The sequence below is a fragment of the Fundulus heteroclitus genome, chromosome 20 (genome assembly GCF_011125445.2).
Source record: "Fundulus heteroclitus isolate FHET01 chromosome 20, MU-UCD_Fhet_4.1, whole genome shotgun sequence".
NCBI lineage: Eukaryota > Metazoa > Chordata > Actinopteri > Cyprinodontiformes > Fundulidae > Fundulus > Fundulus heteroclitus.
This window is the reverse complement of record NC_046380.1, coordinates 1,256,021-1,327,473: the sequence shown is the minus strand read 5'-3', so window position 1 is coordinate 1,327,473 and position 71,453 is coordinate 1,256,021. Positions and strand designations below refer to the sequence as shown.

At 43.8% G+C, this 71,453-nt stretch overlaps 3 protein-coding genes across 6 annotated transcripts; 1 reads left to right on the top strand and 2 right to left on the bottom strand.

Annotated features, from left to right (window-relative positions):
• Positions 1–26,601: 26,601 nt before the first annotated feature.
• nicn1 (nicolin 1) lies at positions 26,602–41,524 on the top strand. Of its 4 annotated transcripts, none has more exons than XM_012851713.3 (7): positions 26,602–26,818; positions 28,638–28,784; positions 31,487–31,666; positions 37,001–37,114; positions 37,277–37,345; positions 37,716–37,820; positions 38,952–41,524. In XM_012851713.3, the coding sequence occupies exons 2-7, from the start codon at positions 28,638–28,640 to the stop codon at positions 38,991–38,993; spliced, it is 657 nt and encodes a 218-aa protein (XP_012707167.1). In that variant the 5' UTR covers positions 26,602–26,818; the 3' UTR covers positions 38,994–41,524. The 4 variants fall into 4 exon arrangements, with proteins under 4 accessions (XP_012707167.1, XP_012707165.1, XP_036007639.1 ...); XM_012851711.3 differs by having other exon boundaries at positions 28,635–28,784; XM_036151746.1 differs by having other exon boundaries at positions 26,602–26,869; positions 28,635–28,784.
• Positions 33,924–36,031, bottom strand: LOC118567207 (nuclear factor 7, brain-like). Its single transcript, XM_036151732.1, has one exon. The coding sequence runs from the start codon at positions 35,904–35,906 to the stop codon at positions 34,524–34,526; it is 1,383 nt and encodes a 460-aa protein (XP_036007625.1). The 5' UTR covers positions 35,907–36,031; the 3' UTR covers positions 33,924–34,523.
• Positions 41,525–43,076: 1,552 nt separating the features above from the next.
• Positions 43,077–58,179, bottom strand: LOC105917039 (nuclear factor 7, brain). The gene is made up of 2 exons (XM_036151734.1): positions 58,155–58,179; positions 43,077–44,750 (listed from the first exon to the last, which is right to left on the bottom strand). The coding sequence occupies exon 2, from the start codon at positions 44,731–44,733 to the stop codon at positions 43,357–43,359; it is 1,377 nt and encodes a 458-aa protein (XP_036007627.1). The 5' UTR covers positions 44,734–44,750; positions 58,155–58,179; the 3' UTR covers positions 43,077–43,356.
• Between the last annotated feature and the right edge of the window lie 13,274 nt (positions 58,180–71,453).

Below are 71,453 nucleotides of genomic sequence, written 5' to 3'. Positions count from 1 at the left end.
TGCATAAACATCTAATTACATTTCCTTTGTGAAATGCCATTCTAGTGTGTTGGTTTATGCTAATTTATCAGTTTCATTTAACAAAGTCAGGTTAGTTGCTGCTAATAGTTGTTGAGTTTTTGTGGGTTTTTTTAACTTATCATGCCAGAGATGCCACTGGTGGTAAAGGACAGGGGCCATATGTACAGGACCGTTTTTCAGCACATTTATAGGGTGGAATACAGTTTATTCCTTTTCCAAAATCTAAAAGGAGTCTAAAGAATGTAAAAGATTAATAAAGGCATGCAGCCTTTATACCCTTAATAAGCAGCTGAGCACAACATTCATCAACAGGGAACCACTTCATGTTCGTCTCTATGACAGAAACTGAATTTTTGCTCATCAACATTGTGATCAGAGAGTAATGGTTACTGCTAGCTCTGCTGTGTTTTATGTGTTCTGGAAATATCTATCTTGTAACTTCTAGTGGCATAAACTGAGCTGTGATCAGTTAACAGGACTCTGATTTTGCACAAAGCGTTTAATAGGTAGCACAGCGTTACCTTTTCACTCCTAATACATCATTTCTCTGCCAAGTATTGCCATGGAATGCTGGATGGCAGCAGGAAAACATGTGCTGCTGTCTGCAACAGATATTTTATCTTACTAATAGGTAAGTTGGGTATTTAAATCTGGGCTTTAACGTTGATTTGTTTCCTTAAAATAACTTCATTGACCTGATGTAGGACTTGCTTAAAATTGTTATCCATAAACCCTGGTATGTGATAAATCAATCTAGTAACAATGAGCTCCTTCGCTTTATAAGTTCGGGGGTCTGACTAAACTAAAATAACTTGACCCAGAATGAGCATTCCTGTTTTTGATTTCATGAACTGAATTTCATGCATCATCTCAGCCACGCACACTTTTTTTCTGCACACTGGTTTCTGTGCTCCGCAGGGAAAGTTTTGGCCTCAGCTCCATCTCTGTCTCTTAGTCAGCAAACATTTCATTGTGTTTGCTGAAGGAAGTTCACCAGGCTTTGATTTAGCCGTGTCCCACATGCGGAGGTCGTTAGGTGGAAATACTCGTTAATATTCATGTGCTGGATCTGAAAGCTCTGGGTTGTGTCTTGGTGGAGTCTCATAGGATACCGGAAATGAAAAGCGGTGGAAGATGAGGAGAGGCTTGGAGAAAGCCAGTCGGGGAGAACAAAAAGAATTCAAAGAAAACAGAGACAGGGAGGGTGACAGAAGAGAAGGTGGAGTGAATAAAAGAGATTACAAAAAGTGACAAGGAAGTGGAAACTGCACGAATGTAAAGGAGAAAGGAAAGACATGACGAAGCATACGGAAAGGCAAATAAAGCTTAAAAAGCAGGATGACGCTGAAAGTGAGCAGACTGTCAAAGCAACGTTTAAAGCTGGAACTTCTAGAATAAAGCAAAGACTGTGAAGCAAAGCAGGCATGATGATCATTTGGTAAGCCCGACCAAAGATGCAGACAAAAAGGCGGTGAAGGGTAAAGCAGACGTGGGAAGATCAGTGGTGGAAAATCAGGGAGAGGGAGAAGAGACGTGTCAGATGAGACGGCGCAAAAACCAAGAACAGCGTGAGGAAGGACGATGAAGGACATGAAGTGAGGAGGACAAGCGAGTGAGAGGAAACTTGTCTGGATGCTGAAAACTGAGAAACATGAAGCAGAGAGAGTCAGAGAAGTTAAACTGTTAACAAGAAGTAAAATAATGTTCCTCAATCAGATAAAAGGAGAATCTCCAAAGTTCAGAGGTGGATCTGGAGATGTGTTGGAGGATTAAAATGACAAACTTTACAGATGGTGGTTTAGTTTGGAGCATGAAAAGGAGTCGGCAGCCTGTGTGTCTGCTGCCAGACCTCAGCTCTGGTCTCTAGGCCCAACGCCTGCTTGGTTTAGATGTTTCTCTGCTGCCTCTGCTCCATTTAAATACACCTGATGGAGATGAAGCTCCACCCTCTACTACAGGATCCCAGTCAGATTCAGAGCTTTGCAGTTTTCTGACCAGCCTTCAGATTTAAATGTTCAGAGATTTTGTCCTCACTGTGGCCTTGAGATGCTCTGTCACAATCAGCAGATCTTCCTCAGAAACTGGTCCAGGATTGTTGGAGGAAGCTTTGATTTCAGTCTCTAATCTGAGTTGAACTGACAGGAAGCCCACTCCTTTAGAGGAGCGGCACCCCCACCCATGGACCGGATCAGGATGGTGGTGCTCCGTTTCTCTTCCTGAGATGTTTTAAATGTAATTTTTCTGAGGTTTTGGGGTATATTATGGTCTGCTGGGCACTGATGAGGCCGTGTGAATGTCTGAATTTAAAACCAAATAAGGACATAATCAGGGGCGGCCAGCTTTGCTGCTCTGCTCACAAACGGTCAGATCAGAAAACAGCTTCTCTTTCTAGTAATTCATACTCTCCTATCAGAGCACGCCATCAAGCAAACAGACCTTTGGTTAATAAAAGGAGAGCTGAAATGTCTGAGCGCGCTCTAGAATGCATGAAGTTTCCACTCCTGAAGGTCGAGAGAATCAGAGAAGAGTGGCTGAAGTTCATTATGGGGACTTTGCTGGAGACAACTTCCTGGAGCGGGATTCAAGTCTTAGCTTTCAAACAAATGGATTTTAAAAAAGTGCACCAACACGTAAAGAGGGGACCACAACGCTGCCATTACCTGGAAGTTTATTTAATTTAAACGCTGTCAAATGGAAGGAAGAGCTGCAGTCTTCTGCTGCCCATCCTTCCATTTCCTGCAGGACCTCTGTCGGTCAAGCAGCTTCTTTGCTGCCCTTATTTACCTTAAATCTCTTGACTCTTTGTTTAGATGCAGCTGAATCCACCTGCTGCCGGTGATGAGGAAGCTCTGCAATGGTGGCTGCCCCTGCTGGCAGCAGCCTCCTCAGGAGGAGCTGCTGGTTGGACCATAAACCTTGATGACCACATCAGATCATGAGTTCTTGATGATCTAGCTTTAACCGGGGCCTCTGGGGCCCGATAATGGACAGACGGCAAAAAAAAACGATAAAAGCTGCATTCAAATATTCTTCTATTCATATTTCCTTTGTTTAGTACTTTCCCCTTCACTGAAATCATCACAGCTTTACAGCGATACCAAAGAGTCGACACACAGAAACGTTTGACTGGGTTCAGCTTTAATGGTTCAGATGCCTCATCCTCTTTAGTTCCAGTTTAATATTTATCCACAGTTTGGGGCTCAGTTAAACTATCAGGGATGCGTTGGTTGGTTGGTGTTAAAAACTAACAACTGAACATGAAAATGGGAGAATCATGGCATTAATGGATATTTTATGAATGCATAAGTTGTTAATGTTTAGCTAGTTCCTGATTTCACACTGATGCACTCCGTCATGCTGGCGACACGCTGCTATCATCCCCTCCTCCTTCATCTCTTTTCCTCTGATAATATTCCTGCTTCACAGGCATCATACTGACAGAAAATGTTCAAATGCTTTTAAAAGGCCTCCTTAAAGCTGTGCTGCCAGTGAGGATGATGTTTTTTTCATCCTATCCTCCCTCCACCCTCAGCATTTTCTCCTTCTCCCTGACTGGACATCAATTATTCAGCAGGGGATCAGGTGGCCTACTTACCGCGCTTTGACGCGCTCAGTGGAGCCGGCTGTGAGGACGGCACACACGGGGTCAGAATGAGGTCAGCAGACGGGCGAAGACGCACGGCGACACTTTTACTCCAGGCGTAAACGTTCATGTTCACACGTGAAGAAAAACAGCGAGCCAGACGTGGTTTCTGCTTAAATACAGACTGTAAGGTGTCCAGCTGGCTTCATGTTAAAACATTTCACCTGAAGATGAAGTTTTACACAGTTTTATCCAATCCACTGTTTTATGGTGCAGGAATCACCATAAAACTTTGTTTTTAACTCTGTAAGTTGGTTTTTATTTCATCAGCTGTAAAGTTTATTAATATAGAGTCTCTTCCTGTTCTGAACAGCTAAGAAGTTCAAAGTTTGTGACCAAAGCAATTCATCAAGACTGAAGTCAGATCAAAATCATTCAAATCAAATCATTCAGTGACTGATGATGAAAAAATAGAATCTGTCTTTATTTACAGCAGTGAGGATAAAAGTTGTGAAAAGGAATTAGTATCTCATAAAAGCTCCATTATCTCTTCTTTCTGAAAACAGCTACATGTTGTTTATAACTTTATTCAGCGCAGAACCCAAACATCTTAAAAACAGAAGCAACCTTAGTGACTTAAAGTGGTGCAAACAGTAAAAATGATAAAAAAGAATAGACTCATATTAACAAAGCTTTCTGCAGGAGACTGAACCCAACGAGCTCGTCTATGTGTTCTCCTGCAGAATAAAGTCCGTCCCCTCTAAGAGAACAGTAACGTCTGCATATCTGTCCACAGATTTACTGAATCTAGTCTGACAAAAGCACATGTAGGAAATATAGAAAGCTGTTTCCCACAGAGGTTTGCATCTCCTGTCTGACTCCAAATGAGAGACGGGGAAATCTGCCAAGTGGACGGAGAGTGAGAGAAGAAAAGAGATTCAGTCTTTAGATACAATGAGTTGATCTGAGGAGAAAAGATAAAACCTAATAATGATAATCTTTATCTGTCCTTACATCTCTGTACATGCCAGTGAAACGTGTCCTCTGCATCTAACCCGTCATTCTGGGGCTGAGGGTCTTGCTCAGGGACCCAGAGTGGCAGTCTATGGGATTTGAACCAGGGATCTTGCTGTCTTCCCAGGATGCAAGCACCCCCCACTGTAACCACTAGGCCACCACTGGCCCTAATGCTAATAAATAGATTTATTATAGAATCAGCTAAATAAAAGGACAAAATCACTGATTTTAAAACAGAAATGTTTAAACGCAAAAATAGATAAAAAAAGAGGAAAAAGTGGAACTTTGTGGTAATGTTTTGTCTGCACACAGTCAGACCTGCAGCTTTAATTTGTTTTTCTGCAGAGCTCCCCTAAGAGCCGGCCAGAGTCTGGAGGATTACAACCTTACAAGCATATTAATTGGTTTCTGTGTTGTTAATGACGAAGGAGAGGGAAAAGCTCAGCGAGCTCTAATGTAGCGTCACTTTTACAGTAATGACAGAAACAAGCCCAGCGGATGTTAATGGATTTGGTTTTGATGAGGACTAATAGAAAGTCGCTCCGAGTGGAGGAGATGAGCGCGTCGGAGGTTATCTCTGCAGAACATTTTTCACTCCACCAGATGTGAGGCTCGCTGATGCGCCACACATCAGCACACATCAAGGGAATGAAGTTCACGGCAAAGTTGAAAGCACATATCCAATCATGAGCCTCTTCCTCTGATGTGGTGTAGCCGAGCTGCAGGATGTGCTGCGGCCGTCCCGCCGTTGGACTCGGCTGAACCTTTGTGTGGAAGTCAGATTCCAGCAGGTTTATCTTCCGTTTCTGCACTCAACAATCTCCTCCATCAATCAGGTAAGTAAATAGCCTGCGATCCTTTTTCACCATTCAGGTCTCATCACGGCACACCTGAAACACGCTGACACTGCACTTACATTTCAGCACGCAACATCTCACTCAATAATTTACGAGTTCAGCCTCAGTCTTAACAAGGCCGGGCCAAAAGGGAGCTTAACCCCGCTGGCTTGAAGTGGCCCCGTCAGCAGTTCAGATGCATGAACCATAGCAGTGGATGTCAGAGCTGCACAGGATCCAGATTTTACTTCTTTATTCTCTTTTTTCCATCTTTGTGTTATATTTCCCATTTCTTCGTGTTTCAGTGTTTGCGAGGCGTCGTGTCAGACGCCGTTGTTGCTGTACGAATGTGCAGATAAAAGCTGCTGCACATGCGTCTGGATTGTATCTATGATGCAAAGCAGAAGAACTCAGTGGTGCCTGGGAGTAAACTGACTGAATTAACTAGATGAGACTTTCATTTTGGACAGATTACCCATACATAGCATTTAAAAAGATAAAATATGAGAGCATCATTTAGCTGAAGGCTCAGGTTAGCACACACCAAACAGATGTGGTTACATCCCTAAACACACGGGAAAACGCTGCAGTGAACTTCCCAGAGCTCATCTGTACCAGATCAGCTCCGGGTTTCACAGTCTCGCTTCTCAGACCAGTCCAGCACGTCTAGAAGATTCAGTTCAGTTATTCAGTTCATTTATATAGTGTTAATTCACATACTGTCACTGTACAAAGTCAGCTCAATCAAATCCTCCAGTCAGTTTGGTTCTAAGTTCTCTCTAAGGAAACCCAGCAGGTTTCATCCAGTCATTATCTATATTTACATGGATAAAAGAAATCGGAATACATGGACGATCGGAATAAAAGCGCGTCATGTAAACATGGCAATCAAAATATGATGATCAGATTAAGCTCAATCAGAATGAAATTGTAATCCGAATGAGAGGGGTGGTTTATGTGATTGATAATTTGATCAACATGCTTTTAAATGCTGGTCAGGATCAACTTATTCTGAATGTGGCTAACTGACCCCAGAGCGCATGTGAGCCCGATGTAAACGTTACGTATTATTAACTGTTATTAATCTGTTATTGAGTGATAGAAATATGTTGGGAAGCAAAACTGCCAAAACATTCTATTAAAAAATTAAAAGAGCTCAAAATTGTTGCTTGTTCAGTAACATTTCAACTATAATTAGAACCTGGATCAAGTCCAGCCTGGGAAGAGAAACAAACTCGTGTAAAACTGCCTTGTTTACTTTTTGTTGTTGCTCAGCAAAGACCGAAATACTTCTTCTTCTGTGGTATTTTAGGTTAATTTGATAACTGTGAATGTCAGAGTGGTTCTATTCTGAATAAAGCCAGGTGGATAGAAACACACATTATGATTGGATTAATTGATTGTGAGCCCATGTAAACGGTACAATTGAAAAAAAAATATTCTAATACATTTAAATCCGTTCAATAAATTTTGTACATGTAAACATAGCTATTGACTTGTAGCATTCACTCCTTCTGGATGAGCATGAAGTTAGTAGCTTTGTGTCGTTGCCATGGCAGCAATCCCTCATACTGAGCATGCATGAAGCGACAGTGGAGAGGAAAACTCCCCTTTAACAGGGAGGAGAACCTCCAGCAGAACCAGAACCAGGCTCAGTGTGAACGCTCATCTGCCTCCACCCACTGGGGCTTAGAGAAGACAGAGCAGAGACACAGAAAGCACAGAAGCTCACATTGACCCAGGAGTACTTTCTATGTTAGAGAAGACAGAGCAGAGACACAGAAAGCTCAGAAGCTCACATTGACCCAGGAGTACTTTCTATGTTAGAGAAGACAGAGCAGAGACACAGAAAGCACAGAAGCTCACATTGACCCAGGAGTACTTTCTATGTTAGAGAAGACAGAGCAGAGACACAGAAAGCTCAGAAGCTCACATTGACCCAGGAGTACTTTCTATGTTAGAGAAGACAGAGCAGAGACACAGAAAGCACAGAGGCATTGATCATTTCTGAATGGTAGGAAATTTAAAGTCATCCAGCTTTTGATGTCATCAAGACTTGACTACAGTTGAATTAACTGATTGGATTCATCAGGATTTATGGATAAATATAGCTGAGTGTCATCAGCATAACAGTGGAAATTAATCCCATGCTGTCTGATAATTTTACCCATTAGAAGCACATAAAATGAATTGGTCCCAAGCACTGAACCCTGTGGTGCTCCACATGTAACCCTGGAGTAAGAAGATGTATTATTAACACGAACAAACTGGAATCTGGTGGAGAAATCAGATTTTTTTTAAAAACTAGTGATGTTCTCGTAATCCCTACAGTATGCTCAAGTCTTTCTAGGAGAATATTGTGATAATCTAATGCAGCACTGAGATCTAACAGGACAAGTACTGACACAGTCTGAGGCCATGAGAATATTATTAGGACAGAGAAGATGGAGCCGTACTCTGTGATCTGTTTCTCCTTGTGGCTCAGTGCTGATTAAGACAACACCTGGATCACATGTATTAAAAACTTTGCAGGACTTCTTCTAACATTTCTGTAAATTATCTAAAAACCCTGAAGAGGAGCAGCAAACTGCTCCAGTGGGAATGATTTTACTCAACGTGACTCCAGACTCGTGAAATTGGACTGCAGATGTGAGGCCTTCAGTACTGAAGAAGATAAATCTGGTCTCCCCTGGGAGAGTTGAGGCACTTCAGGGAGAACGGATCCTGTGTTACTCATCTAATTACAGTAGAGATGTGCTGCAGAGGAAAGGAGGAAACAGATCCCAGACCTTCAAATGGTTCAAAAAGCCACGTGTCCTCATGAAATCCCTCCAAACTCATCGCTTTTTGTATTTTTTCTGCTCTTAAAAGAGCTTTCAAGACTGAAGTCTGATCTAATGTGCGCCACTCAGAAGTTCAACATGTTCTTCTTCTTGTGCCGTCTACTGGGACCTCTTCATGGTCCTCTGCTCCTCGTTTGAAGGCCTGCTTCTTGTCTGCCGTGTGTTGGACATCGTCCTATAATATATATGTTTTCATCTGACCTGCATTGTTTATCATGCAAAGTTTGAAGTCCATGAGACGGTCAAGATCACTTCCAGCCACAGCCCCATTTCCACTGAAGGCCCCGAGATTTAAAGCCCCAGGCTTTGGTTTCCCAGGGTAAATGTAATTCTAGGGCTTTTAAGTAGGCGAGTTCCCGTTGCAAATATTTAAAATCAGCCTACTGAAGAATGAAATTAAATGTTTTTAGTAAAAATATATATGCATTACAATAACAAGAAAATCCGACCATTCTGCAGGTACAAGGAATCAGTACCATGTCTGTCTAATTACTAGCAAATATTTCTGTAAAGTAGAAGAACAGTGGAGTATATAGTCAGGACACAGAGGAACCCTGGAAGCTTTTGGCAACCTCCATCCAATGTCTGTCTTCCTGCTGAGCTGTTAGCATAAAACCATGAAAAATAGAAAATAAGAGTTCACCTTCCACCATGTTAGATTTACATGGAAAGCCAGTCTTAGAGAAATGGGTATTTTTTATGTACAAGGAAAGAGAAAGTGTTGTTTTTTTTAGATGATTCCCAGAGAACTGTGGTGTAGCTGTTTAAGTTAAATGCCAACATTAATTTAAAATGCAAAAAAAATACATGTCATATTCTGGTACTGGCAGTTATTCACCACAAACCACTCAATGCTTTATGTCCACTTTGAGCCGTGGCCAGCAGCAGGAGCTGGGGGAAATCCCAGAGTGACTCCCAGAGGTGGAGGGGGTAACCGGGTTTACCGCTGCAGCTCTGGGAGGAGAGACACCTGTAAACGGAGCTCTGTTGCTCCGAAAACTCCAAAAGCAGATTCAATATAGGCTCAAAATATTCATGAATTTACTGTGGAGGAGGTTTTGAGGTGTACTTTCTTGCTTTCCAAACACCTTAAAACTATATTTTGTGACAAATTATTGGAACAATAAGCAACATTTCATTATTTTAGATGGAAAGAACTAAAAATAGTTTTGTGAAGAAGTAAAGGTAACTTTTTAGATGGACTATGGTAAACGTCACTATCTCTCTGTGTTGTTCTCCAATCTCTTACATAGCCGACCGACCGCGCACGTGAACAGCTGCTATTAGTCGCTGCCCATGAAATGCCACCGGCAGGAACAAAATGGAGGAGAGGAGTGATGGAACATCTGAAGCCAGGCTTTGATCGGGTAAAAAGGGTGTTTACCCGGTGAAGCCTCGCTTCTATGTTTGTGTCATGCTGAAAACCATGTGACCGATCATAAATAATTACACACATTACATTGGACATGTGACTGTGTCATTTTGCATATCAATTTTCAAAATAAAAGCACGATAAAACGTGTTGCTTTGTGGGTAGTCGTGGGTATTTGGTCACGGCGTAAGCACTGACACATTTTATCACCTGGGAACAGGATTTTTAAGCAATAGTGGATGAAATACAACCAATAAAAAAGAGAAAACTTCCCATATCTGGGAATACTTTTTGATAAAGCACTCAGACTGAAATGCTGTCAGCAGAACTGCAGGCCAGCTGGGATTTTTGAACTTGCTGGCAAAAATCGCTGGTAAAAAGCTACAAGCTGGCAGAATGACCACAAATTTGGCTTTTTGCAATCACCATTGAGAAGAACCAGTGAGACTTTAAGGCAGACAGAAAAACAAGAGTCTTCCTGCCCAAAACAAATGCTGTTATCCAAACTGGCTCCCCTGCAATCTTAATTTATCCTGGATTTTATATAAACAGGATACCCTGTGACATCTTTGACCTTGAGCGCAATGAACTGAACTGTCTGATAACGTTCCATCACTATCAAATACTAATGGCTGCAAAGGCTATCACAGTTCATACACACACACCGCCTCTACTGTGCTTTCATCCCTTACTCCACTGCTTTCTGTCTTAGCTGTAGTCTCAGAAAGTTCAGATCAGAAACCTCAAACTGTAGCTTTCTTAGAATTCTTAGTGATGATTCTTGCTCTTTCTGTATGTTTGTAATGTATTGAAGAATTCTAGTCAAGGATTTATTTAATGTATTCCTTTGTTTCTCCTATGCATGTGTGTAATGTTTTTTTTTGTTCATTTACAGCACCTTGAAAGTCTTGTTAAAAGTGTAACATATGAAAAGTGCTATATAAATACACTGATCTTACCTTATATTTGTATCCTGCCTTGACTGCTCCTTGTTCCTGAGTGTTTCCCTGTCTGCACAAAGCACTGACCCTCTAAACAATCCCAGGGTTTGTTGAAAGGTCCCACTTCAGACCAGGACCTTTTATCCATGAAACTAAAGCACCGTGAATCAGAAATATCCCCAGTAAATTTTTATTGAAATGCGCACTGAGCTCTTCACAAGCAATAGAAAAATACCTATGCATTGATCTTGAAAACTACGTGTTTACAAACACACACATCTATCTATCTATCTATCTATCTATCTATCTATCTATCTATATATATATATATATATATATATATATATATATATATATATATACTAACTTGTATCTCGTCTTGTATGTTAAATAGTGTTCATATGTGCTGTAACCTTAGTTTGGTTAACAGTTTTTGTGTTTGCTTGCACTACTTGTTTTTATTAATGATACCCTTTAAATTCTCTTCTTTGATGTGAACTTTTGGGTCTTTCTGACACTTTAGTTTTCCTTCGGGCGATGAATAAAGTCTTATCTAATCTCACATCTACAGTTATCTGGAACTGTGACAAACAAGGCTGAATGAGGACTCAAGTTTATCTTCCTCCAATCACATCAAGGACAGAACGGGAGGTAAAAACACCTCCAGACTTCACTTTATACTAGTACAGCAAAGAGTGGCACATTGGGGTCACCAAGTGTCCACAACAACTGGGAGAGAATTCAGAACTCAGAGAATTCAGTCTATTCAGTTTTATTTCTATAGCTCCAATTCACAACACGTCATCTTAAGACACTTTAAAAAGTCAGTTCAATCAAATCCTCCACACTGATTGGTTAAAAACTTTCCTATCTAGGGAAACCCAGCAGGTTGCATCAGGTCTTTGACTCCTCCTGAAAGAAGGAGTAGCTACAGAGGACAGTCGTCTGCGTTGACTTTGCAAAGAAAGTAAAACCTGTAGATTGAGCCAGTCTGTAACCTGACTAGGATCTAATGGAAACAGCAGAAGATCAGAGCGCATGGAAAGGTGTGGTGGTTTTGGGCTGTTGTGGTGTTTTTATTCTTGTTGAGCTGCATCTGGCCACAGGAGGAGGCAGACGAGCTGCAGCCCATCATCAGCAGGTGTTTCAGAGGAGCAGGCTGCCCGTCTACAGGTGTTCAACACGGTCCTGTCCAGGAGGCTGGAGGACAGGACCTTGCTAGAACCTAGAGGTGCTGCTGGCTGCACCTTTAGGTTCTAGCCTCCTGTGAATTTCCCCCACATCTCTAACTCCATGCCTTCCTGTTTTATTTTTTCCTGGATGCTCCTGTTTAGGAGCATCCAGGAAAAAGATTATTATCCTCCTGAAGCTCTTGTTCCATGACTTAGACCAAATAGGACTTCCAGGTCAGAACCTTCGTGGCTGGTGGCTCCCCCGTCTCTCCTCCATCGCCCCACTCAGCCAGCACACAAGCCAACGCCATGTGATCCTGCTGGTTCTCCCCGGCTTTCACATCCTCAACTACTCTAAGCTTACTTCTGTTATTTCTTCATTATTTCAACCAATCACCACCGACTCTCTTCTCCAAGTCGTTCCTGTTCTCCCAGAACCCAGAGAAGCTTCCCGGACTAAGACCGCTATACTATTCACCATCTGGATCTATAAACGCCTTAAACACTCCTGAGCTTTGTCTTGTATGTGGGTTAGAGGTCTTGCCAGAACCTGAACAATGTGACTAGTTTCTCCTCTTTTTCATAAAGTATTTAGTGAATATTCTGTAAGCAGTTTCATTATTTATTGCCTTTGTCATTCCAGTTCTTCACCCATAACATCATTTTCAGAGATGGATAGACAAATGCTCCACTGATTCATAAAAAAATGTCTGATCCCCACAACGGAGCAGCTAATATGTATTTGATCTTTGAACAGACGTTTGAAGAGGAGATTATTAGCTGAACATCTTTGAAGAATCAGTCATATTTCAGTAATTTGTTGAGTTTAACAGATCCCCACAGGTCATGCAGAACAGAAACTCCTGCCTGAAAATAAGCTATAATTCATTTCCAGCCTCAGCTCTGACCTTAGCGTTCCAAGAATCTCCAGATATGGACATAAAAAGAGATACTGGGCTAAAAATACTCCAGGTGGCCCAATCACAGCTGGCAGCCCATCCTGAGCCCCCTGCAGCCGCTGCCTGAATGTCTCAGCAGTAAAAATATGTTCTCCCCCATCTTGGCTCATTTTAAAGGGGTTAAAAAAGTTAATAACACCAAATGTCCCAGCGCCTCAGCAGTAAAAGCGGTTTATACACTGCAGAGAAAATGAGGCCGGTAATCACCAGCTTCCAATGCTTCAGCAGCAGCAAACAGAGCTGGAAGAGTGTGAAAGACACGCAGGTCTCACACACAGCAGCACAGGTGACTTTCAGAGCTGGACTCCAAGGTCTTTTTCTGCAGGGTCTGAATCCAGACCGGTTCCCCAACCACAGTTTTAAATCAGAGCCTCACTGACAGCATTTAGTTAGATTTATTTAGATAAACAGCCCTGAACAACGCGTTAATAAATGCTAATGAGAAATACAGGAAAACATCCAAAGGGACATGTTAATTCCTAAGTGAAACATTTTCTAACAATAAAGCTTCAGATGACTTGCAAACCACAGATCCAGAGGCTGTTCTCATTGTTGCTGCTGGGGATCTTAATCAGGCCAACATGCAGACGGCTCTCCCACATTTCCACCAGCAGGAGAACTTTGCAACCAGAGGCTCCAACAACTAGACAGAGCCCACACAGGCATTCAGAGCATCAGTGTCTGTGATGCAGGCCCTGCTATCAGAGGAGAGGGTCTGTCCTGCAGGATCTGTGCCAGCATCACAGGACTGCTCAGCGTGCACCGCCTGGACATGTTCAGGGAGGCTGCAGCTGAAAACACCAAGAGGAGGAGGAGGAATCTGTGACATTACCACACGGGCAGCGGTCCCATCCCAGATGTTGCTGGAGTCTGGAAAACTTAGGAGGATTTTCTCTAAAGACCAGATCCCAGTACAGTTCAAAGCCCAACAGGACCGTCAGACAGAGGCTGGTCCATCCTGAGGACAGAACCTACAACCCTAACATGAGTGGAGTGGTATCTGAGGTTCAGTCAGTGAGGAATCTTCTGAGGAGCCTAACGACTCTCCATGGTTGGGTAACCAGTTCCAGGTGAATTTACAGGTAAATCTAACTGGACTGAACTTATATAGCGCTCTTCCAGTCATGCTGAAAGCCTAAAACGCTAGAGCCACATTCACCCAATCGCTCTCACTAACACACACATTCATACACCGAGACGCAGCGTATGATTTCTCCAGGTGAGTCTACAGGTGAGTCTAAGCTCTAAGGAGGCCTGCAGGTCTATAAAGCTGGAACTTCTCACTACTGCAGACATTTTGGACTGAGAAGCTTCCTGGATGGAAGAGAAACATCTTCAGCTTCAGAAGAGAAGTCCAGCTGTTTTATTTTTAACCTTTGTTGGATTGATGATTCCTTTCATAACTAGACTCCATACTGCTCCTTGTTACTTGGTATAATTTCTGTTTAAAAAGCTTTACCTGGGTCATGTTGGGAGCAGGACATTTGGTAATATTCTACACTTTGTTTCCTGCAATAATATCTTCTAATCGACAATTTGGCCCTTCAGATGAAAAAGTCTTTGCAAAGTTTGAAGTTTAAGAAAAAACAATTACAAATCCAACTACATCCTGTTTTTCACAGCAGAAGAAGAATCTGAAGACAACCTGAAATCTGTCCATGCAGGTTGACATGTGATGCAAAGATAATTGTGCAGTTCCTGATTTATGAGCTGATTTGTCCTGATCTACAGAGGTGCAGCCAGCAGGCCTTGCCTTCACTGAGGCGGTGCACATCTCTTCACGTATGCGTTAACTTCCTCATTCAGCCGTCCTCTTACATCTCCTCCTCCTATGGGGTTCTGGGAAGGGACCGTCAGCGTGTCAGGTTTGACAGCAGAGCTCACTGAGGAACATCTCTTCACACCAAGACGCCACTCAGAGCCAGACGGGAGGACGGCAAAGCAGGAGAGGACGCGGAGAGACGCGGGAGGCAAAAGGGACGAAGTGAGGGGAGATAAAAGGTGAGAGATATGAGGGAACAACCGGAAATGAAAGGCGACTCTCCGGGGAACCAAGAGGAGCCGAGAAAAGAGGAGAGACAGAGAAACACTGAGACAGAGTGTCAGCTGTGAGTTTAGCAGCGCATGTCAAGACTGACAGTCAAAACTGATGTATCTCACCTCAAAATGTCTCTCTGCCTTCAGGCCATTTCTGCACAGACAGACCGACATGTTGAAAATACAGCCGAGGCGGCGGATCTCCGCCCGCATCTGTTCCAGCCCTAAATCTGCTCCTTACAAGCCAGTCTGAGGATGTGTGAGATCTTAAATGTGTGACATCTTAGTGGGAGCACGCAGCAAGACGAGACAAAGGCTGGAAACCTTCAATGAAACGTGGCTTTCATGGAGCAGATCAGCTTTTATTTTTTTACATTGGAGGGCGACGACCCAGTTCCTGACTTTTACCTACAGTTTATTCACTGGGTCTTTTATTCTGGGCGTCAGGATCAATCACATCATGTTTCAGCTGCAAGAGAAAAGTATAGACCAACCTATCTGCAGGGAGTTGGAATAAAAACTACTTTTCACATTTTAAACGCATCAGATAGGAGCAGTTTTGGAGTTTTTAGATCTGAGGTGATCAGGCATTATGCTGTCCCAGGTTATCGAGCTCAAACCCTCCTAACACTCCACATCCATGGGTCCTCTCAGCCCAGGCTAAAACCCGTTTTAACCCAGAATAGACCCAGAAAGCTGTACTTTTTGGTCATTATGTCGTCATATGCACATACAGTAATTATTAAAGTTGCTGAAACTTAGTGGAAACCTCACACTGCAGGGACGGATAAAGACTTCAAATCTGGATCAGGATGACAGTTTCCAAACTTTTCCAACACTGCAGCTCCACTGCGCCCGGGGCGACCAGCAGAGACAAGCCAACCAAATTGAGTCCTCTGGAATTAATTTACATTTTTCAAACGTCATGGCAGGACGCTGAGTGAAGCTGGATGAGAGCGCACCTTCCTGTGGCTTCTGCTGAGGGCAGATCGTTACGGAGACGCTGAAATGAGCCAGAGATGGGAGGCCAGAACAAGCCGACACAAACAGACAGGCGTCCAGATCCCTGCAGACTCTGATGCAATCAGTGACCTTTAGATTTGTCCACATTTACATCTGAGGCGAGGGGGGGGGGGGGGGGCATTCATCTGCCTTTTGATGGAAAACCAGGAACAGAGGAAGCAGAGTTGAATCAGAATATCACAAACATTCATTCCCTCAATTCTTCTCTCAGCCTCTGACTCCAGCTGCCATCTTGGCATTTTGTAACTACCAACTGAGCTGGCGCCCCCTGCTGGAGCGGAGTGTCACTGTTCATGCTGGTGAGCCACAGCCGCCACACCTGGTAACTGTTAGCATGATTTAACTTAAACATTTGACCTTCGTTATCTTTGCAGCTTTAATCAACATACACAGGACGTTGTTGAACACATTTAACCTAAACGTTCATGATAAATATTTATGGCGTTAAAACGTTTTGGTCAGCATTACTCAAAGTGAGGTGAAATGAACTTTTTGACAGTATTTTACCAACATGAACTAATTCACCACATCATGTCAGAGACCCACAGCTTGCTGTCATTGACTAACTTTCATTTTTAGGGTGCATTTCATGAAAATCAATAAAAGCCTTAAATCTGCATGGCTGCAGAGAAGCAGACCGCAGATCATCGGGGCATAAAGAAATGTTAATAGGGAATAAAATCCCAGAGTAGACACACTGCTGATGTGCTGTTTTCAATCCACTGAAGTGTTCAAATGAAATTTTCTCATATGAACAAAAAATTAATGAAAAACTGGATCAGTAAGCTGAGGATTAGAAGAAGGAAACCCTTCTACCTTTACAGGTGGAAGCAAACCTGGACCCGACTCCAGCTGCCATCTTGGCATTTTGTAACTGCTTTTTGTTCACCTCTAGTAACTTCTTCTCAGTCAGAAGTCATTTAGGAACTCTAAAAAATGTCATGCTCAGAAGATTTGCCAAGCCTACAGCTCACTGAACCGTGAAGCGCTGTTGCTCCTCTTCAGCCAGCAGATCAGGAGGAAGTCTGTGGAACATCTCTCTGGGAGGCGAGTCCAGAGCTGCTGGGCCTGGAGGAGCTGGATGGGGTCTGGTGAGAATCCCTGTTGCCTTCAAGGCGTTGCCACCTGTGTGGGTCAGCTTGAGGTACCAGAAGCAGATTTACAGATTTATTCTGGAATAATTCATATTCTGTTGTCGTTTCACCTTGTGGCTCCTTTGCATTTCACCCATCATGCTTCACTGCATTTCCTGAGCCCACTCGGACTTGACCTGGACTGGATAAGATGGCGAGGCGGATCCAGAGACGTGAAGTTTCCCTCAGACTCGTGTCGGACGTCTGTCCTGCTCTGGCTTCAGGCGTCAGACGGAGTTAAATCTAATGGACTCCACACTGAGCACGGCGTTTTTCAGGCATTTATAAAAGCTTTATTCCTGCATCTCTGCTGCACGCCTGATGCCTCAGCTTTTAATAAGTCAGCTCCTCGTGCCGCCATCATTCGTCTCTGCTTATAAAGAGAGGTGGGCCCGCCACTGTTCCTGGCTTGTCAGCTGTGATTTACCGCGCCATTACGGCAGCCGGGTATAAAACGCAGGCCTGATAACAAATGCATGGAAAATAAAAATCTGCAGGTGTTTGCACTGGTGTGCTTCTCCAGGCGAAAAATCAGCCGCACTTTACCACCATCATTTCTCTTCTGCTCCTGCCACGCCACCGGCCTCCTTCCTGCTCAGACATCTCTCTTACCTGTCCAGTCCACTCCTTCATGGATCCTCTCCTCCTCCGGTTCTGCTCTCGCTGCAGACACCAGGAGCATTCGTCATTGCACGATTAGGAGAAGGCAGCAGTCAGAGGCAGATTCAGAAATCACCCAGAGGAGATGTTCCTGCTGCAGGGACACAGGATAAAGCTTTGTTACAGCGTCTCATTCAGGATGTGTTGCCAGATAAATACAATCCGTCTGGTAACGCTGGACGCTGCAGGGAGGAAAGAGGGGCTGGAATCAGGAGGCCAGAAAGGCATAAAGGTTTGTTTTCATCATTTATCAACAGATCAACTTAACGTTTCTCATTCCCACAGGTGTGGAGACAACACGGCAGGTAAATCATTAACATCCAGACCATCAGGCTGACATTAAAGATAAGAACTGATTTATTTGGGTCATCTGGGTCAAAGATGCACACAGAAAGAGGCTCAGTGTTGGGTTTTCATCTGGTCCTGTACCGGTTAAATTATTTGTGTTTATGGGCAGAAGGTTGGAGCTGGAAAAGCTCCATATTTGATCCTTGGTTGAATGTTTAACCGTAACGGGCCAAATGATTAGTCTGGGTTCCATTACTGACAGATAAAGCCCACACCGAGGTTCTGGTCCATCCAGGTGAACACGGCCATCTTTCAGGTCTTGTGTTTTACGTGTGAGAAGAAAGGCATAGTGTCACACTGGGTCATTATTTCCCTCACAACGACCAAACTAAAGGCGGTTTGGTCCACAGAAGGTCCACTTCACGATCCGACAGCTTACAGAACCTCCTGCAGCAGCAGCAACGCTCCTCCTGGGTTTTCTAACCCCATCAGGCTCTGCTGGAGGAAAGATGCTCCTCTCTTCCTTCCAAGGTTGTTTCAGTTCATTTCTCTGAAGGTCCCACCAAAGCATTCCTGTCAGCTTGAAGCCGAGGCTTTGACTAGACCAATAAAACATCTTTGCTCTGTTCTAGATTAGCTGCTGGCTTTGGGATCACGGTTCTGTTGGTGATCCAGGTTGGACTCAGAAGCTCCTGGTGACAGTGGAGGTCATGGTCCGACTGCAGGGTGCTCAGATCCTGTGGCTGCAGAACACACCCTCACCATCATACCTCCACCACCGTGCCTGACAGTATGTGGTGTCTGTGCTTGTCTCCAAAGATGCTTCTGTGAATTATGGTCAAACATCTCCTCAGGTCCGATCTGTCCAGAGGACGCTGTCCTTCATTCAGATGCAGCTTTGCAAGTCTCATCAAACTTTTCCAGACAAATTTGGCTTGTTTTAGATTCTTTCTTCGGTTTCTTTCTATTTGTCTTATCAGGATCTTTAACATTATCATTCTTCAGTTGACATATCGCCCCCTGCTGGAGCGGAGTGTCACTGTTCATGCTGGTGAGCCACAGCTACCACACTTGGTAACTGTTAGCATGATTTAACGTAAACTTTTTACCTTTGTTACCTTTGCAGCTTTAATCAACATACACAGGACGTTGTTGAACACATCTAACCTAAAATTTCATGATAAATATTTATGGCGCTAAAACGTTTTGGTCAGCATTACTCAAAGTGAGGTGAAATGAACTTTTTGACAGTATTTTACCAACGTGGACTATTTCACCACATCATGTCAGAGACCCACAGCTTGCTGTCATTGACTAACTTTCATTTTTAGGGTGCATTTCATGAAAATCAATAAAAGCCTTAAATCTGCATGGCTGCAGAGAAGCAGACCGCAGATCATCGGGGCATAAAGAAATGTTAATAGGGAATAAAATCCCAGAGTAGACATGCTGCTGATGTGCTGTTTTCAATCCACTGAAGTGTTCAAATGAAATTTTCTCATATGAACAAAAAATGAATGAAAAACTGGATCAGTAAGCCGAGGATGAGAAGAAGGAAACCCTTCTACCTTCAAGGACTAATAAAGATGATTATTATTGTACAACATGTGTGGCACTCTGACCTGAGGTGAATTTAGTTTGGGGAGTTAAGCCAAGATATGCATGTCTTTAGATTGTGGGGGAAGCCAGAGAACCTGTAGAAATCCAACGCATGCACTGAGCATGCTCAGACTACACACATCAAGGCCTCAGTTGAGATATTAAGCAGCGGGAAATTATATTACAAACAGCTGGCAGTTCAATAAAACGTTTATCAAAAATAAAGTCATTGGTTATTCAAAGATTTTGGTCCAAACAAATGTCTAACAGAGCCACAGAAACCTGAAGGAAAAGCCACATAATGGACAAAGAGTGGTGGTGCAGAAACAGGAACATGAGTCAAACAGACACTGAGATGCTGGGCTGCAGAGATAAAGGGTCAGGAGGAAAAAGGAAAAAGTTAGAGGTAAAGCTGTAATGGGAGCTTGTGTTGAGTCCAGAGCGCGGAGCAGCAACGCTCTGAGGCCACCGATCAATAACCGAGGAGACGACTCTGACCGGGTTTACTCACCCAGGTTCAGACACTCAACATTTTTTAGTCTGCAGGCCAAAGCTTACTGACCTTCACCGTGAAGCTGGGTCTCCTCCTCCAGAGAATCATCACGCCGCTTTTTTCTCCCTCACGCTTTGACACATGCTGGTTGGAGCGCAGCAGCACAATCACCTGAAACCACTCTGAAGCTCAGCTGATTAACCCAAAAATCTGCTGTGGCTGCAAACGTTTCCCCACTCCCGGTCTGTCCGACTCATCCTGAGCAAGCACATGGTGGGTGTAGAGAGAAATGCTTCTGTTGTAACAGGAAGAACTAACAGCAAAACCGGATCTAGAACAGAACCTGGACCCGGTGGTTCTGGTGTCCGGTAACCTGAGACAGCATGAAGAACACAGAGAAACACTGGAGCACTGGGCCAGAACCGGATCATTTCAAAAACAGACAGAAAGAAACTGAAAGTTAAGGGCAAAAATGGAGAGAAGCTAAAGCTGTAGAAAGATCAGATCAGACGCTTCCAACATCCAGCGATGCCGTCCAGGTCAAGGCAGGACGTCCTGGAATCTGATCATTATAGGATTTATGGGACATGGAGGTTCCTGACATTAGAACCGCAGCCCAACTCACCAAGTAGTTTTTATCCAGATGTTCTGGTCAGAAGACACTAGTCTCTGATTTCCCTAGAATAAACTGTCCGGTTCCCTTTGAAACAGGGTAGACAAGAATAGGCTTTGCTTCAGCCTGTTAAATGCTGGGTTTGTTTACTGTTGTTCTTTCTTGTTTCCTGTGATTAATGTGGACAATTTACCAAAATAAAGTGATTGATTGATTGATTGATTGATTGATTGATTGATTGATTGATTGATTGATTGATTGATTGATTGATTGATTGATTGATTGATTGATTGATTGATTGATTGATTGATTGATTGATTGATTGATTGATTGATTGATTGATTGATTGATTGATTGATTGAAACCTGCATCCAGGTCTGGATTCTTCCCTGAAACATTACAGTCAACTGATTAAACAATATAAAAAAAGAAAAATATATGGAAAATTAACTCATTGGATGTGTGAAAACTGAAGGAAATTGTAATTTCTAATAATCTATGATCATTTTATAATATATACTTATATAATAATTGGACTCTGCACAACTTTTGAAGTCATGTGTTTATTTCAGGTTACCTGGTTGTGAACCAGATCAGTTTTATTACCCAGGGAACATTTGGTCATCTTTCAGGAGGTTTCTAAACCCACATCCTGATATGACGAATTCCCAGCTGGACACCAGAGTAGAAAGAAGAAGATTCACTACAAGCAAGTTATTTATTAAACCTGCAGAAGTGAGACTTTCAGGTGCTTTAAACCATTAATGCATCAATAATCTGCAATTAGCTGTCATTTTAGCAGCTCGCTTAAAGAGCTGTGAGTAGTTCCTGATTTGGAAAACACTGCGATACATCCCTACTTCCACTGAGCCAACGTTATTTTATCACAATGCTAAACTTTTAGTTTTAAGGAGGTAATGCCACATGAACACTGAGATGTGAGGAAAGTTAAAGCCAGACGGTCATCCCTGGAGATCCTTCTTCACACCTTTAGTTGTCATGATCTGTATGATGGTCTGCTGGGTGGTTCCAGTAATGATTCACTTCTTCTTTAGGGTTTCTAAATTCTTCCTGTGAGTGACTGTAAGTGACATTTAGGTTCTGGTCCTGGTCATTTAGTTTTGGTTGTCTTTACTGGAGTCCATTAAAACCTGGTTCTTTAGTATGCAGTTAACTCCCTCTTTTCTTGCAGGTTCTCCTTGTGTTTTTTTTTTAAGTTGCTTTATCTTTGTAAATGAAAGAGCATTTAAGTTATCAACCTTACTGCTGAGTCTTATTTCCCTGGTTTACTATTGTTACACCCTCCATAAATACTGACTTTGGGGAACGTAGAAGTCATTCTAGGTTTATCAGACATCTCTCCTGAGCTTCTCAGCTCTTCTCTCCTCTCTTTAATCAAACCTCCGCAGTATTTAAGCTCTCTGGTTTCTTCAGTCTTTGCTGGATTCTGCTGTTGTTCTCATGCTGGTTCGGGGTTTTCTCTGGGCAGTTCAGTAATTCCTCATTTGTTCCTCATCTCCATGCACCAACTGATACCTCATCTGCCTTTGGTGCCTCCTAATCCAGGAAACAGGGCATGTTGTTAATCAGGCCTTTTTTTTTTTTGCTTGTTACAGATAAACACCGGGGCTGTTTTTAAGTCCAAAACCTGGTTGGAAACCTGCTTCCTCAACAAAAAAATAAAAAGGAAAACTAATTTATGCATTTTCTATAACTTTCAAATACCTGCTTTTATCTTTTTTCATTTTTGCATCTTTTTTATGTAGTGCTGGTTGGATTTTTTAATTACATAAAAAGTCTAAACTTTGGAATTGAGTTTGTTTCTTAGAAAACAGCCTTAAAATAGTAGCACTATCAAACTCCAAGCTCCCCGTACGGTAATTGGATCCCCGGCTGGCTTCAGGCTTCATTTTGCACTTATTTAAAATTGTTTTGCCATTTTTAAAAAGAAGCTTCTTCTAATTTGACCGTGACAAATACTCTCTGCTGCTCTCCTCCTCCTCCTGCTCTCTGTCAGCTTCTCCTCTGCCGATAACGTGCAGCAGCATCAAAGCTCAGCTGTATGTTCCTGACGCATAAATGTTACCTCCACGCAGCTTTCTATGAAGAAACTTTGTTTCTTGCTAAGCAAGCAGAAGAGAAATTCATCAGCCGATAAGCTACAGACACACGTACGGATGACAGGAGACGCAGTCCTGCGTAGAAGTCCTACATTCAGCCGTGATTTCTGTTTGTCTGCTGTAATCTTTGAAAGTGGTTTTGATCAATAGTTCTGTCGACTCTCTGAAGGTCCGTCAGAGTTTTTCTTTGTGCTCCTGTTACTCCGTCCTTTGCTGTCTGCAGCTCAGTCACCTTTCTACACCGCTGTCTACGTCAGATCCCACCCTCAGATGAAGAACTTTGGGTTGATCTGTGAGATTCAGGTTAAAAACTGGTACCTCTCATCCTTTCAATGGGCCCTCATCTGACACTGGGCTCGGTACCATAATCTAAAGCAGATTCCTGATTATTAAATAATGCAGATTATCAGTGTTGATCAGATTAACAATCACTGACTTTAATCCGTTTTTTGACTCTGAACCAAATTGTATTTTTGTATAATAATCTATCACTTATGTAACTATATGAATGATTCATATATTAAAAGGTTATTAAACTTAAAAGGAGAACCCAGTGTTATCTCACTGATAGCATAGAACAAAACCATTTTAAATGTTTAGGCTCTTTCTTAACTGCAGGTTTCAATGAAACAATTTATTATCTTTAGCTGGATAACTGTTAGAATAGCAGAAAATTGGATTATAATCTGAGGAAAGAGTTTTGAGCTGATAATTCATTTAGCAGATGATCAGCTGAAATATCAAGTTTCAAACTCTTTCCTGAATGTTTTCCTGCTGTTTTAGTTTCTCATAAACTTGAAATCAAATGATAGCGACAGATTACTTTAGAGGAAATGTGTTCCAGTAAGTTTGCTTCACATCTTCACCAGTTTCTGGTCAGATTTCCCATCCAGACAGACAACAGATGCTGACATGGCTTGGACAGCGTTGTCAAAGATCACATTGAAGCTTTACACACAGATTAGCTGCTTGGAAGGAAGCTGTTTTACATGAGAAAGGGAAGCAAGAGGAGTGGACATGAGGAAGCCAGACAGAAGTGGTCAGTAGCAGAGCTTTCAAATACAGAAATTTTAGACAAGCAGAGAAAGCTGGACATTGCAGATTGGACATAAACTGGCCTCTGCTTCCTCTCTGGCTCCTCTTCCTCCTTGTCTTCCTCTCAGCACATTCGCCTTCACTCACCATCTGGGATAAACTGGGATTGTTTCTGTTGTGGAGCCAACAGTGCCTGCTTCCTGTGCTCACCGATCTGGATGCCCATCACCCTCCTGCTTCATAGAGAATCAGCCAGGCTGGGGAATGTTTGCCCACTGCAGATCGCCTCATGGGTGGTGGGGGGGGGGGGGGGGGGGTGGGGGGTATTTGGTTAGTTAATAATAGAGAGGGAGCAGCTTTTCTATGGGGTTAGTGAACATCATTCATGAAAGGATCAACACAGACACATTTCCTTTATGTTCAACATAAAAGTCCAGGTAAAAAATGTTTTCACCTGTATTTTTTCAAAGAGGGATCATATTTCTCCAATTTTAGCTTCCCTTCATTGGCTCCTGTTAAATCAAGAATAGAATTTAAAATTCTTCTTCTAACGTATAAAGCCCTTAATAATCAAGCTCCATCATATATCATAGCTCTGATTACCCCGTATGTTCCTAACAGAGCACTTCGCTCTCAGACTGCAGGTCTGCTGGTGGTTCCTAGAGTCTCTAAAAGTAGAATGGGAGGCAGATCCTTTAGCTATCAGGCTCCTCTCCTGTGGAACCAACTCCCAGTTTTGGTCCGTGAGGCAGACACCCCGTCTACTTTTAAGACTAATCTTAAAACTTTCCTTTGTGACAAAGCTTCTAGTCAGAGTGGCTCATGTTACCCTGAGCTACCTCTATAGTTATGCTGCTATAGGCTTAGGCTGCTGGAGGACATCAGGTAGCCTCGTGAGACCATCCTGATCTCGCGAGCTTTCAAGGTTTCACTCGCAGATCAGTCTGGATACTCTCCGTTAAAGAAAATTTGGAGCCGTTCACCAAACGAACGTCCAATCAGCGTTGGCTTTGAGGCGGGTTGAGGTGTGACGCAACGGGAAGCGCGTCAGTTCAGTCTAAAGAACATGGCGGCTTCAGCCGATGAAACTAGCGTTAGCGTGGCTATCGAGCAAGTTTTATCGGAATTACAGAGTATTTCTTTGCTGAGCTAACGAGCCTTTACCTGCAGCAGCAAGAGTAGCTTGGCTTGTGGTTGTTTTCGTCGTCGCTCTGTTACGAGCGACGACGAATCTGATTGGTTCATTTGGCCCGTCTATCACCAACATAGGCCAATCAGCTGACCAGTATTTTCGCCCCTTCCCAAAATTACTTCAACGGAAGGTTTCCAGATGGATATGCGGAGCAAATCTATCTGGCGGAGTCAGGTAAGACATCAGGGTCTATTTCTCTCACTCTGCTGAGTTCTCCTACTGCTCTCCAATCTGCATTGTTTGTTGTTATTTCAGCTTTTAACTTTTTGTTCTCTGTCATTTTTCTCTTCATAGAAGGTACACCTGGTCTGGCGTTCTGTTAGCTGTGACATCATCAGGGGAGGCAGATCATCCTCTATTACCATCTACCATAGAAAGTACTCCTGGGTCAATGTGAGCTTCTGTGCTTTCTGTGTCTCTGCTCTGTCTTCTCTAACATAGAAAGTACTCCTGGGTCAATGTGAGCTTCTGTGCTTTCTGTGTCTCTGCTCTGTCTTCTCTAACATAGAAAGTACTCCTGGGTCAATGTGAGCTTCTGAGCTTTCTGTGTCTCTGCTCTGTCTTCTCTAAGCCCCAGTGGGTGGAGGCAGATGAGCGTTCACACTGAGCCTGGTTCTGGTTCTGCTGGAGGTTCTCCTCCCTGTTAAAGGGGAGTTTTCCTCTCCACTGTCGCTTCATGCATGCTCAGTATGAGGGATTGCTGCAAAGCCATCAACAATGCAGACGACTGTCCACTGTGGCTCTACGCTCTTTCAGGAGGAGTGAATGCTGCTTGGAGAGACTTGATGCAACCTGCTGGGTTTCCTTAGAGAGGAAACTTTCTCACCAACCTGGAGGATCTGATGGAGTCTGACTTTGGAAAGAGCCTTGAGATGACGTGTGTTGTGAACTGTGGCTATATAAATAAAATCGAATTATATTGAATTAATGACACTCTGAGGAAGTAAGGGACAATTTATGAATAAACCATGTACCGTATCAAACAGTGAAAATTATTTCTGCAGAAGATCTCACCCGTCGAAGCTGCTTCTGTGTCCCACTTTTATGGGATAGTTAAAGTCCAGAGCAAAGGTCTGAATGTGGACAGGAGAACAATTTCTCTGTCCGACACAGGTCTGATGTATGCAGCAATGCTGCCATCTGCTGCTTTCCATAAAACATTTTAAATAAGGATGAAACTTTAGAGGGGATTGGTTGATCAAAAGGACAAACTATTTCCCATTTAAATGTCTGGATTACAGATACATTTGGAAGGAATATGTGGGCTAATATTATTATGTAAATTTCAAACTATTTATATGGACTAACAAATTAGTAACCTGACCTTACTAAAAGCATAATATAAATCACATTATCTGTTTGGAGGGTAGTGGTAAAATGTTTGTAACTTAATCCAGTGAGACATTCTTCCAACGGTCAAATCTAACATCGTCTCCTGAGGTTAATGTCTGTGTACATCAAAAGAAAACAATCATACGAGTAGGATATTTTAATGTTTTACTGTAAAAACAGACTTCAATAAGTCAATGTACCTTAATATTGTAAAATCAGAGTTGCTCCTACAGCTCACATCGTTCTCCTAAACTAATGGTTTGACCCCTTTTTCTGCAGCTGGCTTGCTCATTTCAGGGCGGCTGGCCCTTTAAGACGCTCACTGACGCCTTGGTTCCGGTTCCGGTCAGGAAGCAGAGCCACACACCTTTAGCATGTAAACACGGCCTGCTTGTTTCACTCTGACTGCTCAGGATTTGCCGTCGACTCTGAGCTTTGACTCGTCCGGCGACGGACGGCGAGCAGAGGAGCAGCTCCGCGATCCTCTGCGGGTTTACTTTGGCCTGCCGTCTTCCGTAGCAGCGGTTAGCCGCCGTGCTACCTGTCCAGGTGCGTTGGTGTGAGCTGCAGTTCTGGACTGTGTCTACCTGGGTAACAGAGGTAAAGGTGATGCACTGTACTGAGTCGGTTCGGTGACTCACCGGACTGAATCGGTTCGGTCCGTTCGGCTGCTGCTGTTTTAGGTCACTGGTCGCTGTCCGTGGTGCTGACAGACGCCGCAGCTGCAGCAGCGACCAAACTCCATACAGAAAAAGTCATTTTTAAACCTAGACGCAGCTTAAAGTTCCCAGACTTTGTGTTTCTGAAAAGAATTAGCAGTTTTTCTCTGTGGAGGTTTCAGCTCCAGAAATTCGGCTCAGTTGAGGAACGTTCATAAGTGTCTGTTTCACCGCAGCAGGATGGATTGGTTGAGACATGAAGTTTGTCAGTCTGTGTGGACTGTGGTTTACTGACGTCATTGTGGTGAATAGTAAGAGTGGTGAGCAGGTAGAGGAGTGTTTAGGTGAATAAAAGCGATGCTATTGTAAAAGCTTATAAAGTTAATTAATGTTTGGTTACAGCAGCCCAAAGCTGGTAGATATTATGCCTTCATTTAAGTCGCTTTGACCGTTACTGCTATGATTTCTTGGAGGTATATCGTAAAACTGCCAGATATACAACTAATCAAGCCAAATAGTTGATGCCAGACTGGCTTAGATTGGTCACAATGTTTCACATTAATTCAATTCAATTTTATTAGAATCCTGTAAATGTCATTTATATTGTGCCTTCTTGTATTTCTATCTTTGAGAGTGTGGCACAGTTTGTAGCGCTGTTTCCTTGCTGCAAGACGTTCCTGGGTTTGAATCCTGGCTTCTTCACGGAGTTGGCATGTTCTCCCTGTGCATCACCGAGTACCCCGTCTTCCTCCTACAGTCCAGCTTAACTGATTTCTCTAAATTGCCCAGACAGTGTGAGTGTGTGTCTGGCTGTGTGTCCTGTGTCTCTGTAATGGAGTGGAGACCTCTCCAGGGTGGAGCCCCCCTCTCATCCAACAGGAGCTAGGCACCAGCCTATATTGATAATCAGGTGTAGACGATGGATGGATGCACTGATGTGTTCTTCATGGTGACCTCCTCTTTGGTATCTGAGGCCAAGCCATCGCCAGCCGAGCATGTAAGCACTATTAGTTTGTAGGCAGCACCTTGATGGATCAGACACATTTCTCCAGAACATCCCAGATTTATCTGGAGTCTGAAAACAATGTCCTGCTAGACCAGATTGCTCATTCAGGGATGCAGTCTCTGTGAAGGGGTTGACTCTATCAGCAACAGTTCAGTTCAGTTTTATTCAGTTTTATTCATTTAGCACCAATTCGCAGCACATGTCATCTCAAGGTCAAATTCAATCAAATCCTCCAGATTGGTCAAAAAACAGGTTTAGAAAAGGAGGAACAGAGGAACACCACATGATGGTGGGATGCAGTCATATACAGACTATTGCAAAGAAAAGGAAGATCCATTAGGCAGACATCTTCATCCACTTCTCCATAGGCCAGCTTTGATTAATTGCAGGAGGGTTTTTTTAAGTAGCGGTCAGGATTTTCACCCTGGAGAGTCTGCAGCTGTCGGCACATAAAAAATCACCTGTTCATCACCTGTCCACCTGTTATTCCTTGGAGCACTTTTTTCAGGGCCTGAACACTGGAGACCAGTAACCGCTGTAGCACATTTTAGATGTTAAAGTTGCTTAAATTCTCCTGCTGCCACTTTCATATGGACCATTTTTTTCTCCTCAGTGTGCAGAATTTCACGGCTAATTGCAGTAAAGAACAGATTGTTAAAATGTGTGGCCGACATTTAATAAATGTGATGTTTCTTTTCAGGAGATGAGCAAGTTCAGTGACGGCAGACAGCCTATATCCTGCACAGTCAAAGCCCCGGTTTATTTGCAGATCGGAGAGTCCAGAGCAGAAACGGCTCAGTCCGGTGTCTGCGTGGTTGACGTCGCCCTCCCCTTTGGAAAAGCTGTCAGTGTAAGTCAGTCACACAGCACAGACATGTTCAGACACAGGGACGGCAGTGATACACGTCTGCTGTCATGAGCACAGATCTCTCATTCTGACAGACAGCTCACTCTTGCTCTGCTTCAGTCAGAGGAGCAGATTCAAACCTAGCTTGTTGGTCTACTGGGACTCCTACAGAGAAGTGAGCTGGTGGCTAATGGATGCTAATGTCCACTGTTGACCTGGAGCTCCCAAAACCAGCCGGTAAAATAACGTAGGGAAATTATAAGGTGTCTTAAATGAAAGGGGGTGTCGCCACTATCCCACCGTGTGGATCAGTGCAGTCAGGTTGGCACGAGCGGTGGAACAAACAAGGTTGGTACCAATGAAAAAAATTGAGAGGTCAAGCAGTTTTAATGTCCTCAGTTTCCATGTCCTTTTATTTTCCATTCAAAAAAAGTCCAAAAAAGTGCAAGTGCATTCAAAAAAAGTGCAAGTGCAATCCATATATGCATGGAGGTTAAGCAGTTTTTACCTAGTAGCAGCAGGTGGCATTCAGGAAACTCCAACAATCCAACTCACGACTGAATGAACAAGATGGCTTTTTAAAGGGGCCCCGCCCAACTAGGTAAAAACCACTTAAAACAACTAGGGGTGTACAAACATTAGTTACTTTAAAACTAATGTAAAATTCCTCCAATAAAATCCCACCAATAATTATGTAGAAATAAACCCACTAATTAAATAGACAAAATCCTGTGTTTCAGGTAAGAGCTCTCTTTTTACTTCACAGTAATGAACCGGGTCTTCGTTACAGGGGGTTATGTGTTTTTGCCACAATATTCCACAGCTTCTGCTTCTGCCGTGTCTGTGGAGCAAGGCATTGCCAAAAATCAAAGCTTAGCATGCTGAAAAGGTTGTTGCTAATATCAGTCTCTTACTTTTCCCTGAGATTTGGACTGGATCTGAGAGCTGCAGAAGCTACAGCCAGCTAAGCTTAGTTCTCTTTCTCATGAGACCAGCAGAAGCTCACCGGCCAGTAGGGCCAGACATCATGTGAAGTCTTTCCTCAAGATCAAAGGTTCAAGTTGCACGGTCAGGTCTGCAGGAACAAGTGTTCCTGAGCTAACGTCTGACTGGTCCATACCTTCTGATATGTCCATGTGTGTCTGTTGCAAAGAACAGGCTAAGCTAAAGAACCTGCACTGACTCACCCTGCTACATGTGAGCCGGTTGTCTAAGATAGTTTAGGTTCTCTGAGACGTCTATAGGGATAGAAAACATGAAATGGTCTCACTGATGTTGTCCAGACATTGGAGCATCAACGACGAGCTCAACTACCTCACGTCCACACATTAATTATTCATAAAGGAGATATTTCTATATCTGACAGTAACGTGGACGTCCTTCAGTTTGGTCAGCTGTTGTGTAAATGTAGAGGCACAGTTGGTGGTATTTAAGATTTCAAATAAATTATTACTCATGATTACCAGAGAATTAACGTCAAGGCACTGCTGCGCCTTTAAATACAGGAACGTTAGTCTTTTCAGTGTTTCACGCGGCTTAGGACTATTAATTATGTTTAATTGGAGTAATTTACCAGAAAAAATACAACTTTTCCATTTAGAAAATTAGCTTAGTAGGAGAAAATATGATTTCAAACACCAATTTACACGTCCAACACTTAAACAGACGTCTCCTTCAGTTATTGGAGTAAAACTGTGGAATTCACTTCATGAAAAGGTCAAAAGTTGTAACAATATTTGTCAATTTAAGTATATGTATAAACAAAGTATATTTAGTCAGTATTAATATGTAGATGTTCATCTTAGTTTTTTTCTGTATATGTAATGGGTTTATATATAATAATACATTAATGTTGTTTTTTACTGGGTGCAGACAGAATAAGATTTTATCTTCTTTCTGCTCATTGGAATATATGACAGAAAGTGACTGTATTGTCATTTTTTGCCATGGAGCAATAAAAAATCTGAGTCTGAACTAAATATGTAGTTTTGATTGTTTTGTCATTCAAACCTTATGATGTCATGAACACGTTAGTTACGATCCTGGAGAAAGGGCTCAGTTTGGATGTGATTTGGTCCACATTCAGAGTAAAGGAACATCCATCAGAGGCAGTAATCGTGGTGTCAGGAGGTCAGAGCTGTGGATGAAGGTCAGCAGACCTGATGGATGTAGAAGCTGTAGACGGCATCAGTAACACCTGACCAGGGTTCACCTGGATGATGCATGGCAGACTGGTCCAGTGTAGGAACCACATCTTCACATCTTCCTCTGCGTTTTAATCTGCGCTCTGACTGGACGGGTCTGAAGCCTGTATCTGGAGACAGAAACACAATACGTGGTTTAAATGAGTTTGCCTGTGAATCAGACTTGAATACAGAGAACCTGATCCTGATCTTTCTTCTGTACTCAGAGGAGTTTGGGATATTTGTGGCTCTGACCTAGTTTTCAGTATTTAGTTGTGATTACAGACCAATTTTAATGCAGAGTGACTCCTCATTAACTCAAAGCTTTGGGCTTCAAAGGATCCTGCGGGAATACATTTTTGCATAAAATAATAATTTCCAGCAGCATTTTAATTTTAATGCCAGAGTCGGGCTGCTTCAGTCTTTCTTTAGCAGCCGGGTCAGACCTCCGCCTGCAGGCGGCTCTGCTGCTGCATCAAAGCCCTCGCTGTGTCTCATCCGCCATCGCTGCCTGTGTTCCAGATTGAGGAAATCACCTTTAAGAACTACTACACTGCCTACATTACTGTGCGTCTGCTGAGGAGGACCTCTGCACGCGATGGCCCGACCAAGTGGTGCACCGCCCTGAGAGACCTGCTCCTCATGGACAACCCCCACACAGAGAGGGGGTCCCAGGACTACTACTCCATCCACAGGGACCAAGTGAGTCGCAGGTTTTCATCCATCCATCCATCTTCTACACCCATCTACCCATGCAGGGCCTATGGGGGGTTGGTGTCTATCCAGCGGTCATTGGTTGGGTGGCAGGGTCCACCCTGGAGGGTCTAAGGTTAGTGATAGATTCACTTCTGGGTTACTGTGAATAAAGACCACCAGCACCACAAACACCTAAAAGGATGTGACGGCAGCAGCGATCATTTCTGGCTGTTACTCTTGATTTTTATCAGTTTCTTGTATTTATCTCTGGCCACGTCGCTCAGGTCAGAGCCAGGATGGAGGGAGCTTCCTCTACTGGTGAAGCTGACATGTTTGGCAACGTGCTGAAGCACCTTAGTCCTCCCCAGGGCAGTCAAAAGTAGCCGGTCAACGGCGGCAAATCGCCGTCTATAGCAGCTCCTGCCGCCGCCTACATTTCCCCGATTATACAAAAATCAGCTTAGCATCTGTCTCCACTGAGAGCAACACTAACGAGTGATTGGGTTCCTTGTTCCAACCGAGATGCTACTTTTCCGATCAAAACACAGACCGGTGTTATGCTGAAAAGTGCAATAAAACCGTGAGAGCCGACGTGAGTTTTTAAACTGCAAAGCTTTGTCTTAAGCGGAAGATCAATCCGCGTTCATAGACCAGTGTGATGCATTCACGAGCGTCAGAAAGCTATGGTGCATTCAGGAGCATGGGACATTTCAAACTTACAAGGAAAGAGGCATAAAACGGAATAGAACTTAACTCATACAGTAATGTATTTATCCAGAAACAGCGTGGGCTTTCTTACAATACTGAATGCTCTAAAATTGTATTTCTGATATTTTTTGATTATGCACATCTGTTAGCTTTTTATTCTGAAAAACCTATAATATTACATATAATATAATATTACAGCAGCAAATTATCAAAGTTTTTCAGGGGATGCATTTTGTGTTCGTCTCTAGAATCCTCACCGATGATATGATATCATGTGTCTGATGAGCGCAAGTGAAATTAAACTGAGATAAGAGATTTCGAAAAGAGCAATATGACTGAAATAAATTCAACATGTGAATTCAATTTCAAATTCCAACCCTGTATTTTTATCATAAAAGTTCGACTTTGTTCGTGAAGAAATGTTACGATCGTTTTTAGAACAGAACTGTGAATAATAATAATAAGATGAATAGACCTCACTTAATCTGATCTGTTTTATGTGGTGCTAGTAATTCAAATTAAACTAATTTTATGCAAATGGAGATTACCTTACCTTGTTAAAACATGATGATAACATCATGTGAAAAAATAATGTTTTAAGAATAATGATAAAAAAGAAATGTTTTTGAAGAATTGATCATTCACATTTTTTGCCTTTTATTGAATTTGAAACATGAACTCTGACTCTATTGTTTAAATAATCACCTGTCTTGAAAGCTTCCAAAATATATCAGGGAGACTCTATTTTTCTAAATTCTCCCCTCTGGGGCTCGGGCACCGGCATAAGTGCACCCTCCTACCTGATAGTGTGTGGCCTGCTGCTGTAAAAAAGTTTGACTGCCCTGCCTCCCCCCACGCTGGGATAACCCCCGACCGGCTGACAGCTTCTTCTGTTGGGTTAAAATCCCACATAAATAGGACTATCTGCCCCAAAGAACCTTTTCAGCCCCAGGAAGACTCCACGACCCGATGCTAATCCCCCGTTCTGCCTGAAGGCCTGCACTGACCCCCTATATCATGTCTCTGGAGCCGTGTGAGGGTCCCTCCTGCTTCCAACGCTCCACCATCATCCCGGTACCCGAGAGACGCACCATCATGGGTTCTAACGGCTACAGGCCCGTCACCCTGACGTCTGTGCTCAGGAAATCCTTTGAGCAACTGAAGCATCTGATTCTAGTTTTAGATGTTAAAACATTTTCTGTTTTATGGTGAAATGTTCACCAGGATCTGTTCTACATGCAGGCCTGAGATGCTGCAGAGATGCTTTAATACGCTGCCCATCATGAAACATTTTATGCGTTCATAAATTAGCTTAACTGCATTTATCTGACAGTTGCTTCCAGAGGAATGGGAACGTTTCAGAGAATGATCCCCAGCAGGTTGTTACGGCCTGAAAGACTCCAGATTTCCTGTCATTTGCTGAATTAACGCTGAGAGGCTGGGGACCCATTAAACATCCAGAATGCTCCACTGCTGAGGACCTACTGGACATGTTAAACCGATCAAGAAGCAGGTTGTCCAAAAGTCGTAAATCTGCTGCAGAACACAAACCAGGGATTTAAGGAGAAGAACATTTTCTATAGAGCTTATCAGAAGCACACCATCTCTTATGAACATAATCAGGATTTTATTGAAATGGTTTGAAAATATGCACAAATTCTTGTTACACCGTTTTTATAAATCAGTTTTACAAACTTACAGAAATAACTGCCTTCTATGAAATGATTATAAGCTGCAGCTTAAGCATTTACACTCTTCTGATTAGCCTAAGGCTCTTATTGTGAAGGTTTGCAGGAAGTTGCGTTTCAGTTGCTGCAGTGAAACTTTGGACCAAATTTCCACTCGTTAAAGATTAAAGCTGTAAATAAATCTACATTTAAACGGAGTAGCTCTGTGTTACTATTCCTGCTCCTTTGCTTGTCTGCAGCAACATTTCATAGATGCTCTGTTCTATGGAGAGTCAGAAACAGTTTTTAATAAAGCGGTAACTTCTGACAGCCTGATCATCATTTTAAAATGCTACTTTCTGTCAGGAAGTGTATTAATGTTGACCGTTAAAACCAGAACGGGTTTTTATCTCGATCAGACACGGATCTAATAACCTGCAGATAAGCCGTAGGAACAGATTAGGATGCTTCTTTTCAGCAACAACCAATCAGAGCTGCTTTTTTCTCACTGAGATCTTCAGCGGTAGGATTTTTACTTTATCCAGAGTGTAGAAGTATGGAAACATCTTGTCAGTGAAGGTGTGTGTGAAGGTGTGTATGTGTGAGTTAGTGTCCAGATCAGAGAAGGACAGCTTTCCTCTGTCCCAGTCCAGATTCACTCTGATCCTCTGGAGCTTCTTCTGGACTGAGAGGTCTGTGGATGAACCTGGTAGACATGCTGATAATTGATCTTCTGTCAGCATCAGACCCCATAACCCAGACTTTATGTTTCTCCTCCTCTGGACAGACTCTGCTAACAAACCAAGCGTCCAAACTTCACTGTCTCTAACGTCGACACTCCAGCGGTGGTTCCCTGACGTAAAGCCCTGAGAACCCAGGACGGACCACCATATGTCCATCCTCTCTGGATTATCAGGAAGCCGCTGTCTCACTCCTGCTCTCACACTGGTCAGATCTTCAGACAGGAGGAGTTCTGGATGAGCAGTGTTTGGGTCCAGGATGAGAGGAGTGTAGGAGACCATGTTCTCCATGTTGCTCCAGATGTTGAAGGCCAGGTTGCCCAGATGTTTGGCCTGGTCTATCAGAGCTCCTGAGGGCAGCTGTGGATCCTCCAGCAGGGGGCAGCGCTGGACTCTTTCCACTGCAGCCTTGTAGTTGTGCAGGAATGAGACGTCTTCAGCTCTCAGCTCCTCCTCTGTGGCTCTGACTGTGTCTGAAAGAGCTGCTATCTCTCTGCTCAGAGCCTCCATCTTCTCCTTCATCATCCCACTCTTCTGCTCCTCTTCCTCCCTCAGTGCAGCCAGCCTGGCCTCCTCTTCCTCTGCTAGAAACTGATGAAGCTTCTTAAACTGCTCCTTAATCAGCCTCTCTGTGTGTCGGGCCTGGACCTTCATGTGTTCTGCTGTCTGATCAAACTCCTCTAGAACTTTCTTCCTGAGCTCCAGGTTCTTCTTTAAAGGTTCCAGAGTTTCCTGAAGGTTCTTCTTGTTATCCTCAGCAGCTTCATCCATGGGTCTGAATCTGTGCTTGGTGTGTTTCTCTGAATCTCTGCAGACGTGACACACTGGCTGCTGATGGTCCAGACAGAAGAGTTTGAGTTTCTCAGAGTGCAGACTGCAGAGATCCTCTGAAGCTCTCTGGTCTCTCTGCTGTAGGAAGGTCTCACACAGGTTCTTCAGAGCCAGGTTACAGGGTGGTTCATCCTTAGAAGATCTTCTCTTACAAACTGGACACTCTCGTGCTGGTTTCTCTCTCCACCAGTTCTTCAGACACTCCTTACAGAAGCTGTGGCTACATGACAGAAGAACCGGATCCCTAAAGACGTCCTGACAGACCGGACAGCAGAGATCCTCCTCTGATCTGGAAGCCATTTAGTCTCTGAGTGAAGCTGCAAACACAGAAGGTCCAGTCAGTCATGGTTCTCCTCCCTCCTCTGCCATAGTCCCTCAAAGTGAGACTGAGGAGCTTTGTCTCCTCCAGCTGACCTCTCCAGATGAAGCAGGCAGTTTGGTCCGATCGTCTGTGTGTCTTGAAGAATTACAAGCTGCTTCCTGTCTCGCCTCAGGTGAGGCAGACAAGGGGAGGAGCTAAAACCTGATTAACCTGTTCTCATCATTTCTGTTTAAACCTGTAACTAAGGTGTTTCCAAGTCTGTCAGAAAGTTTCATCTGCAAAGTTCAGAATACATCAACCCTTATGCAGCAAAATGAGAACGTGTTGTTCTGGCAGATGAAGTGTTGTCGGCTTTTGTAGGAGAACCAGCTGTTGGAAGGGAAGCTGTAACATTTATTAATCCCCAATCAGGGGCTTTGACAAAAGGAATCAGTGTGACTGAACTTTACTGCATAGTTTGAGGACTCGGATCAATTGACTCTGATGATTCGGTTGAACTGACTTGTTTTTGTAGAGCCCAGACAGGACCTGCGGTGTAAACCGGCACCGTCTAAATGAACTGACTTAAATTTATTTAACTTACATTTATTTAACTCCAAGCCCGTTCTGTGGCTCTTCATCAGGGGCCTCATGAAAAAAAGAGTCAGCAGCTTTCTGAACCTGTGAAACTCCATCAGAGAGATGATGGATGGGGTTCAGCTCCCAGGTATAGAATGCATTGATGCGGGCTTTGTTGAAGTGTATTAGAAAATGATTAATGTGTGCTCTGCGTTGGTAATGTGCTAATTGACCCTCATTAGCGTCCTTATCCCACTTTGTTATTTTTAGATCTGGTGACCCTCATAAAGTCCCAAAGTACAAAAACCTGCAAAAAATGAATTTTGTGAACCAGGTTCCTCCCTCTTAATGTCTAATAAACAACGACTAATAAACTACTAAAATAAACCAGTGGACTGGATTAGTCAGAAACATGCATGCATCTTGATTTGGCCTCTCCATAGTTTCTCCTCATGGTCGGCACCAACACGTCTGCTTCGTGTCATTTGCTCTGGATGTGTGTGTGCCCTGGCAGATGCTGGTGGAGGCAGATCATGTGGTGTCAGTGAGGCTGATCCTGAAACAGCCGTCCTCAGCCTGGCTGGCCTTCAGCCTGGAAGAGATCAAAATATTCCCCCGCATGGAGCCGGTCAGTCTTCCTTGTTTTCCTCTCTATCTTTGGCTTCAGAGAAACATAGGATGTGATCCTGTGGGATCCAGGGTTGTTTTTCACTATATCCACTAGATGGCGCTAAAGTAAAGCGTGATTAAAAACCACCAGAATCTCTGCTTGTTTCTTTGTGTCCTGCAGGAGCCAGAGAAGGAGGTCTCTGATTGGCTGTCTGATCTGATTCTGGTCGATCAGCATCCTGACGTGGAGGTACTCATTCTGTCCAGACGTGTTTGGGAATAAAAACGTTTTTAATGTTTTTTACAGATTTACAGCCTGCTCCTCTGTTCAGTCTTCTTATGCTCAGTATTTTTAAATTTAAAAGTCTGGAACAATATTATAGGGGAGGGACTGCTCTTTAAATCTTGTCTTTTTCTGCGTCCTGATATGTGGTGATGATAGAGAATCTCGTAAACATTCTCCTACAGCTCTAACTAAATAAATCTGCAGATATATATATATATATATATATAATAATAAAACATGAAAAGCTGCTGAAAAGCGTTTCTTTTCTGTGAAGAGAAGGATTGATGACATGCAGGGAGACGTTGTGATCTGTTTTCTGCTGGCCCACCTGCAGGGCCTCCCAGACCCCCAGACCGTTTCATCCAGCATCCAGCAGATGTGGGCTCTGACTGAAGTCATGCAGACCAACCAAACTACGGCCTCCATCGGACGCTTTGACGTGAGTTCTCCTCGCCACGCTCAGATTCATCATGTTTCCTCTGCTTGTTAATCAGGATGTTTTCTACATGTAAACCAAAATGTCTGAGGGGTTCATCTTCGTTCATCCTTAGACAAGAATTATGAGTGAAAACGATTTGCAGAAAACATTTACACACGAGCTGCACATTTACAGACATAAAGCAAAAATCTACATGTAAAACAGCTGTGAGTACACATTTTCTTCCTCTCTGCTGATTGGTCGACGTCACGTCAATAACAAATATAACGATCCAATCAGAAAACAGCTGGGTTTGCTCTACTGAGCCGTATGTCCTGGATGAGACGTGCAGCTTAAAGATGGAGGACGGCGATAGCACTTCTGCTGCTCAGGGAGGCAAAACTTTATTATTTGGTAGAACAGAAACAAAATCAGTCTCCAGTTTATATGTTGTAGGAAATCAGCTTTTCACCCAAAGCTCACTGCAGAGAATTAGAGTTTTAAACGTAGATGTTTGCTTCACATCTGTTTTCAGATTATTTTTATTAATTCCTATTTATAAAATACAATTCTTTTTCACACACATGAATTCCTATCTATGGATGTACAAAGATAAAACTCTCCGACATTTTGGTTTACAATGTGGAAACGGTGGTGCTGTGGCTCAGCAGACCAAAAACAGCCTTTTAGATATAATTTTGTTTTTGAGAGGACTTTCTGTTACGGTTCTAGAGGCACTTCAGAGTTTATACGTTTCTGGGTTGCTGTAAAAAGAAGCGCCTCACCGCCTGATTGGCATAAAAACAGGAGACAGACGGAGGTGAAGCGCGAAAGCTGCCGCCTCCATCACTCCATCCACTCACCTGGAAATCACTTTGGCGCCTCTGCTGCCATTACGTCCAAGAAAGTTTTGAATAATTTGTATTTACATGTTTGGTTTAACTTTTTTTAATGCTGAACAGAGATTTATGGTACTATTTTTTTTTTTAACGATAAACAACGATTCATCAACAGTTATTATTCAAAGCTGTTGCTCACTTCTTTGTTGTTTTAAGGGTTGACAGAAAGTTAAAATCACATAAAATGTCTTTCAGTGGTTTGATTTCCAAGGACTCTTGGAGAAAGTCCTGATTGCTGGTTGTGCTCCTGCAGGTGGACGGATGCTACGACATCGACCTGCTGTCCCTGACATAATGTGGCTTCCAGTGTCTGAAGAACAGAGCGAAGACAGACCACATCAGGACGTTAACTTGATTTATCTCTGTCCACTGAGCTCCACTGGCCTCACATTCACATCATACCGTCATGTAACAGTATGCAAACATGTACCGTATTCTCCGGACTACAAGGCGCACCGTGAATTTACGTGTCTAGTGTGTCTTTGTCCACATATAACACGCACCGGATTATAAGGCGCATTACACATTCTTCCTAAGTGTGTAATATCGTCCCTCCCGTAGGATGACCAGGTGTCCCTGGTTTCTGGGGACAGACCCCGTTTTGGATGACCTGTCCCCGACTAAAGCTGTCCCCTGAAATGTCCCCGATTTCAGTAAATCATCAAGTTTAGCGCTACATGAGGTATTTATCCGGTCCTGCTGCTGTCCTGACGTAGTAAAGCTTTGCAGAACACACCTTCCCCGCTCCCTGTCAGCGTTGCATTTCAGACAAAACAAACCAACAGAGATTCTAGCTTAACAAAATCAGAGACGTTCCCAGTTTTCATTAGAGGAGTCAGATCTGGTCGCCTTAAGGAGGAAACACTCTGACCACGTGACGGCAGCAGCTTACAGGCGTGTTTTTAAAAGTGTAAATTTACACCAGACGCTGCAAAGTACGCTGCTGCGTGATTCTGTAGAGAGAACTTTTGTTATTAAAAAAAGACAAATTATCAGTAATATATCCTTTGTTTTTATCACCTAATAGTCAGTGTATTGACCATATCTGATAAGAAATTGCATATTTTTGTTTGTTAGCTTGTTAGCTTGTTACATCTACATCATCCATGGTGCTTTATTTTCAACGACTCTTATTTTGGGAAACTTCTGGAAGTGAAAAGGACGTTTTCCCGTTTATTCCCGGCCAAACGGGAACGTATACGCGTCTGAAACTAGAACTTCAGCCTAATTTAGGCGTGGCGTAGCGCTATTCTTCTGCTGTACATTTATTAACTGATTAAAATGAAAAGCTAAGCGTAGGATGCGCGTATGCTGCTTTGCTGCTGCCCTTTGCAACGCGTCCAGTGTGTTTGCTCCTGAGAGACCGAGCTAACCGTCTCTGCTGGGAGGACAGAGTAGCTGGACGTAGAGACACAGTTTACCGTAATGCTCCTAATATCCATTTAGCAGAGCGACTTCATTGTTCACCAAAGTATCACTCACACATTTTAACAGATTTCTGAGCCTATTGTTCCACATAAAATCGTCAGTAAGCACATCGGTGATTATATGTCAGGCGCTCCATCAATATTTAAGAGTTTTAACTGCATCTTATAGTCTGGAAAATACGGTAACCAAGCTTCAAAATAAGAAAAGCACACCAGACTTTAACTAACCAGTTTCACTCTGTGGTTCTGATTGTATTCAGTTATTTTTTTTTGTTTAGATGTTGCTCTAATATCCTCCATTAAATGTAAAAGATCCGTTCTTCATCACCTTTATCACATCTCACACCAAACAGTGGATTTCAACTGGAACTTGTGTTTTTGGTGTAAATACTAATAATTCAGACAGCAAAATACAAAGGAAACCATATAAAGTATGTTACAGTTAAACTGAACAAAGTATTTTTTTTTACAATATTTAACATTTAGAATCCTAAATTTGACCGTTTAAAGTAAAGTTAGAGGTGCTGCTTTCTTTCAAAGCTTTGAATCCATATCAGAAATGCCGGTTTTTCTCTTCTGACACCTGAGTTTCTGACAGAAGCTGCTGGGTTTGGTGCTGACCGAGTCGTGATCTAACATCAGAACAAGGATAAATCATTTCCAGAGGTTCTGTTCAGACGCTGCTGTCTTTAACAGGAAGTCCGTCTGATCGTCACCGCCTCCCTACAGCACAGCTACTTTTAGGCTTTTCTTTTTCTGCCGTTTGTTCCGTTACCTCACATTTTTTATTTATTTTATGTAACCTTTATTTTACCAGGTAGGTCGGTTGAGAACTAGTTCTTATTTTCAACAACAACCTGGTCAATAGGTCATCATACAGCAGAAAAACATTAATCACTAGTTACATTATCTACGCGTAACATGGACTAAACGATAATCAGAAACAGTTACATTCATCAGAAACAACCGTTCTTATTGTGGTGATGAAGGTAGATAGGGGTGGTAATATATTTAATGGTTTTTGTAAATTGTTCCAGTTATTGGTTGCAGCTAACTGAAATTAAGTTTGACTAAATGACTTTGGGACAGTAATGGTGAGGATGCTACTGGAAATATTGATGAGAGTAGTCTGAAGGTATTGAGGAGTTTTGCCAATTATAGCTTTATAAATTAATTTGTACCAGTTTAACAGCCTACGAGAATTTAACGACACAGTGCGCCATAATACTGAAGGTGTGAAAATAAAATAAGTGACAAATAAAATAATAAAAACAAGAAATGTTTGCTGTGAAATATCGACTATTTATTTTGGTTTTAATACGACAGAAAACACAGAAGTTTGATCGCTGTGGAGAACAAGGGTGTTAAAACATTAATAAACAGATTTACTAAACTAAAATGAGACGATTTGTGTTAATTAGCCGTTCATTTGTAGCAGGTGTGCAGCATGAAAATCATGGTCCAGCTCTCCTGGAGTAACTCATCTTAAATGTTCTGTTATAAAACCGTTTGTAAATGGTTCACAGATCATCTCTACTCTGTACGTCTCTCTCTTTGCTGTTAAATTATTCATTTTTATGTCAAAGTAAGGAAACATCCTGTCTTTGAAGGCGTGTATGCATGTTAGTATCCAGATCAGAGATCAGATTCACTCTGAACTCCTGGAAAAGCCTCTTTGCTGGCAGAATTATGGGTAAACCAGAGTTTTGACCCTAAAATCAAGACTCTGCTGACACACAATCCAGTATAAACCGTCTCCAACATTAACATCCCAGCTGTGTTAAAACCTGCAGAGCTATGAAGCAAAGATCCTCAGACAGGAGTTCTGAACCAGCGGTGTTTGGGTCCAGGATGAGAGGAGTGTAGGAGACCATGTTCTCCATGTTGCTCCAGATGTTGAAGGCCAGGTTGCCCAGATGTTTGGCCTGGTCTATCAGAGCTCCTGAGGGCAATTTCTTCTTAATCTGTATTCTGGGCAGCACTTTCTTCCTGTGTGGTGTCAGTGGAAGTATATCAGGTATTCAGGTGACGAGCTGCACCTGCTGCTCACCTGCTGCTTCGTTGAGACTCTGCTGTAATCCATGCATTAGCGAGAAAAGACAGGCTAGCTTAAATATTTATAGCTTTCTTACCTCAGAAGACATTACGCCTCTAAACTAAGACCTGAAGCGTCACAGCTGTGCACGTGCACAACACTGCTGTCGTTACAACGTGTCACCAGAGGGGGCAGACGTCTGCAACAATCCTGGAACTTATGCAATGCTCCTTTAAATCGGCACCAACATTCAAAGCTTGACCGATGTTCACTTTCGCTTTGCTTCTGTTTAGTCTGCTAGAATCTGAGAAGCGTAACACCGAGGAGAAGCCATTTCTCAGCGCTGTCAGGGAGCTACTAGGATCTGCCAATGACTGAGCACCGTCTCACATGGCCCGTCAAAGTTTATGAAACAATTGTTTATATACTAATATATTTATTTTTCAGTAAAATTAATAATTTTACTCTACACTACTCCAGATGTTCTGTGGATGTATTATTATTTTTTTATTTATCAGAATTTTGACACAAATAAATTCTAGCTATGATCTTTAAGGCAGTGCAGGAGAGAAGAGGGAAGATTGTATGCTAGTGCTAGAGCTAATGCTAAGCTAATAGCCCCTGAACATGCATAAAAAAACAAGACAAAAACACGAAATTCTTGCAACAGCAGACATTTTTTTTTTTAATGTGCCAATGTCATAGCAATGAGAAATTACATGAAGCAGAAAGAATCAGCGGAAGCAAATCCTTGTAGCTCCAACCGGCAAACAGGAAGTGGTGATAAACACCCAGCTAGCACATCAAGCTAGCACACCCAGCTAACACATCCAGCTAGCGCACCCAGCTAGCACATCCAGCTAACACACCCAGCTAGCACATCCAGCTAACACACCCAGCTAGCACACCCAGCTAGCACATCCAGCTAACACACCCAGCTAGCGCATCCAGCTAACACATCCAGCTAGCAACTTCCTGGCCACTCTGTACACAACACGACCTCAGCACATAATTCTCCTCTGAGTTTAAACAATAATTTATCAATAGTAGTTTAATTTATCTGCCACCTGTTGTGTCTTCAGACAGTAAAATAATAAAATATTGTTTATTTTAAACTCTGCTTTCTTTTGAAACAACCGCTTTCTTTTGAGTCTCTGGGGAGGATTAGATGTTATTAATCCTTCATGAGGAATAATCTACTGCTTTATCACAGAGATTTGCATTGGTAGGAGGTTTACTTCACCGTCGGTGTAAAAGTATGGAAACATCTTTTCAGTGAAAGTCTGTCTGAAGCTGTGAATCTGTGCGTCGGTGTCCAGACCAGAGAATGAAAGCTTTCCTTTTTCCATGTCTAGTCTGACTCTGATCTTCTGGAGCTTCTTCTGGACCGGGAGGTTATGGGGAGCAGCTGGTGGTGACCATGTTCTGTATTTACCTTGGATGAACCATATGACCCATAACTTGGACCAGATGTCCCCCTTTCTCTTGACAGAATCTGCTAAAACACCAAGCATCCAGTGTTCGCTGTCTCCAACATCAACGTCCCAGCTGTGGGTCCCTGATTTAAAGCCCTCAGAACTCAGGACTGAAGACATTTTAGTAAATCGCTTTGGATTATCAGGAAGCTGCTGTTTGTCTCCTGCTCTCACACCGGTCAGATCATCGGTCAGGATGAGGTATGGATGAGCGGTGTTTGGGTCCAGGATGAGAGGAGTGTAGGAGACCATGTTCTCCATGTTGCTCCAGATGTTGAAGGCCAGGTTGCCCAGATGTTTGGCCTGGTCTATCAGAGCTCCTGAGGGCAGCTGTGGATCCTCCAGCAGGGGGCAGCGCTGGACTCTTTCCACTGCAGCCTTGTAGTTGTGCAGGAATGAGACGTCTTCAGCTCTCAGCTCCTCCTCTGTGGCTCTGACTGTGTCTGAAAGAGCTGCTATCTCTCTGCTCAGAGCCTCCATCTTCTCCTTCATCATCCCACTCTTCTGCTCCTCTTCCTCCCTCAGTGCAGCCAGCCTGGCCTCCTCTTCCTCTGCTAGAAACTGATGAAGCTTCTTAAACTGCTCCTTAATCAGCCTCTCTGTGTGTCGGGCCTGGACCTTCATGTGTTCTGCTGTCTGATCAAACTCCTCTAGAACTTTCTTCCTGAGCTCCAGGTTCTCCTTTAAAGGTTCCAGAGTTTCCTGAAGGTTCTTCTTGTGTTGCTGAGCAGCTTCATCGATGGGTCTGAATCTGTGCTTGGTGTGTTTCTCTGAATCTCTGCAGACGAGACACACTGGCTGCTGATGGTCCAGACAGAAGAGTTTGAGTTTCTCAGAGTGCAGACTGCAGAGATCCTCTGAAGCTCTCTGGTCTCTCTGCTGTAGGAAGGTCTCACACAGGTTCTTCAGAGCCAGGTTCCGGGGAGGATCATTAAAAGACATTTCCTTACAAACTGGACACTCTTGTGCTGCTTTCTCTCTCCACCACCTTCTCAGACACTCCTTACAGAAGCTGTGGCTACATGACAGAATAACCGGATCCTTAAAGACGTCCTGACAGACCGGACAGCAGAGATCCTCCTCTGATCTGGAAGCCATTTAGTCTCTGAGTGAAGCTGCAAACACAGCAGACAGATGGTGAAAGCAGGAAGTCAGTTTCAGACTTACAGAACGTTTAACTCTGTTTAGCTTTTGGAATTTCTTTAACCAACATCAGTTTTAGCGTCTCATTCCTTTTTGGCCGTGTTTGATCTCTTTGCTCTCTAACGAAGGTGTAACCTACCTGTAGATGTGTCTTCTCTCTGAATCTGATGAAGGACTAACCATTTGCTCAACTGTTTGATAATGTGGGCGGAGCTTGAGTAGATGTTTCAGGCTCCGCCCACATCATACGTAAGCAACATTTTCATTCAGAACAGGTGGAGAAATGTGCAACAGGTAAAAACAATGAAGAAAAGAAGAGAATCCTCATCACCAGCTTCTCCTGCCAGCATTTGTCTTCTCAGATACTGAGATAACAGAGGAATATTTTACACTCTTTAGATTTCACTTTTATCCAGGAATGGTAGAAAAAGCAGTGGGCTGACCTTACTGAGGCTGAATTTAATGGCAAACACACACAGGTTGACTGATTCTTTATCTTTTTCGTGAAGTTTTCCCCACACGGGAACTCTGAGGATGCAGTAAGGTTTTCCTCCCAGGAATCTTAAGGTCATGAGCTCTGTGTGTGTTCTCAGAACGTAGCTCATACTACTGTCATTTTGCTGGGATGGTGTCTGGCATACAAGTTAAAGCTTCACATGAATAATTCTGATAACTCACAAAACCCAAATTGATCAAAAACCATCATATATCAGGTTCTACAGTTAGGGTTGAAAAGCTTTGCAAAGAAACCATAAACTTAGAAATAAATGATTTAATTGATAAAGAATCCCATGAAGTCATCTCTACTGAAAACTACAGATAGGAGCTTTTAGGGGAATAGGGGATAAAATGAAATCCAATATAAAATAAGCCATTAAAAATGACTTAACTAGGACTAAGACTATGACTACATCACATGCTCGATGCGAGTCTGTAATTCTACAGGGGGGATAGTCTGCACTAGCATTTTATTAAGATAATGGGACCTTCTCCACAGCCTGATGCAATCCAGGGTCCAGCGGGCGGCCATGACAGCGCTTCTCCTGACCAGCGTCTCCGGTCTCTTCCTGTCCCGCTCAGGGCTGCATGCTCCCTCCTTAGCAGAGGTTTTCACGCACTGCAGGACCTCACAGGTGGCTTTTCACTGAGCATACATAGATTTCATGCCTTGGTCAGTTTTTGGTTTCAAATCTTCTAGATTCACCAACCATTTAAACTGAGTCACAGATGGATTCAGGTTCCTTTTCTTGATGCCTCCAAGGCGCCGTCCTCTTGAAGGAGACCCGGGACGGATCCAGAACTCGTCAACATTTTACTTTACAGGAACATTCATTTTAATGACCTCAGATCTGCAAGACGGGGAGTTTTTGTGTCTGGTTTGGACGTTTTCCCTGGATTGTCCTCAGCCAGCAGTAGAAAGTGACCTAATACCTGGAAGGCATCTAGCTGCAGTCTCTGGGATCTAAACTTCACATTTCTGAGAGTTTGTTCTCCAGCAGGTCTGCAGCTAAGAGGACGATGGTTTGGTAACGCAGGCAGGTCGCTGGTGATCCAGTGCTGGGATCACTGGGCTTTGGGTCAGTTTGCAGCAGCATGTGAGACGATATGTTTGCATTGTTTCACCAGCGGATTTGGTTGTTGAGCTTTGAAGGAACGTCTGGAGACACTTTGAGGATGTTTTTAGTTTTGCAGCAGGCGTTGGGTGAGCCGGTAAGGGAACCATTACCCAACACTGACTTGGCAGAACCTCACTTTAGAAGGTCAGAATTTGGCTGCTGGGACTCTCCAGACTCGCTGCATAAAGCAGTTTTTCTGTTTGATATTTAAGCCCTGGAGAAAGACGCAGGCTGTTTCTTCCTGTTCCATTTACTGGCGATCACATGGAGCGCTGCATCTTACAGCATCGCTGGTTGGCACGCTCACTCAGCCTCTGCAGGAAGCTCTGTGGTTTTGTTCAGGTTTCTGATAGACATCGGTCCGGTTTGCAGCAGAGAACATTTGCACGCTTACTTTTTCCTGAACAAGTTTTGCACCACAGATCTGCTTTTGCTCAAGTGCCACCAGTTACTCTGGGTTTGATTCCTTTGGTTAAATCTGGTTGTTTTAAAGACGTTTTATCATAGTGTGACAAGATCTGCTGACAGAGTCTAAAAATGTTGGATTTCACACCTCAGACCTTTAGATCTGTTTAGTCTGGACTTGTTCTATTCAGTCATTGTTGATGAAGATGTTCTAATTAAATGAGAAACACATCAGCAGTTTAGACAACAGAAGACGGGTCAGGAACGCGACTTGTTCTAAGATAAAGTGAGAAACACCATTATTGCCCCACGGGGGGGACATCTGGGTGTGAAAGTGGGAAAAACAGACAGAGACACTAAATCAGTAACAAGCTAATCTAAAGTTAGTTAAACGGATGACAGAACAGCGGATTTATATGAGACTGAACCTAATGTGGTTTTCCTGGAATGAACCTGGTCTCTTTCTCATTAAGTCCACTCCATCGCCACCTTCCTTCTTCTCTCCTCCTCGTTCAGAGTTTGATTTGATCTCTCTAACGTCTCATCACTCTGAGCGATGCCTCCGCAGCTCCTCACCTCAAAGTCATGAATCATTTATTCAGATGAGTGTGTGACAGACATGTCATTGGCCTCCTCTAATACTCCAGAACCAGAAAAAATGAACGTGGTGCTGTGAGGGGAATAAATTACTCTGCAGGTCCCTTTGGATCAGACGACCGGGCCGATGGTGGAAGCCTTCCAGGTTCTGTTTGGTATTCTGGTCTTCTGGATAATTTTTCAGGCTGTTCTTTACCGGTCGTTGATGTCAGCACCAGCATGAAATAACGTGAACGATTACTAGCCTACATATCTAGCAGGAAGCAGGAAGCAGCTTCTGTTTAGTACAGAAAACAGGAGAAGCTCTTCTACACAGAAGCTCCTAGAAATATCTAAACCTCTCTCCGTTCACCGAGATCTCTGGTTTTGAGTTTCTGTTCAGTTATAATCGGAGATTAATCAGGGCTCCATGTTCTAGCCCTCAACTAATGAGGTGCAAAATCTAAGAAATGGACCATGACGGAGAGACGGATTCAAGCTGCTGCTGTATCCTGGTCAGCTGATCTGAATAAGGAACCACAGAAAGTGGAAACTGAGTGGAATATGAAGTTTTCAGAAAATATCTAAAGAAATTATAGATAAGGTTTAATTCAATTTGATTACATTTTATTTATTTATTTATTAACACCACACATCATCAAGGTTCTTTCTAAAGTCAGACTCCATCAGATCCTCCAGGTTGGTGAGAAAGTTTCCTCTCTAAGGAAACCCAGCAGGTTGCATCAAGTCTCTCCAAGCAGCATTCACTCCTCCTGAAAGAGCGTAGAGCCACAGTGGACAGTCGTCTGCATTGTTGATGGCTTTGCAGCAATCCCTCATACTGAGCATGCATGAAGCGACAGTGGAGAGGAAAACTCCCCTTTAACAGGGAGGAGAACCTCCATCAGAACCAGAACCAGGCTCAGTGTGAACGCTCATCTGCCTCCACCCACTGGGGCTTAGAGAAGACAGAGCAGAGACACAGAAAGCACAGAAGCTCACATTGACCCAGGAGTACTTTCTATGTTAGAGAAGACAGAGCAGAGACACAGAAAGCACAGAAGCTCACATTGACCCAGGAGTACTTTCTATGGTAGATGGTAATAGAGGATGATCTGCCTCCCCTGATGATGTCACAGGTAACCGAACACCAGACAGGTGTACCTTCTATGAAGAGAAAAATGACAGAGAACAAAAAGTTAAAAGCTGAAATAACAACAAACAATGCAGATTGGAGAGCAGTAGGAGAACTCAGCAGAGAGAGAGAAATAGACCCTGATGTCCTCCAGCAGCCTAAGCCTATAGCAGCATAACTATAGAGGTAGCTCAGGGTAACATGAGCCACTCTGACTAGAAGCTTTGTCACAAAGGAAAGTTTTAAGATTAGTCTTAAAAGTAGACGGGGTGTCTGCCTCACGGACCAAAACTGGGAGTTGGTTCCACAGGAGAGGAGCCTGATAGCTAAAGGATCTGCCTCCCATTCTACTTTTAGAGACTCTAGGAACCACCAGCAGACCTGCAGTCTGAGAGCGAAGTGCTCTGTTAGGAACATACGGGGTAATCAGAGCTCTGATATATGATGGAGCTTGATTATTAAGGGCTTTATACGTTAGAAGAAGAATTTTAAATTCTATTCTTGATTTAACAGGAAGGCAATGAAGGGAAGCTAAAACAGGAGAAATATGATCCCTCTGGTTGATTTTCATCAGAACTCTTGCTGCAGCATTTTGGATCAGCTGAAGGCTTTGAACTGCATTTTGTGGACTTCCTGATAGTAAAGAATTACAATAGTCCAGCCTTGATCATTGTCCCACAAACCACAGACCTGTGAAAGCAGATGCTTCTATCTCTGACATTGAAAGATACCCACATAAACACAGGACTGAAAAACAAGAAAACATTGCAAAACTTCTGTCAGATCTCGAGCGTTTGAATTGTAGCTCCACAGCTAGAAACCAGCAGAGCATTCTAGAAGATCTCTGTGGGTATTATTTGATTTCCTGTCATACATCAGATAAGCTTTTGCTTTCGTTGTGTTGTGATCAGCTACATTTTGACCTACAGACACAAAGTGCTCCAGGGTTGAGGCGCTGAATCACAGAAGCTAGAAACTTTGAGCAACAGCAGGAGGAAAATTCAGAGATGCTCTTAAAAATAAATTAAAAAGTGAATTGAATGATCATTTAAAAGTGTTAGAAGGGAAACTTTAAGTTTTTTCCAGTAAACTTACGCAACACTGAAAACTGCTGCTTGACTGTAAAACTGCAGTTAATAAAAATGCAGCATCTAAAGAAGTTAAATGACCTGAAGGGACTGATGTTACACTGATTAGGATTAATTACATAATCCAATCCTTTTTTTACCCATCGCACCAATTTACAACTCATCTCATCGTCAGCCTCTCAACAATCTGTGGAATCTGATTGAATTTGACTTTGGAAAGTGCCTTGAGATGAATTGGCGCTATATAAATACAATTTAATTTATTTTAATTAAACAGAAAAATTACTAAAATAAATGTTGTAATCAGAATAATTTAATAACAATTGAATCACAGCACTTTGAATCATCTTGTTACTGAAAAGTGCTTTATGAATTGCCTTAATGCAGGGATTATTTGTCAACTTTGTGGATGGGATGACTAATAAGGTGATGGGCAACAACAGCCTGGCTTCCATCCTCTCCAAACTGTTAACACATCTTTATTTTCACGCTACGGTGACAGAGAATAAAACCTGCAGGTCTCTCCAGGACGTCAAACAGATCCCGACCAATCATAGCTTGTTTTAGACAAACAGTTAAGAACTGTTACATAAATCCACCAACATCAGAACCTCTGCAACAGGAGCGTGCTGTTCTGAAAACCACCAGCAGGGGGCGTGTCTCCTGCTCCATAGCAGTGAGAAACAGAAACATGGAGCTGAAAAGACTCATAATCACGATGACAGGCTTTAAGGAGACATGTCATCAAAGGACAAATGCAATGATCAGAATTTATTCTGAGAAGCAAAGAAACTCAGGCTGACATTTGCGAGATGATGGGCTGATAATGAAATCAGAAGCCTCCGTGCATTTAGATCATATCAGCGGCAGGCTTGTTGGAGATTCCTGCTGAGATGAACTGATGTAAACATAACAGGGAGCGTTCCTCCTCACACCTGAACACATGCAGCACATCATTTATTCTCCAGGCTGGGATGTTGATGCAGCATGATGAGAATCAGAAAACCACAGTTTATTTTTTAAGAAGCACTGTAAACAGCTTTCAGATTAATATGCAAACCCATGTGAGTGAAAAACAAACCCTTAATGGGAAACAAATCAGTTCAAATGGTCTCAGAAATGATGCCGCTCTGATTTCCTGCGCTGCAGTAAAGATGAATGATGGAGGCTGTAACGGGAAAATAAAATCAGAGTAAAGACTTCTGGGTTCACAAGGTTCAAATGAACATTCATTTCACTTTCATTGTGTGAATCAAGACAGAATAATGCAGGAAATGATGAAAATATGGCAGCAATAAGCAGGAGTCCATAGTTTGTGTCACCTGCAGCTCTTCAGGGCCTTCCCTCCCACAGTTATCCAAGTTACTGAGGTCTTCTATTCACAGCAGGAGGTCAGGCAGTCAACTTTTACTCACGGCTCCACAGAAAGAGTCCAAACGTTGGAGTGACTGAGCTTTTTCTGAGCCCGAAGCTCTGGAGTCACCTTCCTGCAGATCTTCCATCTATACCTGAATTTGGTCTTTTTAAATCACTGCCACCAAAGTTCACTGGTTGAGTTTCCAGCCAACCTAACAGGCTTGGTTTCTGTTCTCTAGGAGAACATCAGGGAGAACCTGCTAAAGTCACACAGAAAAACACTGGCTGGGATTCAAACCCAAGACCCACCTTTGACAACTGTGAAGCCCCACCCACCTGAGTGACAAAATTACCACCTAATGTTCACTGAGCTATAGGCAGGTTTAGTCTTGAAGAGTTAAAACAAACAGTAAAAGTTTAAAATCTGTCCTCCTCAGAGAGACAGTTAGCTAATGTAGTGAAAATAAACCAGGATTAAAGCATTTCTGTGGTTAGAGGAGAAGCTGCTGCTGAACAAGCTGGAGGCGACTGGGTGACATCGACATAGAGGCCGATGCAATAGTTGATCAGGAACTGATATAAGCACAAACGGCCTTCTCCAGGTCACCATGGTTTAAACATCTTAGTTAGAAAGCGTGGATGATACAAGCCAGACTGAACTACAGCAGAGATTTGTTTCAGGTTCTGTGGGTCGTTTGTAGGATCCACGTGCAGAGATGTTTTTAGAGCAGCATGAGGATCCAGCAGTGAGTAAAGAGAACCAGAGAGCTTATATACTGAGGGAAGAGTGGAGAAAATGACTGAGGCAGAGAAGCTGAGGGGAGGAGACTGTCATGAAAGGAGCAGAAAGCAGGGAAATAAACTTAAAACCTAAGCATGAAGGAATGAACTGATAAAGCAACATCTAATAAATAACCCCAACCCTCATCACTGAGCATGACAGAAAACTAAAGATTCAGGGTGAACAAGAAAACAGTGAGAACAGACACAAAATCATCCCAAAAACTCAAACATACAGGGATCCTAACACTTTCTATAGAGTCACAATAAAATTTAACAAGGAAGAAAATCAGAGAATCCAAAACACTTTCCAATGATATCTAAAAACATTAATTAAACTGACAAACAAAGTTCTGAAGATCCATTTCCCAAACTTCCAGCCTCGCCTGATTAATTTTGTACATCTCTGTTTCTGCAGGAATCTCGCTGCTCTGTGGGGCGTTTACATGCAAACAGTCCGCTCTGTGGGGAAAACATGCAGCGCTGGAATCTGAACACAGAATACGAGTCAGTTCTGATTACCAACCTAAAAGCAAACATTAACTGATGCTTCGTGTCTGAAACCGAGCTGATGGTTCTTCTCATTTCCTTAATTTATCTGCAGTATCATCTGCAGCTGCTCCACCGACTGTAAATGTGCTCATTGATTCTGAAACAGCATTCATTTTATAACTAAATGAGCTCATTTATGTAAATGAGAAATGTATCCAACTGAAGCAGAAAATGCAATGAATAAACAGGCAAACCAAATGTCATCTGATTCACTTTAAGCTGCAGGTCAGAGACGGAAAATAAAATAGTTTGTTTGCTGACAGACAGGCAGAGGAGAACAGATGAAAACATCTGCTTCCTTTTTGATCACATCTTATCCAGGGACGTTCATTCAAATCTGCTTTCTGCAGAGAATCCAAGGCCACGGCTGAAGAATGGCTTCTGCTGCTCTGGCCTCGCTGCAGACCTCGCCTGTCGCTCCAACAGGGAGAAAAACTTTCAGATCTCAAATGCTGTATTTCCTGGTTTCTCTCTTCTTCTGGTGCATTCCTGCCTGGCTTCTCCTCATCCAGGAGATCCTCTGAAACTTTAATGACACGCATGTGCATGTGTGTTGCAGAAGCTGCAGGGTGTTTGTTTGTCTCTGGAGGATAATTTGCAGACAACCTCATTAAGCACCATCCTGCTGCATGACAAGGCCCTGCAACAAGTAAACACAAGCTCCCAACCTAAAAGAGAAAAGACAATCTATTCGCTGAGCTTCCCTGCAGCTTCAGGAGAAAGCGGCTGAGCGGCACCGAGTCGTGGAGATGAGGATGGAGACAACATCACCACCACTAATAGCGCAGCATCAAAGGCAAATTAGCGCCGCTCTTATTCTGGACACGCCACACAGAGACTGCTGAGTTGACTACAAATGGGAAAAGTTCCTGTTATCAAGCTGACTCCCACTCTTTACTTAGAGATGAATGTTCTGACATAATTTTCATACAGTAAGTAAAATTATTTAACAATGTTCCCATGAACAGAACAAGCTGGTTTCACTTACATCAGTTTTTGTTTTTTTATTCCAAACGTTTCCTCAGAGACCAGAAGATGCTCCTTCTGTCACGTTCTCAGCGTTTCCTTCTTGATTTCTAAGAGTCTGGCTGCATTTCTCTCTCTCTTTACTTTTTGCTAGAAGGCTGCTACCGTTAAGGTTTGGTCATATTAGTTTATGTTTCTCTTGTTTTATGACGTTTAGTTCTTTTGGATGTTGGATTTATTTCTCTCAGTTCAGTTATTCATATTTTGTAGAGAGACTTGAGAAGACGTGCTGTCAGATGGTCCTGTATAAACAACATATAATCTATTCAAAGAAGATTATCTTTCCTTTAGTGTGTCTTAATTCAGCTTCCTCCATGTTAATTACTCTCCCTCCCTCAGCTTCCTGGCTTTATTTCTGCCTCAGCTGCTCCACATTTCCTCTGATCAGCTCCTTTGGTTCATTTGTCCTCTTCCACTCCTCTCTCAGTATTTATGCTTCTGTTTTCTCATTTTAAACTCTCGATTCTCCTGTTATAGTGGTTCCATTTGTCTTTGGTAAAATTTAACAGGAACGGCGCCTAAAGTCGGTATTAGGAGTCAGAACGTCGGTGCAGCAGGACGGTACCAGACTTCTGTATTCATGACGGCTGCTACTCACAGCAGCATTGAGTAAAATCCTCTGACTGTCTGCAGCAGCTCTCTGTTATTTATGTAACGTTCAGCTGTTTATCTGCACAGAAACCGCCTAGAACCGCGTTATTATCATTGATTTAACAACAGCGTCCATGTTTTTTCCTGCTGTCCGACAATAGAAACTGGAACGGAAGAAGGTAAAATTATGTAATCTGAGTTAGTTCTGACCTCCCAGGCTAAAGGAACGCACCATCAGTCTGTACCTTTCACTATCCTAACCACACCTTTGTCTCTGCCTGTGTATGACCAACCTGTAAGTCTTCTATTTTCCCCCATTATTAAAAACTTATTTTCCCTGGACTTCTCTGTAACACCTCCAGATTGTTACAGATGGTGAAGGGGGGGGGGGGGGGGAATCAGCAGGGGGTGATATGTTTAATGAAACAATCAAAGATGTCTCCAAATTAATCTGTCATACATGATGTTCTCAAACCTTTTAAGGGTCACATTCTCCGTCATAAATGTGTAATCCTAAACCAAAACTCTCGTTTTCCCTGCAGATCATCCTACATTTATGTTTGCTTTGATTTAGTAACACATGTTTGAAGTGTGGCTACAGACGCTGATCTGTATTATTTTATTGGTCAGAGCTGAACAAATCTAAATCATCTGATCAATGGCTGGAAAATCACTGAAAATCCTTAAAGAACCTCTGATGAAGATCCCTGCAGGAGAGCCATGATCACAGGAAGAGATTCAGATAAATAAAATAAGAGAATTCTCTGGATACTTTATAAATATGACAGAACTTATGGGTTTTGTTCTGCTACAGAAGAAGCTGATCTTTGGAGGTCACCACATGATGGCGCTGCTGCTCTTCACATCCTCTCTGCACTCCAACATTGTTGCAGATTTCAACAGGCAGATTCTGTCTGAGTTTTTCAGTGCATGAAGTCTGTTTTCATTTCCTGATCAGTGCAATCAGGGAATCTGGAGCCAACTGGAAGACTGGCGATGGACACGGAGCCTCTGTCCGTCAATCAATAAGCAGATTTGTTGCATCAGTCAGGGTCTGATTAAAGCTTCTGTGGACCAGAAGCCCTGATGAACTGCTACAGCCAAACTAATTGCTCTCCAGTGAAAGGCAGAACAAAGGCGACCAATCACAGTCTCTCTCATTAGCTGCGCTCGCAGCTTTTATTTCTGATGGCTTTTTGCTTCTTGACGAGTTCCAGCCGAGCAGCAACGGCACTATGCGCTGTAGCTGCTCCCAGAGTCCAGGGGGAAATTGAACCCAGAAGATTAGCTTGTGTGCTCTCAGCATCGGGATTAAACTGCGGGGCTGGAATGCACGGAAAAGCAAAAACAATTGAGGGAGTAAGAAATGAGATGTTTCAGAAAGTCTGATCCCAAATGGGTCGTTTGTGCTATCAGATCTGCAGGGAAAGCATGAAGAATGTGGAGATTAGTTTCCCCTGAAAGCACATGAGGAGGAAATCATGGAGCCGAAGATTCTGCTGCATCAGTCAAACAGCAAACACACCTGAGTCCAGATGCAGCCATTATTTTCCCATTACCCACAGCTGTGCACAGAAAGCATGCAGATCACGGGGGCAGAAAGTCCATTTACTCTGAAAAACATGAGTGCAGGTAGAGAGTTTAGTGGTGCAGGAACATGCATGAACATTCCCTCCAGTAGAAGCTGTCTGCATAAGCAGGCAGCTCCCTGCATCAGCTGTGAGGAGAGGAGCATCTCTTTCTGACAAAATAAACACAGGCTGCACTGCAAGACACCAGTTAGCTACAAAAAGATAAGGACCCCAAAGATCCTGCTGAGGAAACACCAGAGCCTCTCACCGTAAAAGAAGAAAACCTCTGGAACGGCCAGAACAATCAAGCTTACCTTGCATCCATGGGTCAATCCCCAGAAGAAGCAGGAGCTGAAGGAAGCATCAGAGATCACGGCCTGCACCTCCTGGTGTCTGTAAATGACGTTAAGCAGCTAAAGCATGCAGAGATAGGCCTGACTGCATGAACCCAATGAGATCCGCTGGATTTGATCCTTTTTGGTTTGGTGTTATTTTGTGTTTAGTGAGCTCTCTTTTTTCTGCATATCTGCCTTGTGTTAACCACGATTTGTGTGATTCATTTAAATTATCTCTATTTTCCTGAGTTATCCCTGCCCAGTTTTATCCCCTCCTAACTTCCACAACTCTTTCTTGTCCCAGTAATCAGTTCTTTTCAGTATTCATTCGTTATTCTCCATCATTTGCTGGATTCTTGTGTATCCTTCTCATGTCTTGCCTCCTGTCTCCCTTTTGCTTCCTCCTAAAGTTGAGGACAGAAGAAGATGTTGCAAACATGGACCTCTGGGCACATAGTGTGGCAGTTTTTACAGCTGAAACGTCTTCACCATGTTTCACATCTAAAGGGTTTGATTTTTAAAGTTTTACGCTGAACATCAGAAGGGGGCTGAGAGAAAATGGGTTTTTAATTCCCTTCGAACATTAGAGGGAATTGTAGCTGCTGGCTTGTCTCAAACCCACAAATAAGCAGGTTTAATGAGCTCATGATGCAGAGGCTTGGATATGTTGCTATCAGAGCTGCAGCAGCAAGCAGACGCAGATAAGACGAGGCTTCATTTGGAGAAAGAAGCAGAAATAAAAGCTAAAATGGTCCTAAAGCTGCTGCTGCAGGAAGGAAGATGGTCCCTGCAGCCTCATCAGGCAGCTGCTGCAGCCGATGCAAACACCGAGACATCTGAAAAGATCCTGACCGTGTGATCCGGGTCAAATCCTCCATGTTGGAGAAAGGATTCAATGATTCCTTGTTCCAAGACACAGATGATGGAGCGCGTCCTTCAGCTGCTCCTGGGCGTCGCCACAGCAGGTTGTTGCTACCTGAAGGAAGCCTCGCCGTTTCACAGCCCACGTCCTTCCTGATGAAACCAGGATTCAGACCCAGGTCTCCGTATCACAGGAGGATTTATGCTGCTGCACCACAGAGCAGCTCATCCATTAACACACGGAGGATCCTCCCGTTGTTTCACTTCTAACGAGTTTAAGCTGCCATGCTGACGCCAGCTGACATGGATCCTCACATTCTGCAGAAGCTCTCTGTTTTCCAGACGGTTCATGATCGGTCCGCTCACCTCCACCTGCTCCACAGGAGGCTGAGAGCCTCTCTGAGCTCCAGGTGCCACAGAGCAACAAAGGAAGCAGCAGCAGCAGAAAGTCTCTCCAGCCTGTCCGGTTCAGTGAAGACGAGAATCCTTCAGAAGGTCTCCTCTGCCTTTACCTCCGTTTAACATCCAGCTGAGATTTAAGACATCTTTCCTCAAGCTTCTGTAGAAATAACCTGCCTGTCCTCCACCTGGATGTGTCTGAAATAATGAAAACGGAACAAAGTTCCCTCAGAAACCAGAGTTTTAGATGCATTAATTTAACCACCTGTATGTACTGAGGGGATTTCTGCTGCTTACAGTTTTTTACTGGTTACATAATCACTAAAAACTAAAGAATCACATAATTATCAACATGTTACCCTCAACATGTATAGTATTTACTATAATTCACGTTATTCTGATTTCTCTTTGTCTTCTTTTACTTTCCACAACCTTCACCCAGCACTGGTAGTCCAGTATTTCTGTTGTTTTGTTGGGATTGTTGACAGATTTTGGTTCTAAAGAGAAATAAATGATTTTATCAACAGTCTGCAGCGTTGATGCTGTGTTTGGTGAATTCACCATGTTGCATATTTTCACTTTCTCTGCGCTAACAGTAATCTAATCACTGAGGTAGAATTGTTAAAGACCGCCGTCTGGTTCAAGCAGAGTTAAACCTTAAATAAGTGTTTCATATGGTGACATCATTTGGTTTCATTTTGCACAGGATCTGCATTTGTGTGGTTTAGCTTTTAGAAAAGTCGAGCCCTGTTTTAAAAATCATTCTCAAGTATTCCCAAAAAAACAACGTAATATCACTTTAAATTTTTAGTGTTGTCATTATCTTTGGGTTCTGTTTAAATCATTTCCCTGTTTCCCAGAAACGACGATAAAAAATGCAGATGCAGTTTCCAGTTTTGATGTTTTAATCCGATGTGCTGATTAAGAGTCTTTCACATCTTTGTGCCCAGTGGGCCTTTGTTGCGTAATCCTCCCCAGCTTCTGCCATCGCCACCGCTCTGTGTGTGTGTGTGTGTGTGTGTGTGTGTGTGTGTGTGTGTGTGTGTGTGTGTGTGTGTGTGTGTGTGTGTGTGTGTTTGTTTGACCGTCCTGCTGAGCCCCGTCTCCCTGCCGCTGCACGACGCGTGGTCGAGGTCCAGGTGAACAAACAGGTGAACAAACAGGTGAACAAACGGCAGCAGAGCGTCTGGTTCTGACTCCAGGACCATCAGGCTCTTCTGCTCCTCCTAACATCACAAACGTTGCAGGATCATTTCTCCACTTTCTTTCTAAACCTGGAAATAATCCTCAGAGGTTGGTCTGAAAACAACAGGATCAGCAGCAGGTCAGGTCAGGGCTGCATCTCCTTCACAGCAGCCCAGCAGAACCAGAACTGGCTCCCAGGTATGATAATTATTTCACCTAAGGTGTGACTCCCTGTCTCAGGTGTGCAGCCACCACAACGGTCGGTCCTCCTGTGTCCCAGATTTGATCTTAAAAAGTTTTCAGACTCTTTTGTTTCCTTTCACTTTCACATCAAACTGCATGAAACCAAAACAGGATTTATTTCCAGGCAGGTTTGCCGGCGCCTGACTCGATGCTCCTTTCTCTTTTCGCTCCATTTCCTCCAGCAAACATCAGGAGCTCTGATCCGTCCCACCGGGCCCCGGTCCCAGTGCCGGGTCCATTTTAGTCGGGTCTGGGACCAGAGCAGTGCTGGAAAAGGTCAGCATCAGGATGTGAGTCCATGATGTGGAGCCTACAGCTCCCTGAAAAGCCTCCAGAGGTCTTGGTTTCATCTTCTCCTCCGTAGAGCAGGAACCGCGTCATTCTCTTTCCAAAGATTTTCTCCCATCGAGCCGGCGAGTTGCTGCTCCTCTGAGGCCCAGCATGGATCCGTGTTTGGAGCAGATTGGGATTAAAACGTTTTCTCAGGATGATCTCTGTTCCAGACAAAGAGAACCAGGTTTAGATGTTCTGACTGCATGTTCTGCCTCTAATCGCTGCCTTGGCTACTGCTCAGTGATGGTCAGCAGGGACTTCCTGGATACTTTGCCCAGATAAGTACTTCCCTCCTCCCGTCTCCCTTTGAGCTTCCTGATGCCGTCTGCCTCCACACTTCTTCAGAGATGTGATCACTCACTTGATTGACTGTGTGTTTTCTTTTCCTTCCACTGGGATTTGCAGCAAATAGAGCTCATAATTGACTAAGTCGTTCTTGGAAAATAAGCTCAGTTAATATTTAAGTGCCTGTGGTCTCTGAGTGGAGCTGAGTGGGTGGATGCAGCAGTTAGCGTGGCACTCTGAGCTCCACAGTGATTTGTGGGTCCCACATGTGTTCCTGCACTTTAGCAGAGACGCAGCCCGCTACAAGTGCTTTCCAAACTGGATTAAAGTCCAGCGGCGGCAGACGAGCCGGAGAGTCAACAGGCTGAACCATTAGCAGGAGCCTAGCAGCTGTTCCTGCAATGTTTTCTGGTGGAGAAACGCTGCAGTTCCACATTTAAGAAGAAAAACTACCATCCAGAGGTGAGACCTGCTGGGAGCCAATAGGAGTGAAGGCGTCTCTCTGCATCCTGGCTCTGATTGGACGGAAAACAGGAAATGCTCTAGCAGTGGGAGACACACAGGCTGCATCTGAATCGTTCTAATAACAGCTCCTAGCTCTTGCTCCTTGACCTTTCCTGGGTCAAAAAACTATTTTACACTGCAGCTTTTTTCAGTGAAAGAAGTTTCAGAGTCTAAGTTCTTTCAATGCAAGCTGGTACTGTTCTTGTGTCGAGGGTTTTCATTTCCAATAGTTTTTTCCACAACTATATTTCAATCTGAAAAACTCACAGAGAAAGAAATGGCAATTAGAAGGATTTTATTGACACGATAATTTAAGTCTTTGGCGCTTAGATCTCGGCAGGAACATTAATGCTGAATTATACTTTAATATGCATAAGTAGATGTATGAGAACAGGTATGTTCCCCCCAGGTCTGAAACTGGTGGTGGAGTGGAGATAGAAGAAGTTTGTTCAGTCCATATGGTGATCTGTTTAAGATAGATGTCCAACTTGATAAACACCGGTTTGCATGAACTGTCCATGATGAGCAAGCTTGAAGCGACTGTGGAGAGGAAAAACTCCCCTTTGGGAAGAAACCTCTGGCAGAACCGGGCCCAACATGGTGGTCTTCTGCCGGACCAGTAACAGGCGATAGGGAGTGATGAAGACTGAAGGGAGAAAACACTCTGATGATTGAGGATGGAGGAACGTCTTGGAAGCTAGATGAACTCGGCTATGATGGTGGAGAAGGGGTTGGGGGCGGGTTGAATCGGACATCTGATTTGAAATCCGACATGATGCAATGCTGTTTGCGCTTGCTGGTTAGCAGGCTGAGACGTGGATTTGAAGTTGCTTTTAAGATGAGCACAGGATGCTGATTGGCTTCATGGATGTGCGGTTCGTAGCTGATTGGCTCACATCAGAGGCGGATCGGACTCTGATTGAATGGAGGCAGGCGATGAGTTTCTTCAATTGAACTTCCGCTTTAGCTTCATTTTATTTTTCAGTTTTTTAACAATGCAAAGTCTCTTGTTTGATGTCGATGTTAGCCGGTTGGCTCCATAATTGTGGAAACGCCTGAAAAATTTATCAAAATTATAAGTGGATCAGGTAAAGTCCAACTTTCCGTTTAAACTATGATTAATGGTTCTGATGGAAAGGATGGCAGAACTACTGAGGTCAAAACAGAACCGGCTCCATCACCAGTTCCCACTGAAGTCTATGGGGAGATGCTGTTGTTATGAAGCACAACCAGAACTCCCGCCGCACCATTTGGAATCTATTGTTTTTGATTGATATTAACATTTTCATCACGCCATGATCATTTCTAAAAAACATCTGGGCCAGAACCAGAACTCACGCTGACAGCAACCGTCGTTTTCAGAGGAGTAAAATATTAAAGTTCATCCAGAAACTTCACCAAGCACATGTCTCTTTAAAGATAAACTACAAAAAATATACCATAAACCTGGTTTATATTGTGGTGGACATGAATTTAATTCCAATACATTTAAATTTATGCAGCCACCTCAACATCAACAAGGAGAGAGAATCATTTCCACTCAAAATTAGACAAATCATGCAAAAAGTTTGCTCTTTAAAATGTTTAAATTCCCTTTTGGGTAAAATGTGTAGTTTTGGCACATCACTCAGATACTTCCTACGGTTTTTCCTCTCCACAGGATGAAGGATTAGATGGTTTGGACCTGGAACCTTCCCAGGTGATGGGCAGCAGCAGGTCATTGCTGATGTCCTTACCGTCCCGGCATCGTACTCGCAACCGTATGCTCCAGACCAGCAAAGCGCCTGCAGGGCTGAGTTTGGTCCATCTGCTGAAAGCAGCCAGTAGCTCTCTGTCTTAAGTTAGCTTTACATCACAATGTTCCTCCTTTCTGACTTTGTTTGCTGATTAACGGCGGTGAGGATCCTCTGTTGTTTTATACACTTCAGGTTAATGATGATAATCGTCTTTATTTGTCATTGTGACATAAATGTTAATGAAATCCATCCTCAGCATCTAACCTGGCCCCCAGGGAGCATTCTGGGGTGAAGGGCCTTGCTCAGGGGCCACAGCAGCAGTCGGGGGGACTAACCTCTCCAGGACAAATGTTACATTTTATTTTTAAATTTAGAACCAGGTGAAGATCTTAAAATGTCCCTGTTTGTGAGACTAAAACCTTTCCTGTTAGCTAGTTTTGGGTTATTCAGCAGGAACCGGTAAATCATGCAGATTATTTATTGTGGAAACCTCTAAATTCACACAGCAGCACCATCCCTGGAACCAAAAGGAGCATCTGTGTTGTGAGCCAGTAATTTACAGCTAAAGGTCCTCCAGTGAGTAAAGAGCAGTGTTCTTGTCAGATGTGCTCAGATTATACTTATTAAGAACATAAACTTGGATTGTCACAAACAAGATGACCTTTCACTGAGTGATTTAAGCACATGAAGACGTTGCTGTCGGACTTTTGTCTGCAGGCAGACGGGGGCCCCCGGAGGCGTTGCTGTTGCATGTTGACTGGCAGAGCAGCCGTGGTGTGAGGACGTGTAATGAAACCTGGCATCACGCTGAAACCTCCCTGATTCCTCTGCAGCAGCCTCTTTGATGCACATCATGAAGGTCAGGCGGTCAGAGGAGGAGGGCTTCAGATCTTTTTGTTGGAGCACTTCAGATTCATAATCAGTCAATTCCCTGCCGTGTGGTTCTCAGGTCCGAGCTCATCGTATTCCCAAGCAGGCAGCAGGATGAAGGAGAGGACAGGTGAGGATGAACAGCAGGAAGCTCCATGTTTGCTGCTGTGAGACGCTGCCAGCAGATCTAAAGCTTCTCAGGATCAGACCCAATCAGTCTCTGCTGCAGGGTTTACACGCAGGACAGCCCATTCCTGAAAGGAAGTCAGAAAATTGCCTGTGTGATGCTGAAATCCAGCGCCGACAGCTCTGCTGCAGAGGGATCCCTCTGATCCAAACCAGGAGGCGTCTGACTGGGGAAGCTGCTAACAGAAGCCGCTCCTCGTCTGGAGCAGGAATCTGCAGCGGCTGTCAGGAATAAAAGGCGGATAACGTGCAGCGTGGCATAGATCCAGGTGAGAACAGGAGTCCAGGTGAAGCAGGGACCCCAGCAGGTTGAGATGTTTGCTGCTGTCCTGCAGGAGGTTGAGCTGGACGACTGGCAGTAGGACTGAGTTCAGATTAAAGTCAGGGTCACCTGTAGCTGTAATAACCGCTCTGTTCACGTCCCACGCTGTAGATCAGGCTGCAGCAGCGTTTAAGTTATTTCTGTATTATGAACCGTATTGGAGGCGGATCAGTTTCCTCTCTCAGCCTCATCCTCTCTGTTCACAGGAAAACAGCAGAAACATGCTTTCCTTCTCACATCCAGCCAAAACATCACATCTAAACACCGGAATGCTATAAAGCTGACAACTCCAGGTTGACATGAAGCAAATGAAATAAAATGAAGCTGCATTTAGAGATGAAAGCCTGAATATCTGGAGGGTGGATGTAATAAATCATCTCCAGAGGTGAGTATCCTCCATTTCTGCTAAACTATTCATGAACATGATGGCATCCCCAGATTATCACAGAGATAAAAACCTTTGGGCCGTTTCAGGGTCTGACTGATGCTGGAGGAGGTCCGTGGATGACGGCACATCAAGAGCTCTCAGGACCCGAGCAGACGGAGCAAAGCTCGGCGCCGCCGTCACTATAAGAGCGCCGTGGCGATGTTTCAGCTTATCAGCAGCTCACCGTGATGCAGCTGCCCCCGTCTCGCTGCTTCCTCTGTGTTTTCACTGCTCTGCTGTTTCTGAGCCGGTCCTGGCTCCTTTCTGGCTCTGTGGGACCAACAGTGCAGTGAAATGTTAGGAATGGCATCAGTTCAGAAAGAGAAAGTCACTTCAGGCCTCAAAATGTGTCTGATACATTTAAATAAAGCCGTTTACGTTCTTTGCCCCCAGAGTAGTTTAAAGGTGAGTAGAACGGTTCTGCAGGCTCTAGTCCTGACGCAGGTGAGTCACATTAGCCAGATTTAATGACTGCTTGTTGTAAAGTTGCTGCTCTGGGCCTCTGGATGCTGGAGCGTCCAGGCCTGAGGCCTGAGGCCGTCTCCTGAGTGGACTTTTTAAAATGTCATCTTTAGCCGGCTCTTTAATTACACCAAAGGCTGCTGGATGGAGCCGAGCTCTTCCTGGGGGAGAATGAATCTACCTGCCAGGTGGAGATCTGAGGAGTAGAGCTGACTGAAAATCATTTTAACCAAGACTCTACAGTTTGGTTAAAATGATAATTAAACAGCAACATGTCCTTCTGTGTTGTGCCACTGAACCAATATTCATAAAAAGCCTGGGCTTCTCCATGTTTAGGGTAGAAACACAGATTTTCTGCTTGATTAAACAAATAGTGAAAGTGGCACTAAATTAGGTGACCTAACAGAAACCTTTCTAAGGCGAGTCCCTCAGAGACGTTCTCTGCTCCTCTTATCACCCACTCTATGGTCCATCTGAGCTCCCAGCGTCTGGAAGGAGGTCCAGATCACCTAGAGGAGGACCAGCAGGTGGATTATTTCTCAGGACCTCGTTCAGAATGTGATCAGGTCTGATTATCATTCTGCTCTGATCATTTATAACTGATATTTGTGCTGAGGCGTTCCCTGGAGCTCCAGCTACCACCGCAGTGATTTTATGTTTTTCTGATTTCCATCTGACTGCAGGGAGCATTTCCCTCTGGGGACGAGCCTAAAGTCATGCTGCCTGCCGTTAGTGGATCATTTCTGGTTGCATGTATCAAAGTTACTCAGACATGGTGTTACTGCATCGGTCCGGCTCTGCACAGAAGTCCGGCTCCCTTCATTTCCCAGGAAACCGTTTTGAACGTTGGCTGAGATCGCCCAGATACCCGACGTTGTTGGAATTAAAGCTGTAAGATACAAAACATCTGCTTTAAATCAACAGAGCCCGGTCCAGCCCATCAAAGTATGCAGGAACATCCAGACATCCTGGAAGGTAAAACACAGTGGTACTAAAGGCTGCATAGCGTGGTTCTGCAATAGGCCAGACGTCTCTCTGCCCTCTGCTGCCCCCAGTGGGTGGAGGCAGATGAGCGTTCACACTGAGCCTGGTTCTGGTTCTGCTGGAGGTTCTCCTCCCTGTTAAAGGGGAGTTTTCCTCTCCACTGTCGCTTCATGCATGCTCAGTATGAGGGATTGCTGCAAAGCCATCAACAATGCAGACGACTGTCCACTGTGGCTCTACGCTCTTTCAGGAGGAGTGAATGCTGCTTGGAGAGACTTGATGCAACCTGCTGGGTTTCCTTAGAGAGGAAACTTTCTCACCAACCTGGAGGATCTGATGGAGGCTGACTTTGGAAAGAGCCTTGATGATGATGTGTTTCATGAGTAGATACATGTCACTACATTAATAAAACTGAATTGAATTGCTGCTCCATCTCTCATGGATCTCTCTGTCTCCATGAGAGATCCAGTTCAACCAGCAGAACCTTGTCAGAACATGTGTGTGAAGCAGCCGTGACGTCTCAGCCATCATCAGAGACCATGGATGGTGAGACGCTGTGAACACGAGGCTCATCCACACATCAGCCTGACAGACGACTGCCAGCAAATGACAGAGAAGTAGAAATACCAACAGGAAATAGGATTATACACCAGGTCATCCATATTCACCCTAAACGTTAAACCGTTAAACTGTTAAACCGTTAAACCAGGTCAGTCCAAGCTTCCATGATGGCAGCTGATCCCAGTCACAGAAAAACCCACAACATGCAGAACCGAGCAGAACCGAGGAGCCCAAAGTTAGGATGAAGACCCTTTAAAGCGGGGGTCCTCCAGGGCCGGTGTCCTGCTACTCAGACCTGCGTCTCTTCTTCTACACCTGAGTCAACAATGAGGCCCTCAGCAGGACTCTGGAGGACTTGACTGCAGACTGAGAAGATCGTTGATCAGCTCCAGGTGAGCTGGACCAGGAACAGCTCAGGTTCCAGAACCCCGAGGACCGCGGGGGAGAACCGGCTCTGCAGCTGCAAGACAAAGTACCCCCAGCTCTCCTCTCACATCATTCACCCCCCCCCCCCCCTTTAATCAGTAGGATCTCAGTTAACCAGCGTGGGCAGTGAGGATGGAGTTCTTAGACGATGAAGATTCAAACACGACTGATTTCCAGCCGTGATTCTGCGATAATTACCTCAGAGACTCAGACACGGTAAATGATGAACGTTATTTGTAGTGAGAAGGAGAGAAGAGGGAGAAACAGAACCGTCGTCTCACAGCAGGAAACGGTAACAGAACCCGATTACTCCAACAGAACCGGTGAAACGGACCTTCAGCGAGGCGGCGGTCCCCCTCAGCTGAGGATGAATGAGTGAAAGATGAATGAGTGAAGGAGCTTCAGACCCTCAGATTTTAGCAGCTCTGTTGAACCAACGTTCCTCTTTTATTGATTCCAGTAAAGCTCTGCGTTAAAGTTCAGCCAGAGTCAAAGAGGCGGTTGTGGACAGAACATTTCCAGATTCTTTGATGGCAGAAAACAGAATCCCTGTGTTCACAAACCCAAAGAGGTTTTAACTGCAGGACTCCAGGCTGCAGAGCGCCTCCACCTGTCTGCTGGAGGTAAGACGTTCAGACGGAGGCAGCCTGACTCTGGGTGAAGCTCCTGGAGCCTCATCAGGCCTGGGGGGGGCGGGGGGGGGCAGAGGTCCGGGGGGACCCGGAGCGTTGAGGCTCAGACCTGAATGGCGTCTATGAACCATTCTCTGTCAGCCAGTTTCAAAGTGAACTCATGATTAACTCTGTTTTATCTGCCTGCTGAGACCGAGTGAACACGCCTTAGTAGTCGGAGTCAGACCTGTGGAGGAGAAAAACTTTAAGTATTTAAAAGTTTTCTTTAAGAACATAAATCTGGGGATCAGGTTGTTAAAACAGGCTCAGGATGAAGGCAACATCTGGATTTTCCCCCAAACAATAAAAATGTTTCAGATGCTGAGTTTCACATTTTTTAAGTCACCAGACGGCTTCTGGAAGCGGAGCTTCAGCCGGACAACGACCACCCTGAGGATCGGCTGAGGAGCACAGGGTCTCCTGAAGGACACCGAGCGTACGGGGTTATGGGGGCGGGGGGGGGACTTTAGACCTTCCACTGCCTCAGGTCAGTCCCTGCTGGTCTTCAGATAATTAGCTGATTAATCATTAATCATCACTAGTTTGCTGCTATATGAGGCTTCATGCCTGGTCAGAGTAACACCTCATCAACCTGGCTGCTGCTCTATACTCTCTCTACACCCCCCCCCCCCCCCCCACCACCATTTAAAACACTGTTTTTCTCCTTAATCTGGATCGTCAGAATAAAATCCTGCCTCCCTGCTTTGGCCCATTCTCAGCACACAGAACTTCCTCCAGAAACGGACCAAACTAGAGGTTCTGCAGAAATAACCGGAACATCGGCACCGTTCTCTGTCAGCGAACATAAATCATAGCGTCAGTAATGGAACATCAAATATGTTGTTGGTAGTTTGCTCTGCTGTAGCGTGTTTCTGACTCCTGACTGTGAACAGAACCAGGAGCAGAACCAGAACCAGGAGCAGAACCAGGAGCAGAACCAGGAGCAGAACCAGGAGCAGCCAGATGGCCTCAGAGAGAGGCAGAGACAGCAGCACTGGGTCAGGAGGACCTGATGTCAGCTCTGACCTCATCCAGCTGGATCTGTATCACCTCAGTCTCTCTCTTTCCCACTTCATCCTCTCCTTCATCTCTCCCTCCTCCTCCTCCTCCTCACAGTGACTTGTCTCTTTTCCAAGCCTGCATCTGTCCACAGCAGCCCTGCTGATGCAAGAAGATCTGGAGTGTATCAGATATTGTTGCCTCCTGCGTGTTTCAAAGAAGCCCTTAGAACCAGGATGACTTTGAAGTCCCGCTATCGACCCGAGTCTCTGAAGTTTGGACTCCCTGAGGCCGTGAGGCTGAGGAAGAGGAAGAGGAGGGGAGAGGAAGAGCAGGTGGGACGGACGGTTGTCTTCAACGCTCTCTTCCTTCCAGAGTGGAGAAGTTTCCCGTTTACTGAATCTTTTTGTCCTCATGAGGTGAAAGTCCTCCTGAAAAGAAGCTCTATTAACCCTGATGTCGTTGAACAGTAACACCAACAATCCTTGAAATGACCTAAAAGCTTCCCAGATGGACGTCCTGCTGTCGTTGCTTCTCTGGCTCATTGCTGATGTCCTTCCATCACGCTGTTGTTAGACACACCTGTCTGCTCCCACAGGTGTTCTTAGACACACCTGTCTGCTCCCACAGGTGTTCACACTGACGGTCTGCTGATCAGCTGATTAACAGATCGTCAGTGTGAGGGGCGACCAGTTCCAGGTGAGTCCACAGGGTTGTCAATAAAATACAAGTTTGTTCATAATGACTTTAAATTCTCTCTGGGTCCACAATAAATTAGAAGGAACCCAGAGTGCTAGATCTGGTTTGGAACGTTAATAAGCTGAAGCTACATTAATGTCGTTGAATATTTTACATATTATGTATTTTTCCTAGAGTTGCACCTTTAACCCACCAGGCTGCTGAAACTAATTAATTTCCCTCTATGGGGAAATCTAATTATGTCTTATCTACATATTAATAAATGGATGATTGTTAAAGAAGTTCCTGCGCTCATTTCCGCCACTGTTCAGGTGGATCAGCCAATCAGCTCTCTGTGTTCAAGTGGATCAGCCAATCAGCTCTTTGTGTTCAGGTGGATCAGCCAATCAGCTCTCTGTGTTCAGGTGGATCAGCCAATCAGCTCTTTGTGTTCAGGTGGATCAGCCAATCAGCTCTCTGTGTTCAGGTGGATCAGCCAATCAGCTCTCTGTGTTCAGGTGGATCAGCCAATCAGCTCTCTGTGTTCAGGTGGATCAGCCAATCAGCTCTCTGTGTTCAGGTGGATCAGCCAATCAGCTCTCTGTGTTCAGGTGGATCAGCCAATCAGCTCTCTGTGTTCAGGTGGATCAGCCAATCAGCTCTCTGTGTTTCCTCCATCTTCCTGCTTCAGACTCTGAGGATCACTAAAGTCCTCCTCTCCACTCCTGACACTTTAGCAGCTCTGAAGGCCTGAGATGCTTTGAGAATAACTTTTATCTCACCGAGGTAAAATTCTAGGAAAATCTTATTTAAGAATTAAGTTAATTCAATATAAAAGTTTATTTTGGCCTGATGTTAGAAACAGGGCAGTGTAGTCCAGCTACTCTGTCCTCCTCATAGAGACGATAGAGAGCTGTGGACGTGGAGGAGGGATGTTACACACTTAGGAAGAATATTTAGTGCTCCTTATATGTGAGCAAAGACACACATACACACGTTAATTCACAGAGCGCCTTATAATCCGGGGTGCATTCCATTTACTCTATATCCATCCTGACCAATGAGGAGAGGCTCTCTCAACGCGCTCCACTCTCAGCGTCTCTGCAAAGAAAGGTCTCCAGCAGAGAGCTTAACACGCAGTGGGAGATAATCAGATATTTTGTGCTCTCACTGCTCCGGGCTCTTCTGAGACCGTGGGCTTCTGGTCAGCTGCCCATGTGGTTAAATATAGAAGAGAAACAAATGACAGCGCTGTTTTAGAACGGTCAGCCTCGTCCCTATGACTGCGCTGAACCAACGTGTCATCACTGGCACACACAACAAAATCACACCAGGCCTTTGCAGTGATGAGCAGCTGCCCTGATCTGCCAGTAGTCACTGTTCTCAGGCTGTGATGGCCTTCTTCCACCGTAAGGTTCCCACAGTCAACGCAGCTCTGAGCGTTGGGACAAACACACGTCATCCAGTGGATCATACACCTGCCCGTCAGGTGCATCTGATGAGCAATAAGCCCACCTTGCATTGTTCATGGTCCCTCAGTCTTTCCCAGCTCCTGCTTCCATGTCCAGCCCTCTCTTCATGTGTGCAGGTGCTCTTACTTCCTGTAGGATCCTCTCAGCCAGGTTGTCAGCAGATTTATCACATGACACACCTCTGTGAAGTGAGATGCTCTGACCCGCTTTTTTCTCAGGTGATTCACTTTGACCTCTTATCGAAGCTTCAGTGAGCTGGAGCTGGGACAACGGACGTCATGTGGTGGTCATCCAGCGGCGGTGCATCCTGACGGGTAGTTACTCCCCACAAATAATGTGTTATGAGGTTAATCCATTTCATTGGTCACTGCAAAAGTACATTACAATAGTACTTAAGAAAAAATACAAGGTTAGTGCCACTCTTGATGGGTGCAGGATAGGACCGGTGGCACAGCAGCATCCCCCTCAGTGAATGATGAGCAGCTTGGGCAACTAAACGGTTGCTCGTTGCCTTCCCAGCTACACAACAACAGTTCTCCTTGTCAGCAGAACAGGTACTGTGAGCTGGAGCAGAGAATAACAACTCAGACATTTTTACACAATAATATCGAATACAAAATAGTTTAGGCGTTGTGCTAGAAAGCAGAGTTAGGTGAGCTGAATATGTCGTCTTAAAGTTAGAGATTTAATGTTCTTGGACATCATTTCTTTTTCAGGATCTCTAAGCCTAAAGCGTTCATTAACCTACTCAGCTTCCTTTCCACCTTTTCAGCCTGCTCAGCCCTCTTTATATACGTTATTGTTACAGCTACAAGCTGTATAATTGTATTCCACAATGAAAGATGGTGTTATCAAACTCCAGAACATGTTCCACTGAACTTAGAACAACAGAACAACACTTCCTGCTTTCCCTACTCTCAGTTGGTGAGGAGCCTTGGCTTTTTTCATGGAGTGACACACTGAGCCCTAACCCCGCCCCCCCCCCTTCTCTCTCTGACAGCTTTCACCTGATGCTGGAAATTACAAACAACACGTGTAAAAAATTAACCTGCAGCAGCAATGTCTTAAAAAGGAAAGCGTTCTATATTTCTGTCCAGGGAGTTGTGTTTGCTACTTATCAGTTAGCATTAGCATCCTGCCTTCATGGCCTGTTATGTAGGAACAAACATTAAATCTGACGCTTCCTCCATTAAGCTCTGTGGGGTTGAGCTTGATAAGCAAACAGCGCGTCGTTCACAGTTTAGGAAGCTCCAACAAACAACGGGGAAACACAAAAGCCTCAGCCATCATCTTTTAAATAAAGCGCTCGTCTCCATGAAGCTGATCTGCACCGTTACTCAGACGCAGAAGTGAAGCAAGCTTAGAGCCCACAGACTTTAAAATCCTTCTGTTAGTCTATAAATCCCTGAATTAGCACCTAAATCCATCACAGACTTGTTATCAGGGCATCAACCCTCCAGACCACTCAGGTCTTCTGGCTCCAGCCTGCTCTGCAGAACCAGAACCAGAACCAGAACCAGACATGGAGAAGCAGCATTTAGTTCCTATACAAATAAGCTTTACTTAAATCTTAAAACTGTTTCTGAAAACCATTTTTATTCATTTCTGCTTGTGGGAACAACATTTGCCTCAGTTTATATATTTTCAGGTGACATTCTTGTTTGCTTGATTTAGGCATATTTTATTTATTCTGTCTGCAAACATATACGATCCCGGGTTTGTTTACGGTTTGCATTTTTACAGATTATTTACTATAAAGTCTTAGTTCAAATAAATTCACAAATGCAGATTGTGTTTATTTAACTTGTGCATTTTATTTTGGTGAACTTACCTGACTTACCTGTGTTTCAGGAGGAGGTGTTGCCTCACTTCCTGTAATCATAGCTTCCTGTTTAGAGCTGATGTCACAGGAAGGGACCAGGTGAGGAGGGGCAAAGGAGAACTGTTTAACTTTGATGTAGTCAGATTTAGGCCGTAGGTTCATTCTGTGTGGATTTAATTTTACTATGTTATGGCCGTACTCTAAAAGATGTTGTTACA

Excerpts from the sequence above, each read along its gene's own strand:
- LOC105917039 (XM_036151734.1), bottom strand. The coding sequence starts at position 44,733 with ATGGCTTCCAGATCAGAGGAGGATCTCTGCTGTCCGGTCTGTCAGGAC.
- LOC118567207 (XM_036151732.1), bottom strand. The coding sequence starts at position 35,906 with ATGGCTTCCAGATCAGAGGAGGATCTCTGCTGTCCGGTCTGTCAGGAC.
- nicn1 (XM_012851713.3), top strand. The coding sequence starts at position 28,638 with ATGAGCAAGTTCAGTGACGGCAGACAGCCTATATCCTGCACAGTCAAA. Across the intron at positions 31,667-37,000 it reads ACTCCATCCACAGGGACCAA|ATGCTGGTGGAGGCAGATCA; the intron begins GTGAGTCGCAGG and ends GTGCCCTGGCAG. Across the intron at positions 37,346-37,715 it reads ATCAGCATCCTGACGTGGAG|GGCCTCCCAGACCCCCAGAC; the intron begins GTACTCATTCTG and ends GCCCACCTGCAG.